Below are 72,089 nucleotides of genomic sequence, written 5' to 3' on the forward strand. Positions count from 1 at the left end.
AAGTTTGGAGTGCAAAACTGAAAATTCCGCAACATTCAACATTTTTGCCAATCTGCAGATCTTGCGTACGCGAGCAGGGTGCTTGCATACGTGAGCAGTGGTTTTTAAGGGGTTGCGTACGGGACCACCTGCACGCGACGCGACCAACCCTTCTAGGTTAGGCATCTCACATACGCGAGCAAGATGCTTGCGTATGCAAGCAAGGAAAAATGCACGCCCACGCATACGCGTGACCCCTGTTTTCAGCAAACATGAATTTTGTGTTTTAAAACCTTTATTTTTATTCTTTTAGCCCTAGATCTTAATAGTATACCCAATAATGAGATGAAGCTAAGAAAAGGTAGTAACTTGAGGGTGAAGTAAGGTTGAAAAATGATAAATTATATATGAAAAGTGCAAAGAAGTGAAGTATATCTGGTGCCATGGCTATAAAGAATGATTGTGCAATGATTATGAATATTTTTGTGGCTTATGCACTCAATTTATCTGAGATATGAGTTTTCCTGGGTAAAGTACCGCCACCACGTGTTCTAGGTCGAGACTCGATACTCTGTTGACCCTACGTCGTAATGGTGACCGGGCACGTATAAATTCCTGGGAAGGATACCTCCAATGAGCAGATTTTATATATGAGAAAAAAGCTATGCATAGACTCTTAGAGATGCGCGATGAGGGACAGTCCAGGGTTTAGCAGCTGGACGTGTCGAGTCGGCTTGATAACCGGCAGATGAGACTCATCAGCCATAAGACAGGCATGCATCATATGCATATTGTTTGAATTGCTTGTTTGTGCATTATTTGGGAATGCCTAAATGAACGTACTATGTTAATTGTTATATTGTTACCTGCAGTACTTGTATTCTACCTGTGTTTGTCATTGTCTGCTTGGTTGTTTGTGTGGTTTCTCTGGTGTTGGAGGATTGGAGGAAAGGAGGAGGATTGAGGGTTAGGCTTAAGTTTTGGTTGAGTTAGAAATCCTTAGAAAACCACCTTGATTTATGGTTTCTGTTTTAGTTCTTTAAGCTTTTTAATCTGAGTGTTGGAGTTCTAGGATTGCCTCTGGCTTTTCCAAGACCTTATATCTTATGTATGCGGCACTTTACCATGCTGAGAACTTCTGGTTCTCATTTCATATGGATGTTTGTGTTTTTCAGATGCAGGTCGAGAGGCACCTCGCTAGGCGTCTGGAGTTCTGCAGCGAAGTAGATCTTTGGGATATTATTTTGTGTACTGTTTGTATATGACTATATGTATAGAATTCTCCTAAAAACTTGTTTTACTTTTGTACCTCTTAGAAGTGTATGGAGAACTAGGGTTGTATATAGGTATTTTGGGTTGTAGGTTATGTGTGTGTGTGTGTATGTGTGTGTGTGTGTGTGTATGTGTGTGTTAGCTTCACAGGCTGAGTTAGGAGCTTGTTATTTCGTACTCTTGATCTTTTACTCTTGTTTTATATATATATATTGTTATGAACCTTAGCTTTCTTCGTACGCAAGTAATCCTTGTTCTCGAGCGTTGCGCTTTTAATTTTGCGATGTTTTACTTATCCTTCAAGACTCCTCGTATATTATATTTTTTCAAGTATTATACGTATATATATATTTTATTTTAGAGGTCCTAATACCTCACCACCTCTGTTTTACGACTTAAGCATAAAGCTCTGTGTGGTAGGGTGTTACATGCATATTAAGGCATCAAGCTCTGCGACGATTATCGAGTGTCGGGCTTGAGTTATGATTTTATCCATCCCGATATGTAAGTGATAAACCACTATTTTATGGTTTATCTTGTGCTCAATTGAGTGGATTTTATCAATCTTTCATACACTTATTCATATGATTTGCATGAGTTTATGTTTTCCTTCCTGATTTTGTGCTATGATTGAAAACATGCTTCTTTGGTCTTAATTTTGATATGTTTAATCCTCTCTTATTACCATTCGATACCTTGATATGTGTGTTAAGTGTTTTCAGAGATTACAGGGTAGGAATGGCTTGGAGGATGGAAAGGAAGCATGCAAAAGTGGAAGGAATACAAGAAACTGAAGGAACTGCTAAAGCTGTCCAGCCTGACCTCCTGGCACTCAAACGACCATAACTTGAGCTACAGAGGTCCAAATGATGCGGTTTCAGTTGCGTTGGAAAGCTAATGTCCGGGGCTTCGATTTGATATATAATTTTCCATAGCTTCCCTGAAACCAGGCGATGCGAACGCGTGGATCACGCGGACGCATGACCTGGCAGAAATGTAATCCACGCAAACGCGTGGACAACGCTTCCGCGTCACTTTCCCGCAACCTGTACGTACCAGAATACGCTGGGGGTGATTTCTGGGCTGTTTTTGACCCAGTTATCAGCCCAGAAAACACATATTAGAGGCTATAAAGTGGGAGAATGCATCCATTCATTAACATGTCTTCTATTATTCACTTTTCATAATTTAGATGTAGTTTTTAGAGAGAGAGGTTCTCTCCTCTCTCTTAAGATTTAGGATTAGGATTCCTCTTAAAGGATTTAGAACTATTTCTTCTCAATTTCCAGGTTCAATGTTCCTTTTATTTATTTTTCCAATTTGGTTCATGAATTCTCATGTTTAACTTGATTTCTTTTATTTAATGCAATTTGAGGTATTTCAGATTTATCACTTCTTCTATTGTTTGTTATTCATTGATGTTCTAAGTTAGATCCTAACTTGATTTTGGAGTTGATTAATATTTGGAGACCTTTGAGTTGAATTACTCAAGAGTTAAATTATAATTGAGTTCATTGTTGGCTCTCTAGTCACTAACGGTAATCCTTTCCAAGGGAGAGGATTAGAACTTGTGAATAGAAGTAGACTTCCAACTTACTTGACTTTCTTTTACTTTACTTAGTAAAGGATAACTAAGTAGAGGCAACCTTCAATTATCAATTGATCTTGAGAAAAATCCAACAAGGATAGAACTTCCGATTAATCTCTCCTAATCAAGGCTTTTTATTGTTATTATTTTATTTTCTTTGTCATTGCTATTCTCGCTTTTTATCTTAATCAAAAACCCCAAAACACACTTTTTCATAACCAATAATAAGAACACCTCCCTGCAATTCCTTGAGAAGACAACCCGAGGTTTGAATACTTTGGTTATAAATTTTAAAGGGGTTTGTTACTTGTGACAACCAAACATTTGTACGAAAGGATTTTTTGTTGGTTTAGAAGTTATACTTACAACGCGATAATATATTTGTGAATTTCTTTACCGATAGAAAATCCATTCGTCAAAATGGCACCGTTACTGGGGAATTGCAAACGTGTGCCTTATTATTGGTTATTGTAAATATTTGCTTTCTACTTGTTTATTTGTTTTTATTTTTGCTTTTTCGTAAATTAAGAGGTTATTGGTTTTTATTTAGTTATTAAAAATTTTTCAAAAATTTGTTCTTGGTGTTCATCTTGATCTTCAAGTTGTTCTTCGTGTTCATCTTGACCTTCAAGTTGTTTTTAGTTATTTTCTTTGTTTTGATCTAAAAATTTTAAGTTTGGTGTCATTTTATTGTTTTTCTCTTTCCTCATTTAATTCAAAAATATATTTTTTTTATTTTAATTAAATTTTTGAAATTTGCATAAAAAAAATTTCAGATTTTGATTTTAAAATTTTTATCTTATCTTATCTTAGTTTTAAATTTCAAAATTCAAATCTTTTTCAAAAAAATCATATCTTTCTCAAAATCTTATCTTATCTTATTTCAAAATCAAATTTCAATTTTCAATATTTAAATTCCAAAATTCAAAATCCAAATTTAAAATTTTAAAATTTAAAATTTTAAAAATCAAACCTTTTCAAAATTTAAATCTTTTTCAAATTTTTATCTTATATTGTTGACTTTTTCAAATTTCAAATTTCAAATTTCAAATTTCAAAATTTAAAATTCAAAATTTAATTTTCAAAATTTAAATTTCAATAACCTTTTAATTTAAATTTATTTTTATTTTTATTTTTTTTTTTTAATTGCTACTATGAACTCTCACCCCTTTCGTTATGAGTCTGGTTACAATTATATTGCAGGAAGAGAAAATTACAATGAGAACAAGTATCAAGGTTGGAACAATCAAAGATGGGAGGAGCCACAAGGATTTGATCAACCCTCATGGCGACAACCACCCCCTTGCAGTTACCAACAAGCCCCACCATATGCTTATGAACCGCCTCCTCGACATAGCTTTGAACCACCATACTCACAAGCCACCTACAACCATTCACCTCCATATGACCCTAACCCGTATCCACCATACCAACCACCTTATGAGCCATATGAACCATATATAGAACCACCCCAATTCCAACCTAATTACTCCCAAGAACCACCACCTCAATATTCGCCATCTCCATATCCATCAATCCAAGAGCACTATGATCCTACTTATGATAACCGAGCGCAACAAGAATCAAGGGATCGTCTCACGGAAACAGTGGAAAAACTTCATGCAACCCTTTGCCAACTGGATCAAGCGATAAAGCGATTACCCTCCCGACGTTTGGACATTCAAGGAACCCCATGGCTTCATGTGGAGAATCTACTGAAGAACGTAGCATGAAGGAGATATTAGAAACTCCGGTGGACAGTGAGTAGCACGATTTTGTATTGAAACAATTGGAAGAAGCTACGCCTGCCATTGAGGAGGAAGAAGTGATTGAAGACTTAGGAGATACGGAACCTCCAGGGGAAAGTCAAGTTATAGAGCCTCCTTCAAGGACGATTGAAATTGATGTTGAGGAGGGTGTACAACCTCCAAGGCATATCATGGTTGAAGACTTTGAAGAGGTTGATCAAGAGATGGATTCAATCATTGATGAATTCTTATCTGCAATTGAATCCTCTCCCATTGGACTTGACATGGAGATTAAAGAAGAAGAAGCACAATCTCCCATGCCCTTGGTGAACAATGAAGAAGAGATTGAATTGGAAGAAAGCTACCAAGAGGAAGAGGTTGAAATTGAAGAAGCTTACAAGGAGGTGGAAGTTGTTAGAGAAGAGCACATGGGAGTGGAGCTTGCAAGTTCATTAGAAACACCTCTCCCAAGGCCATTACCGTCCAATACAACGTTCAAGTGGGTAAAATTCTTATCCTTGACCTTTACCTTCCCGCTTGAATATGGGCTACTGGAGACGGATGGTCAACTTAGAGCTCTTTGTGGCATTAAGAGTAAGAAGAAGATGGTCAGTGGTAAGAATTGTCCTGCAAGGTTCATTATGGTTGGAAGCTCAAAGTTTAAATGCAAAGGTTGGTGTAAAGCTCAACTGAATGGGTCTAGGAAGTTGTTTGGCCACTTTAGTGAGAATTCAGATTGCTTGCTACCCGGATGGAATCATGATGATCAACAAGACGGGTGCAAAAACAAGATTTGGGACCCCAGAATTCAGTCTAGAAATCAACACTCTTGGGGCCTTGTCACTTGCTTTAACCTGCTTGAAGGCTTTCTGCGCCTAGTTTGGGATCCCGGAGGCCATTGGAATTACAAACATTGGTGGGGATTCAAGGATCAGTACAAGCACAAGCCACCATAAAAACGGACTCCCCAAATGTCCAACTTAAGGACTTTAACTAAAAGTGCTAGGTGGGAGACAACCCACCATGGTATGATCGTTCCTTTTTCAATTTTAATTTTATTTAGTATTGTTTGTTTTTTAGTTTTATTTTACTTCATTGAACCTGGAATAATTCATAACATCTGCATATTGCATTCTGCATTTTGCATAATAAAAAAAAAAAGAAAAGAAAAGCACGCACGCGACGCGGCAGCGTCGCTGACGTGTCCGCGTCACAAGTGCATTAGGAAGAAAAGACAAGTGAACAGAGAGTCACGCGAGAGCGTGGCTGGAGGCGTGCCCTTGGCACAAATTGACCCACACGACCGCGTGACCGACGCATCCGCGCCATGTGCGAAAAATGCCTCCCACGCGTTCGCGTCACCCACGCGAACGCGTGACCTGAAAATCGGCATAAAAAAGGGGTGTATGGCAGAATGTTACGCTGGACTAGGGCTGGAATGGCGCTAGCCGCACAAGCCCTATGACGCGAACGCGTCCCCCACGCGGCCGTGTCGTTTTCCAAAAATGGCCATCCATGTGATCGCGTCAACCACGCAACCGCGTCACCCAAAAATTTGGCAAAAAGAATTTCGAACAGAGAGTTGCGCGAACACGAGGCTGCACACGCGCCAATCGCACAAATTAGACCACACGATCGCGTGACCCACGCGTCCGCGTCACCTGACCTTATCGCTCACCACGCAACCGCGTCACTCACGCGTCCGCGTCGCCTACGCCGCACAACTTATCCAAATCAGCGCCAATCATCTTACCTTTTCTTTTTTTTTTTATCCTAATTTCTTCTATCTTTTCTTCTTTCTTCTTCCTTTTCTTACTTTCTTCTTCTTCATCTCTTTAACTTCTCATCCCTCTTCACTTCCATTCTATTTCATTTAATTTATTTGCATACATTCATTCATTGCATTATTTTCATTGGTGTTAGAAATTTATTTGGGTCATTATTTTCTATATTTTTGTGGATTATTAAAGGCATTGTTTGACAATTATATATTACCTTTTAAAGGGTTGCTTGCATGTTCAATTTAATACTTTCAATAGCTTATTTACCATGCTTGCTATGTGTTTGTGAAAAAGCCCGTATGGCATTGGGCACTATTTTTCGATTTCTTTCTATCTACTACTCTAAATGCTTGCTTTTCACAAAACCCTTTTTATATTTTATTACTTAAATATAATTGTTATTACAAACATGTTGTTAGTTTGAAAGGCTTGGTAATCTAACTTGGACATTGAATGCTTGATCTATGCTACTCATGCCTTTGCCTGCATGCCAATAAACACCTTGCATTTAATTGTCACCATATGCACCTGCTATATTTCCATTGATGATTTTTCACATGTAGTCATGACCATGTGTTAACATCATTCATCTTTTAAAGTGTATTGATTACCACCTTTTCCGTTCTCTTCCTTGCCCTAACCCTTGACATTTTAACATACTTTCTCTTTTCTTTCTTTCAGGATAGCCACCAAGAAGGATAAAGAGAAAGTTACTCCCAAACCACCGGCAAGGAAATGAACAAAAAGAGCCCCAGCTGAGAAATCACAACCCCCATCCACTTGCACATCTTAGCATGCACCGAGGACGGTGCAATCTTTAAATGTGAGGAGGTCGATACCGACTTTTAGGGGTTAGTTACCTTCTTTTCAACACCATTGTTTTATTTTCTTTGTTTGTTCATTGTTGCATTTGCATGTTTGATTGCATATTTGTTTGATTTTGTGCATATTTTACCACTTGGTTGAAGAAATATTTTCTTTTTCAAGAAACTTTTTTAAAGTATTTCACTAATTTGAATAAAATTTAATGTTAAACTTGTTTGAAGAAATACTATACTGGAACATGGTTTAGAGTTTGAACACACAAAACCAGTGAGATTTTGAGCTTATTTGAATTGGTTGCATTTTATCAACCAATATTCTGTTTTAGTGTGTATTTTTCTCTCTAAAATTGTGATCTTTGTCTTGCTTAATTCTATATTTCCATTATTTGATGTATACATACACTTACATGATTGAGGCCTTTGTTTCACTGAGCTTACATACCCATATGGCCTTACCTTTCATTATTCTTTGCAAACCAATGTTGAGCCTATTATACCCCTTTGTTCTTTACTTTAGCACATCATTAACTCTAAGCGAAAGACAATAATACCCTTAATTTGAATCCTTGGTTAGCTTAGACTAGTGTGAGTGCTCATGAATTAAGTGTGGGGAAAAGTGGGTTTGGAAACGTTTGGTTTGAGAATTGAGTATGTTAGAATTTTCTGAAAATGTGAAAGAAATGTTTAGGACATGATTCATGCATCCAATAATTTAATCATATGCATTGAGAAAAAAAAAAGAAATATATATATATAAAAGAGAAGTGAGAAAAAGAAAAGAAAAAAGAGCAATTAAACAAAAAGGGGACAAAATGCCCCAAAGTAAGTGGTGAAAGCAATGCATATGTACTGTACTTGAAATTAGAATGCATGAATATGTGGAAAACATGGTTAATGGATAGTTAGATGTGGTATTATGATTACATGGATTGTCTAAAGTTAGGTGGAAAGTTTAAGTTAATTAAGGATTCAGATTTTAGTCCACTTGGCCAAATACAATCCTACATTGACCCTAACCCCATTACAACCCTTAAAAGACATCTTGATATGTGTATCTATGCATTAAATTTTTGTTGATTGTTAGATGAAGAGCAAGCCTTAGAAAGCAAGGTTAGTAGAGAATTGAGATAATCGAACCTAAAACACTTAAGTGATTAGAGTGCAAACACTTCCAGCGAGGGTTCGATGCTCGATTCTTTGTTCCCGGCTTTCACAGCTATTTTCTTTTACAAGTCTATTTGTACGTCATTTTTATGAGTTGAATTAGTGAAATCCAGTTCATATTTGTTCTTAAAAGATTTATCTACTTTTAACCAAGTAGAAAAAAAATTATTTTACATGTAGTTGCATTCATAGGTTGCATTTCATACATTTTACCATTCCTCTTCACTTTTATAGCTTCTCTTGAGTTTAGCATGAGGACATGCTAATGTTTAAGTGTGGGAAGGTTGATAAACCACTATTTTATGGTTTATCTTGTGCTCAATTGAGTGGATTTTATCAATCTTTCATACACTTATTCATATGATTTGCATGAGTTTATGTTTTCCTTCCTGATTTTGTGCTATGATTGAAAACATGCTTCTTTGGTCTTAATTTTGATATGTTTAATCCTCTCTTATTACCATTCGATGCCTTGATATGTATGTTAAGTTTTTTCAGATATTACAGGGCAGGAATGGCTTGGAGGATGGAAAGGAAGCATGCAAAAGTGGAAGGAATACAAGAAACTGAAGGAACTGCTAAAGCTGTCCAGCCTGACCTCCTGGCACTCAAACGATCATAATTTGAGCTACAAAGGTCCAAATGACACGGTTCTAGTTGCGTTGGAAAGGTAACGTTCGAGGCTTCGATTTGATATATAATTTGCCATAGCTGCACCGAAGCCACGTGACACGAACGCGTGAATCACGCGGACACGTGACCTGGCAGAAACGCAATCCACGCAAATGCGTGGACGACGCTTCCGCGTCACTTTCCTGCAACCTGTACATACCAGAATACGCTGAGGGCAATTTCTGGGATGTTTTTGACCCAGTTTTCAGCCCAAAAAACACATATTAGAGGCTATAAAGTGGGGGAATACATCCATTCATTAACATGTCTTCCATTATTCACTTTTCATAATTTAGATGTAGTTTTTAGAGAGAGTGGTTCTCTCCTCTCTCTTAGGATTTAGGATTAGGATTCCTCTTAAAGGATTTAGAACTATTTCTTCTCAATTTCCAGGTTCAATGTTCCTTTTATTTATTTTTCCAATTTGGTTCATGAATTCTCATGTTTAACTTGATTTCTTTTATTTAATGCAATTTGAGGTATTTCAGATTTATCACTTCTTCTATTGTTTGTTATTAATTGATGTTCTAAGTTAGATCCTAACTTGATTTTGGAGTTGATTAATATTTGGAGACCTTTGAGTTGAATTACTCAAGAGTTAAATTATAATTGGGTTCATTGTTGGGCTGGCTCTCTAGTCACTAACGCTAATCTTTCCCAAGGGAGAGGATTAGAACTTGTGAATAGAAGTAGACTTCCAACTTACTTGACTTTCTTTTACTTTACTTGGTAAAGGATAACTAAGTAGAGGCAATCTTCAATTATCAATTGATCTTGAGAAAAATCCAACAAGGATAGAACTTCCGATTAATCTCTCCTAATCAAGGCTTTTTATTGTTATTATTTTATTTCCTCTGCCATTGCTATTCTCGCTTTTTATCTTAATCAAAAACCCCAAAACACACTTTTTCATAACCAATAATAAGAACACCTCCCTGCAATTCCTTGAGAAGACGACCCGAGATTTGAATACTTCGGTTATAAATTTTAAAGGGGTTTGTTACTTGTGACAACCAAACGTTTGTACGAAAGGATTTTCTGTTGGTTTAGAAGCTATACTTACAACGCGATAATATATTTGTGAATTTCTTTGCCGATAGAAATCCTTTCGTCAGTAAGCTTAACGGATACAAATGGGAAGCCATATTCGGGGCTTGTTCCCAGATAATATTAGGTTGCGGATAGTCAACCGACGTATGAGTTTATGGCCTGCGTAAGACAGACATGCATCATGATTGTTTGTCGCATATTCTTTGTGATTGTGCTCTATGACAATGCTCTATGTTTGTGATATGTGACTTGTCTCTAATTGTCTGTTATTGCTGATTGACTATTATGAGGTTAACCATGGTATTAAATATAAATAGTAATGAATGATGTAGAAGGGAGCTAAGACTGTACTAGATTGAAAAGGATTGAAACTGTCATGGAATGAAAGAGACTAAAAACTGTATACCTAAAGTAGAAATGATCATGAATACAACTATCCCAACGCTAGAGACTTGCCCTAGGACCGATATACGAAATGTTTTCCTTCATTAGTACCACGCTGGGAATCGTTGGTTCTCACCCCCCCTTTCCTTCATTGTTCCTACAGATGGAGCCGACAGTAACATTGGATGAGATTACGAAGCTTCCTTTCTGTTATGATCCAGACTATAAAGTACGTTTTGTGCTTTGAAGACACCCGATACTATGTGATGCTTTGGAGGCTAGAGTATTTTTCCTCTCCTTGTTAGCATTCTTCTCGAGAGGTAGGACTTCTCGAGAGGCCTCAGATATCCGTAAGAGTTTGTAGTATATATATAATGTAATATATCAAAGGTGTGTTAAGGTTCACATGACTGATGTTATTCCCTTGATGTATATATGAAGTCCTAGTGACACTATGTGATATATTTATTTATTTATTTTTTGCCCTACTTATGTTTGCTAGATGTATACCTATTCTTTATCTATTATATGAATGCCTGCAAAGCTTAACAAAAGCCGATATTTGATAACATTTACGTTTACGATTAGTACAACAAGCTAATAGTGGAATATATATTAAATAAAGAGTCTAGATTCCCATAAACTGATAGATAAGTAGCCTCCTGCTATTAGCATTGGTCTTGATGTGCTAAGAATTGGGTCATTACAATTAGAATAAATGTAGAATGGGTATTATTTTTAGGCGGATGCTACCATGCTGAAGTAAGATTCTTTCAACATGTACCTAAGTGACTTGGCATGAAGGGGAGTAGGACGCGTGTGTTGATTGTGTTGTACGCACAGACACAACCCGAGGTACTGTAGTGTTGGCAAGAAGGTATAGTTCTAGTAGGGCGTAATTACCTCCGCGTAATCGGTAGCTAATGTTGACTAAATATTTGGGTTTAGCCTTTTTTGTTGAACAGGAAATTTTTTTGTTGCTATCGTGGGTTGGGGTTTATTGTACCGGCCACATATCATTTTATTCAATAGAGTCAGTATCTTGTTTATATTAAAATGAAGTTGGAGACAGTTAAGGATTAAAATTGAGCTTATCAAGGGATGGGTATGCTGATGGTTTTTTCTTTTTTTTCTTTTTTTTGTTGTCATGCATCAGATAAAGTATGATATAGTCATACATTCTTATAGACAATGTATAAAAAAGAAAAAATGAGAAAGCAATAGTAATAAGAATGAAAAGGAAAGAAAAAAAATTACATGTGTTCTAGTAAAAGTTGTGGTAATTAAATAAGAATTTAATAGTATTAATGGGTGTATTAATTTCTTAATTTGGAAAACAAGTGTTTTTGTTAAAATTGTGTATGAAAATTTTTTTTTCTAATTCGCTAACGTTAAAATAGGATATTAAATTTTTGGTTAAAAATATTTTGTTAAAGTAAACAAAAAGCTTGTTTGAATGAGTTTTTATGATATATTTTATTTTCAAACGATATTTTTTTTAAAGAATTTTGTTAACTTGTGCTCTATTAAGCATACTATAAAAAAGTATTTTATAAAAATTATTATAAAAATTAATTTTTTTACGTTTTCAATACATTATATATATCAAAAATATTAAAAATTTTCTATTATTATATTTTTAAAATGTGTCTTTAGGACAAAAGTTAGTTAATTTTTTTTAAAAGATTTTATTAAAAAGTAAAAGTAATTTTATATTTGGTTATCTTATGAAAAAATATCTTTTTATCTAATAATTATATTTAGGTATAATAATATAAAAATATTTTTTATTTATTTATTATGTTAAAAATATTTTTTTAAGTAAAAAATAAAAAATATATATAAATTATAACTTCTAAAATCTTTTATTTTTTTAATACCTTTATTTTTATTATTAAAAAATTTTCTGACACACTAAAAAATAAACTCAATAGCTTTCACACACAAAAAATCGAAGGCACAATTGACCAGAAGAAATAAATAGCTTGTTCTCATATACTACCCTAACTATTTTATTTTGAATTTATTATTAATTTATTATTACAATTATTCTTCGATTTTTGTTTTTGTTTCTATTTTTATTCTTGTCATATTACGTGGCCCATAATTGTTTTCTGACCAAACTTCGTCTTCCCAATCCAATTCCATCAAAAACCAAACAGCCCATACCCAATAATAACAAAAACCAACAAAAATATGTGTCACATTAACAAGTAATAACTCCTTAATGCTTTCATATTATGGGATTCCATACCGTAATTAACCTATTTAAATTCCTGTTACCACTGCTATTTTTCAGTCTATGTCTGTTAGGCAGTATTTGGATAGTGTCTTTGAGACACAAATACACAGTAAGACATAGACACAAAATACACAATTTTTTTTGCTATATTTGGTAATAATGTACAAGACACATTGATCTTAACTAAATATCATATTTACCCTTATCACTGCAACACCACTACCAACATTGCTTTCCACCATCACTACCATTAATTTTTCAGCCTCAATCTAAATAACTATGAAATATCATCAAAATCTTTAATCCAATAATCAAATCAATAATTTTTTTATATATAAAAAATTAAAACAGAGATCCAATAAAAAAAGAAACTTGAATAAAATATATCCAATGAAAAAGAATAATGAAAAAAAATACAAAAAACAAGTACAATTTGAAAAACAGATATGGAGGCGGTGAAGATAGATCTATATACAGGAAGAGACAACAGAGGCGTCAGCACCGGCACGAACCAGCAAAGGCAACGGAAGTGGGTGAAGGTAGATCTAGAGGTAAGGCGATGCAATAGAGGCATCGACACAAGCGACGAAGAAGAGAGGCGAACAAGACAGATCTGGAGGCGGCACGACGATGGGGATGACGGAAGGCGACAGGGAGGTGGCACAACGATGGTGACGGCAACAACGCTGAGAGGGAGATGAGGACGGCGGCGGAAGAAGAGAGAGAATGCAGAAGAGAGGAAGAGAGGCGGACAAAGGAAGGATGCGGTGGCAATGCCAATAGTGGTGGCGGTGACAATGGTGGAAGGAGAAGGTAGGGGTAGAACAGAGGTTGGAAGGTGGAATGAATTGGAGAAGAAGAGGGAGAGCTATGAAGATAGGGTAAAGGATAAAATTGGAATTTTAAAAAATAACTAGGGATAAAATTGAAAAAATTTGTGTCTCATGTGTTATGTCTTAGTGTCACAGCTTGAAGGAGATACACAAAATACATGTATTTCATGTACATCTGTGTGTAACCGTGTCCATCAAAATTTTGTGTCTCAACAAACAAACAGTATACATGTTCCACCGTGTCCATGTCTCTAGTGAACATGGACATGAACTAAACGCTGCCTTACTACACCAACAACTATAACATGCGTCAAGATTTGCTTACTTCTACCTCGTTTCAGCAGGTGCTGAAAAAATTTTACTTCAGCACCATAGTCGAACCCTTATTTTTATTGAGCATTCTCGTACTGCAACTTTAACTAGATTGAACAAAAGTAAAATCTAAGATCTTTAAATATTATTTCTTCAAGCCTTCTTAAGTCTACGAAATGATTTAGATTAGATTTTTCACGAACATAAGAACCTTAAATATTCTACTTACCTTTTTTTTTAAACATTCAAATTGGATACCCACCAATCTAAAAACCTTAGATATTGTTGTCTCAAACTTTCTCAAACAAAAAAGTGACTCAAATAAAATACATCACCAACTAGAGAAATTTGGATATTTTACTAAATTTTTTAGGCACAACTTACACTAAATACTCTACTAATCTAATAACTTTAAATATTATTACCTCAATCTTTTTTAAACTAAGAAGTGATTCAAATTAGATATCCCGCTAATCTAAAATTTTTAAATATTTTATTAACTATTTTACGTAAGACTCAGACTAGATTATAGCATAATCTAAAGATTTTAAAGATTACTACTAAATCAAGTTATAATGAAAACTGTTCATTGAAATAAAAGATTTAACATACACATATAATAAAAGGTCAAAATATTTTAAGATTAGACATTTTTAATATTTTGATAACTTTATCTTAAAACTTTTACAAAGACACTCATGTTTTATGAATGTTATTTTATTGAATATACGAACAAATCCTTAAATAAAATGTGAAATAACAAAGTGAAATTTATCTAATTTATAATATTTTTATCTTTTAAAAATAATATAACTTAATAGTAGAAAAACAGCTAGACAAGTACGATAGGTTCTAGCTACTATATTCATAATAAAAATGAGTTTCACTAATAAATTTATCTAAAATAAATTTACTATTTATATATCCTGTTAACTTCTATATGAGTCTAAAAAAATTATGGTGTTTGCTATGGTGCCTATAAAATATTGCCTAATTACTAAAATAGGTAAAATAATTAATTTTAAATTTAAAAGTATAAAAATAAAAAAATTTTAAATATTTTAAAATTACTATAAAAAGTAATTTAAACAAAAAATTAGACACAAAATAAAAGGCACCATAGAATTGACAAAAAATTATATATTAAACTTTACACAGATCTTCCTTAGCTGACACCAAACAGCAACAAAACAATTGGAAAATGTCAGAGTAGTTTACTTTTCTCCAAACTAACAAAGAAAAATAAAATCAACATCGATTCGGTATAGGGCCATATATTATATTTTATATAACAGATCTCTACCTTGATGAATTTGAAATAAAAGGGACAAATTTCTTTCAGTATCAACCTCTTATTGACTGATTATACCTTCTCATATCAACTAATTCCTGGTTCTGATCTCCTTGACAATTTGTTGTATATAGTTTGATATTTCCGTTAATCCCTTGCAATATGTAGAGGTTTGCCGAAAAACAGAACTCGTCCTTTCTTTTTAAACAACTGTGAACTGTCTACAAGTAAATATATGAACTGGTAGCTCTTATCTTCCGCTGGCTATGCCTAATTTTGACTCTTTGAGGTTACATCTTAAAAAAGAAACAAAAAAAAAAAAAAGTGTAGTTAGTCACTTAGTTGTTAATTATACCATTTGTTTTATGGGAATATTTTATACTGTCGAACGCCATATTTTTCCCTCCAAAGAGATTATGACAACAGAAATGTCATCATGGTAAAGTCGTCTTTCTCCTTGTGGGATATCAAGCAACTCATGGAAATTCATACCTGCACCATTAAAAATAAAAAGTCAAACTATAACTTGCTTTCTTCAAGTGCATTTGAGAAGAGCATTCATTAGTAAAAGCTAAACAAATAAATAAACAATAAGAGTTGAACAATTATATATTTTTCTAAGTACTTTCTTAATTCTTAAATAAAGTAAAGAGTTAGTTACATGCATTTAATATTTTTATTTTTTTAAAAAATCCAAATTTTATTATTTAAAAATTAAGATGATTTTGTAGTCAAAGTGTAGACACTAACATTTTAATAACCATCAATTTTGTATGAAAAATTAGATAAGATTGATAATTTTTTTTCTTTTGAATAAATAAACAAAAATACACGCAAAAATATAAAAAGAACAAAAATATACACAAAAAAGTTTAAAATAGTCAAATATATCTCAAAAAATGTTTAGGCAAGTAAAATTTGATGTTTTTTTTTACTTATTTGACATAAAATTAAAATTATATATTTTGTAATCACCCAAATCTCGATATAACAGCTCAAAAAGTTATTTTTAGTTTGTTTAATTAAATCCTTCACAATTGACAGAAAGTTTTGACTTGGTTAAACCTTTTTTGGAGTGTATTAGTTATTTTGAAATCTTTTGAGTGTACTTTTGTTTTTCTTTATACTCTTTTATGTGTATTTTTGCCTTTTTATTTATTTGTTGATAATGAGAAGATTGATAATTGAGATATTCATGTTAAACATTGACACATGAAAATAAGTTTAAGTAATAGGTATTATTATTTTTATCGGTAATGTTAGGAAGACAAAAAAAAAGGTAAAAAATTACCGTATTTAATATTGAGTAATTGTTAAATAAAATAAATTTTAACTGTTTTTGACTAATTATTTTTTATTACCAAACATCTCCATATTTCTTATTAAAAGAACTCTTTATTCAAAAAAAGTATATCATTATTAATTTAAAAAGGTATGTTAAGTGAATTTATTTTGAGACAGTTTAATAACACATCTTTTTTCTAGCATTGATTTTAGCAGATATATTAAATGAATCGTTACGATGTCTTTTGTAAACAAGGTGCTTTTTACCAGCTTTTTTGGCTGCTCTGTGCAGTGTTTCTTCAATGAGAAGTTGTGCAGGATCTATGTCTGGGAACATAGTGATGAAGTAGTCCACTTTAAAAATTGCTTCTTCATTGGTGAAGTATTGGAAAATTCCATCAGAAGAGAGTAAGAGGAATTTGTCATTTGGACCGAGCCTATAGTGGTGGAGTGAAGGGCAGCATGTAATGTATGGGGAGTCTCCAATGTAGTTCACTTTGAATGTCTCCAACACTGCATTGTTTTGTTTAGGCTACAAAATTAAGAAGTTGGTGAAGTGGTTGGTTAGCAAATAATCAAGGAAATTAAAGATTAATTTAATTAGTTGAAAGCTGAAAACATTTTACGAGCAATCGTCTAATCACATCTCTTTTTTTGAATAATTATTCACGTAGTCAATATAAAAAACAGTTATTTTTGTTGACATAACACTCAATAATTAGATACTAGTGTAAAACTACTTTATACTAATAATGTATCAAAATTAAATTCTAATTTTGAATCTAAATTTTTGAAAGTTGATGATAAGTCTTGCAAATTATAATAGCTAAAACAAAATCAATTTAATAACATATATAATAGAAATGTGTTTGATAATATGTTTGTGTAGAAACTATAGAAATAAAAAATGAAGATGAAATATTAAAGAAAATGTTTTATTTAGTTTCTATTATCCTTAAATTTTTGTGAATAAAAATTTTTGAATAAATATTATTTTAAAATAGACATTTTGCTGTGCAATATCTTTGTATATCTCTCCCAAAATTTATTACCAAATGGAGTTTTAAAATTTAGAAGAACTAACGCTTCTTAATTTATGAATGAAATAATGTAAAAAATTAAATATGAGTATTAAATTATCGAATTTGAATCATCTAAAGTGAAGAAGTTGGTAAAGTGATAAAGTAAGGTTAATCACTATTGATTTTGCAATTTCTATGAAATGTGTGCTCTATTATCTTAATTTAAGAATGATTAACTTCTTATTTTATTACTCTATCCCAAATTACCTGCTTAAGGAAGCCGGCCCCAAAAGCCCTTGTGACATTCAAGTAACCTTTAACCCTTCCTTTAGTTACAGCAGAAGGGTCATCTGGATGCTCCCTCCATATTCTACGAACCTCCTGAGATACATAACAATTCTTAACTAGCTAGTCTCATGAACTTGTGATTCTTCCAACAAGCATAGCTTTTCAGATCATTTTTATTTTCAATGTTTCACGTGTTTAAAATTTTGCAGAAAAATAAAATAACTAGTGAAAAATACAAAATCTAGAGTAATGCTAGGTAACTAGCTTTTCCTGTTGGTTAATATCAGTTAATTTTTTTAAAATTATTTTGTTTATCTTAAATATATACTCTAAATCTATAAATCCTAAATAATAAATCTAAACCCTAAAGTTAGTTTCGTATAATTTTTGTATTAGAAAACTGACCTCTTTGACATGAGTGCTATGCTCCATAGTAAGCTGAAGAGAATTCCCATCGTGAGTTGCCAACACAGCGCGGCTATCTCCAACATTCATCAAGTACACATCTTCCCCCTTCATCAACATAACCAACACACAAGAACCCATCATAGCCAACACCGGATTTTGAGCTATCATCTCATCTGAACTCTTAAGAAACGCCGCCTCCGTTATCCTCAGCGCCTTCGAAAGACCTTGCAAAACATCCCACTCACTCAATTTCGCATTCAGTTTCACCTCTTTCTTGCAATTTCTGCTATTCCTTCTCTCTACTTTCAAGTTTCCATTTCCTGTTGGATTGTTTTCTTTATTGAAACTTGAGGAAAAATAAGAACCACCATCCACCAACGATTTGGAATCTTGACAACCCACTATCTTCTTGAGTTCTTCATAAACAGCATAAAACAAATTGTTCAGAAGATAGTCAGTGGCATCAGGACCATTGAATCCATCGTAAATCCCAACATAAATCCACCCATGATCCTCGCAAATCACGATATGTAAACGATCCTCGCCGGCTCTACCATGAGCCCAATGTAAGTTCTGACACCCCTTTGACAAATTACACTTATCATCGTCGTCATCATCATCAACAACAACAACGTTATGAAACTTTGGTTCGTCACTCAAATTAGTGCTACAACCCACTCTGGCGTTAGCATTCCCGTTGTTCTTGAAAATCGGTCTCTTCTCCTTGGGGAGAAACGATCCACTCAGCAACTTCTTCAAACTTGGCCCACATGTTTTGTTATTGGCATGTTCATAACCATAAGCTTTCTCATCACCTATTTGACCGTTCGAGACACCATTATTCAACGGGCTCTTTGGAAAGGTATGAATAAAGAATTCATCAGCAGGAGCGTGTGGTTGCGGTTGCAGAGGCACCATTATTGTGGAAGCGAAGGAACCTGAACTCTCAAATGAAGCAGAGGAATCCAAAGCTGTCTCTTGCTGAAGAGAATCATCAAGGGAGGTAGAAGGCGTTGACGACGTGTTTGCACTCACGGTGGCCCCGGACACAGACCGGAAAGTAACGAAGGTGGCGCTGCCGTCCGAAAACACATTGCCGCCGCCGCCACGGGAGAACTGAGAATTGTCTGGTCTCACATAGCAGATGGAGTCTCCAAGAGCTTTGTCATGTGAATCGGAGAGGAAGGTTATCCCGTTGTCGAATCTGCCGGAGATTTCTCCGGCAGTGTCGGAGGAGCAGACGCAGAGCTTACCCATTCGGTTACCCATTGGAAGATGGACAGTGCTACCAAACAATGGGTTTCAATTCAAGCTTTGAGTTTCTTCTGTGGATCTCAATGGTGCATTGGCGCTAATGAAAAAATAGAGAGCAGAGGGAAGAAGAACAGAACAGAACAGAGTTGAACTAATGAAGTTGGAAGCAAAAAACCGCATCGGGGAAATAAAGAGGTCTTGACTTTATTGCAGTTTTTAAGATTTTCCTTGGGGCCATCTTTTATCATTTTCAGCGAAAAAAATATAAATTGATTAGTGTTTACTTAAATATAGAACAAATATAAAAAAGTTATTGAGCAATTAATATTTTTATTTTTCTTATAGAAAAGTTGACTATCACTTTGAGTTAAATGCTTGAGAAGCAGTTTCGTTTTGTTTTTGACTTTTTGTTTTCTATTCTTGGGGGCGTTGAAATGTGAGAGGAGAAAAGTTTCAGGGGATGATGCATGGTGCACTTTTAAAGGAGTAGAAGTTAATTTTGTCATTTGACTTTTGCAAGAGTTCAGCATAGAAATTGATTTGGCATTGACAAGCATTTAATGAAGAATTTTAATGTTATGTTATGATTCATTCATTTTAGGATGCCCATTTGATAGATTTATTTGTTGATAAACAATTTTTTAAAAGATATTATTTAAAATAATGTTTAAATTCGACAAAAATAATTAATAATTATTATATTTTTTTTAAATGACGAAAATATGTTTGTATTTAGCAAATGACTTATTTATTTGATCTAAATATTTTTATTAATATTACAGAATGCACAAAAAATCGAAACAAAATTTAATCTCTAAATTTTTTTTTTTAGTTTTCAAAAGGATATAGTAATTTATAATAAAAAATTAAAAAATTCACTTGACATAAAATTACCAACTTTAAGAATGAAAAGATATTATTTTTCTAATAATAACTACAAAAATTTATATCAAAATTTAATCTCTAAAACATTTTTTATAACATATATTTAATGTTTAGTTTTTTTTTTGTCGCATTTTTAAATTTTTTGGGAACTTACTTGTCATTAATATCTTTTAGAATTTTTTGTCGACTGATATAAACTTTCAAATAACATTTTAGTAATTTACTCTTTTAGGATTTTAGAAATTTAGATGATTAATATTTTTTATTTATTTCTTTCCTATTTTTTTACTAATAACATAACTAATTTCTCCTTTTTTTTTATACTAAAAGTATTGGTATTCTTCTTTTACTATTGAGACATGGTTTAGTAATTTTTTTTTTATTTTTTAAAAGTAACTTATCAGAACTATTTTTTAAAAACTAACTTTTTAAAAACTACAACATTTATATTTGGTAAAATTAAACAAATTTTTTTTCAATAATCACAAGCAATAATAATTGTGTTTAGTAAAATAATTTTAAAATATTAAAAATATTATAATAGACATAAATATAAATATAAATTTAAATTTTTATAAATATATAAAATTATATTAAAATTTTTAATTTTGATTAGTACAAACTAATTTTAAAAAAACTTAAGTACTTTTAAAAGTGTCTCTAAATTTAAAAACTACAAATACAAACATATAATATTTTTTATTTACTACATATAAAATGAGATATTTATCCTCATAAAAAGAATGACTACATTTTTATAAAAAAAAATTATCAAACCAAGTCTAAGTATACTAAGAGTACTAAATAAAAAAAAATTTTATCTAACACTAACTCAAAAAGAAAAAAATTCTAAATATTAACACCCAGATTGAGATTATCAATAAAACAATTATTAAAAAAAAATAATTTATGTGTATAAATAGAGGAAGCATCAATTTGAAAAAAACACTCTTTTTATATAAAATTTTTTTCCTCTTTTTTTTATACGTTTCTAATATATATAATAGTAGTAAATATATAAGTTACTTTTTTCTATTATTATAGTGGGATAATTATATTAGTGAATATCAAAATTAGAGTCTTTTATTTATATTTTTATTTTATATTTGTTATATCTTCTTTTTTTATTCTACAACACGTTATCAGCACAAGACTCTGACCAAATTTTAGGAAGACTCCAGCTAACAAATTTTTATTATGTCGAAGCTCTCTCATCTTGAATTTAATGCTCTTGATATATCTGGAAACAACTAATATCATGGATACTAGATGCTAAAATCCATCTTGATTCAATGGATCTTAGAGATACCATTAATGCTGAAAATAATGTATCTCAGAAGGATAAAGCCAAGGCCATGATTTTTCTTCGTCGTCATCTTGACGTATGATTGAAAAATGAATATCTCACATTAAAAAATCTTGCAGATCTGTAAAAAGACCTTGAAAAAAAGTATAATCATCAAAAGACGGTGATACTTCCTCAAGTCCGATATATTAGAGAAAACTTTCTCGACCTTCCATGCCTCGAATGTGCTCCTGCAGCAGCAGTATCGAGAAAAATAATTTAAAAAATATTCTGAGTTAATTTCTTGCCTTCTTGTTGCTGAATGCAACAATGAATTACTTTTAAGAAATCATGAAGCGCGCCCAGCTGGTGCCACCCCATTTTCTGAAGTAAATGTGGCAAATCATAACCCCATAAGAGGTAAATGGCAAGTTTTTTATAACAAGAAAAATTATGGAAGGAAGAAGAATTATATTTACAAGAAATGATCTCACCAGAAGTGGGATAAAGAAAGAAACAATGGACAAAATAAATCAATTGAGGATAAATATTTCTGTTGTGGTGGAAAGGGCCATTGGTCACGTACCTGTCGTATCCCAAGGCACCTAGTCGATATTTATCAAGCATATTTGAAAAATGACGACAAAGGAAAAGAGTCGAATTTTGTTTCAAATGATGCTGAAAATTTCACCACTCATTATGATGTATCTGATTTCTTTGAGAATCCTGAAGAAAATATTGGCCATTTGATCAATGATGGAATAGTTTAATATATGTGTTTGTTAAGTGTTCACGTGAATAAATAATGTAAGAAACTTCTTGTTAAGTTTTATGCATTTGAATTTCAACATTACTGAATGTGCTAATAATAATAAAATTTTTAATATATACTATACTTCTTAGAAAAATATTTTCAATCAAAAAAATAATTTTACTGCGTAAATATTTCTACTAATTTTATTATTATTTTTTTGAAGAAAATGGCAAGGACGTATAGTGAAGATATTTGTCTTGCGGATAGTGCAAATTTGGACACTATTCTTAAAAGTAATATATATTTTACCCATTTTGTGCCAAAAGAAGAATATGTTAATACTATCATTGGCTCGGGCAATGTGATAGAAGACTCCAGAAGAGCTATAATTTTATTTCCTGGAGGAACAAAATTTATAATAAATAATGCACTATTATCTACCAAGTCTCTGAGAAACTTGTTGAGTTTCAAAGATATCCGCCGAAATGGATATCATATTGAAACAATGAATGAGGGAAATCATGAGTATTTGTATATCACAACCCATGACTCAAGTAAAAAGGTAATATTAGAAAACTTACCCTCACTTTTATATGGGTTGTATTATACTAAAATTAGTGCAATTGAATCACATACCATTGTAAACCAGAAGTTTACTAGTCCAAATGAATTTATAATTTGGCACGACCGATTATGTCATCCGGGAACAACCATGATGCAGAGAATTATTGAAAACTCACATGGACATTCCCTAAAGAACCAGAAGATTCTTAAATCTAGTGAATTTTGTTGTGCTGCATGTTCTCAGGGGAAGTTAATTTTAAGGCCATCACCAGTAAAGATTGGATTTGAGTCCCCTAAATTCCTAGAAAAGATTCAAGGCGATATATGTGGACCTATTCATCCACCATGTGGATCTTTTAGATATTTTATGGTCCTTATAGACGCATCTTCGAGATGGTCACATGTGTACTTATTGTCTTCTCACAACCTGGTATTTGCGAGATTACTGGCTCAAATTATTTGATTAAGAGCACAGTTTGCAGAAAATCTAATCAAAGCAATTCGTCTTGATAATGCTGGTGAATTTACTTCCCAAGCCTTTGATGCTTATTGTATGGCTAATGGAATAAATGTTGAACATCCAGTAGCTCATGTTCACACACAAAATAGGTTAGCAGAATCACTTATTAAACGCCTCCAATTGATTGCTAGACCCTTACTTATGAGAACAAATCTCCCAACCTCGGCTTGGGGCATGCTATTTTACATGGCACAGCACTTATTTGTTTGAGGCCAACGAGTTACCATCAGTTCTCTCCTATGCAATTAGCTTTTGGCCAGCAGCCAAATGTTTCCCATTTAAGGATATTTGGGTGTGCAATATATGTTCCCATTGCACCACCTTCTTGCACCAAAATGGGATCTCAAAGAAAATTGGGGATATATGTTGGATATGATTCTCCCTCTATAGTAAGGTATCTTGATATACAAACTGGGGATGTATTTAAAGCTCGATTTGCAGATTGTCATTTTGATTAATCAAAATTTCCAATATTAGGGAGAAGAGAATAAGCTTCCTGAAAAGGAACTTAATTGGAATGCATCATCCTTGATGCATTTGGATCCTCGATCAGCGCAATGTGAACTATAAGTTCAAAAGATTATACATTTGCAAAGAATAGCAAATGAATTGCCTGATACATTTTTTGATACAAAAAGGATAACGAAATCTTATATACAAGCGGAAACCCAATTCGAATTGATGTCCCAGTCGGACAAATTTCCACTGAAGTAAATTCATGCCAGAAGCGTGGTAGGCCTATCGGTTCCAAAGACAAAAATCCTCGAAAAAGAAAAGAGATAAATACTATTCTTGTTGAAAAAGACATAGTAAAGACACCTACAGTTGTCCAAAATTTTGATATGATTTTAACGCCAGAAGACGTTCAGGTACCTGAAAATTGTGAAAATAACGAGATCTCAATAAATTATGTCTTTACAAGAAAAATGAAGTTGTGCGCTACAAAGCCCGACTTGTGGCACAAGGTTTTTCACAAAGGTCCGGTATAGATTATGAAGAAACGTATTCCCCTGTAGTGGATGCGATAACATTGCGTTATTTGGTCGGTTTATCCGCATCTCATAAACTACATATGCATTTAATCAATGTGGTAACAACCTACTTATACGGTTCATTAGATCGTGATATCTATATGAAAGTCCTGAAGGACTGAAGATATCTAAACCATCCAATGAATATTCACAGGGGTTATACTCAGTTAAATTGCAAAGATCTTTATATGGTCTAAAGCAATCTGGAAAAATGTGGTATAATCGTCTTACTGAGTATCTAACCAAAAACGGATTTAAGAATGATGATATCTACCCATGTGTTTTCATAAATAAATCTGCATCTGGATTCATCATAATTGCTGTGTACGTTGATGATTTAAATATCATTGAAATTCCTAAAGAGATTCCAACAATTATAAAAATTCTAAAAGAAGAGTTTGAGATGAAAGATCTTGAAAAGACTAACTTTTATCTCGGCCTGCAGATCGAGCATACAAAAAATGAGATCTTTATTCATCAAACAACATATACAAAAAAGATCTTGAAGAGATTTTATATGGATAAGTCACATCTATTAAGTACCCCAATGATCGTATGATCTCTGGATGTGGAAAATGATCAATTCCGTCCTAAGGAAGAAAATAAAGATATCCTTGGTCATGAAGTTCCATATCTTAGTGCTATTAGAGCGCTAATGTATCTTGCTAATAATACACGACCTGATATATCATTTGTTGTGAATTTACTATCAAGATATAGTTCCTCTCCAACCAGAAGACATTGGAATGGAATCAAATAAATCTTTCGATATCTTCATGGAACGGTTGATATGGGATTGTTTATTTGTTTTATCCATATGGATCTAAGCCACAACTAGTTGGCTATACAGATGTAGGATACTTGTCTGATTCACACAAAGGGAGATCTCAAACAGGATATCTGTTCACATATAGTGGTACAACTATATCATGGAGGTCCACGAAACAGACAATTGCAGCAACATCCTCTAATCATGCTGAAATACTAGCAATTCATGAAGCAAGTCGCGAGTGTTCTTGGCTCAGGAGTTTGATCCAATATATTCTGTCATCATGTGGACTTATTGATCAGAAAATAGCCCCAACTGTCATGTTTGAAGATAATACAGCATGCATTGCTCAACTTAAAGGTGTATATATAAAATATCCGCTCAAGTGATAATCTGGCAGAATTATTTACAAAGTCACTAACAAAATCCTCCTTTGAAAGATTGGTACATCAAATTGGGATGCACCAATTTCGAGATATTAAATGATGTCGACAAGAGGGGGAGACTATACTCGTTTTTTCTTGGTCAGGTTTTTTTTATTGGGTTTTTCTTGACAAGATTTTTAATAAGGCAGTCCCCATCACAAAGGATATTGTACTCTTTTCCCTTCACTAAATTTTTTTCCCATTGGGCTTTCTTTAGTAAGGTTTTAACGAGGCATAATCCTAAATGGACATCCAAAGGGAAGTGTTGTGATAAGGATCACTTCATACGTGGATGTCCATTCTTAAGAGAGAATGAATTTAATGAAGGTTGAAAAGTGATGACAATTTGTGTGTATAAATAGAGGAAGTATCAATCTGAAAAAAAAAAACATACATGAATAATAAACATCTCTCTCTTTATACAAAACTTTTCTCCTCTCTCTTTTATACGTTTCTAATATACATAATAATAGTAAATATATATGTTACTTCTATTATTATAGTGGGATAATTATATTGGTGAATATCAAAACTAAAATCTTCTATTTATATTTTTATTTTGTATTTATTATATCTTCTTTATTTATTCTACAACAAAAATCAAACTTCTCAATCAATATAATCAGAGTCGATTAACATTTATACTCAAATTTTAATAGAATCAAATTACTGATAAAAATACAAAAATACAATAGTGTTGATTTTTTATGTTTGCTAAAAGTTTGATCATTTGATTATATTGTTGATTACTTTACACAGGTGATGTGAAAAAAAAATGTATAGATATATCTAAATGTATATCACTAATTTGGTAGTAATTTTTAATATTTATATAGTATTTTTAAAATAATTATCAATAAATATAAATATACTCAAGAAGAATAAATTGAGTATAAAGAATAAATATAAATTTTTATGCAAATACAATGTACTTCTAATTTTGGTGAATTTATAGAGAAACTTCAACCGTTTAAACCATATACTTAATATTTTGCGTATTACTTGAATTAGATAACTTAAACTAAATAGAGAATGATAACATACTAATACTTTTTTAAGGGTTTACAAGTGAAACCTAATAAACACTACTACGGAGTTGTATTTTTTATACCACTTTAAAATATTAAAAAGAAAAAACAATCATTTGTACCCATGAACTTTATGAACGCTGACAAAAGTACCCATTAAAGAAGGAAACAGTCATTTCTCATAAGAATAAAGAGAAGATTGAAATTTGCTGAAAGAGGTATTGAGATTAGGGTTAAGAAAATGGTAATTTGGGATTTTTAGGTATTGAGATTAGGGTTTTTAGGCAATGGAGGTGTTTGAGATTTGGGAAAGAAGAGAGGAGGGGTTGAAGATAATGGTGGGGGTAATTCTGAAATTTTATTAAAAAGTCAACATAAATTTAGGATTTGGGTACTTTTGTCGTACGGAATCCATCTTTGATAGATACAACATTAGTTTCCTTCTTTAATGGGTACTTTTGTCAGCGTTTATAAAGTTCATGGGTACAAATGGTTGTTTTTCCTATTAAAAATAAGGGTAAAATATTATTTTGGTTCTTAATATTTGAGTCGAATCCTAATTTGATCCTTAACGTTTTAAACGTCCTATTTTAATCTTAAAAATTTTCAAACATCCTATTTAAATCCCAAAAAAATTTTAAACGAGTTCAACATTGTCTCACCATTAAAGTTGATGCAAACAATTCGCATATTGAAGAGCCAATAGCATTCGATTTCAGTATGTAAGTAAAATCAATCTATCAACGATTACTAATACAAAAGTTTTTCCTTTGATTTTGAAACGTTGATGATTGATTGTTAAGATTTGGAGTTTTGTACTAAAAGAAAATTAAGGAGAAGAAGTGTTACAAGAATATTTTGATTATATTTTTCTAACATATGAAAGAAGATATGACTTAACTAGACGTCTACATCACTCATTTTATTAATTATTAGTGTCAAATTTAACAGTAGGACAACATTAAATCTGATTAAAACTTTTTGAGACAGAAATAGAATGTTTAAAACATTAAAGACCAAATTAGAATTTGACTCAAACGTTGAGGACCAACGTAGAGTTCTTTATCCTAAAAATAAAGAAATGTAAAGAATTTAGAAAAAAAGAGATTGCAAACTTGGATTTTATTCTAGTTTAGTATAGTGTCTTTATATACATTTAGTCCTCTCCACTAAGGTGTTGGAGGTCTTATGTTATTAGCACTACTGTATCTTAGAATGTGTTTCGATCATTAACAAACCCAACTATCGATTAATAATTTCATTAATGTTCTATCTAATGTTTGTTCAAGTGTGGAACGAACTAAAATTTTTTTCCTTAAACAATATAAGAAAACTAGATGTCGTTTAAGTGAGAAAGTAGTTTAAATATTAAAGAATATAACCTCGAACACCAGGCTGAGTAATCACAACCATCTCAGATGTAGAGAAGGAACAATATAGTAGACCTTATAAACACTATTGTCTCATTTCTAGTTGCGAAAATCCTAAAGGCATTAACAAAATGTCTATTTTGGCCAAAAATCAAGCTTTCGTTCAAAATCATAAATCTCCACTTCTGCAACTTCCTTACTTATTTTCTAAAATTTCAAGCTTCACAACATTACCAAACAAATCAATTTATGTCTCAAAATATACTTAATCAATTCTCATTTACTTCATAACCCATCATTACCCAAACTCATCAAATTCAATCCCAACGATTCATACTCATAATAAGATCATATTCAATAGTCATGGTATATTTTTTATTTATTTAAAATATTGTTTCACACAATAATCTATGTTCAAACAACATAATATATAATCATCAACTTCTATACATGTATATAAATATCATCAAACCTCACAAACTTGCATTATTCCACCACCATCATTTTTTTCATACCTTAAATCATCAAACCAATTATTCCACAATACTTTGACACAATATACGCACTAATACATGATTCAACATATCCTAAGCCATCTAGTCTAAGTTTTCACAACACATTATATTTTAGCTACGAGAAATCGAAATCATACCTTGGTTGATTCCTCATTAAACCCGAAACACCTCTCTTATATATATCACACCTCAAGTTTTGAAATTCCAGCACCTCATCAAGCAAAACCCAGTCTCTAATGTTAGTCCTTTAGCTTCCAATTTCTCAAACTAGCTCCATCCAACAATCAATTTCAATCTATTACCGTAATTACCACCAAAATCAACATGAAGCTCACTAATTCAACATATATACCAAGAGTTTGAGGGTGCTTACCTAACCCACAACTCAAATGAGCTAAACCTGATAATACCCGCAAGTTAATTCAAATTTAAACACCGAAATCAAGCAAAATTCAACATAATTACACATTAAATTTCGAAATTTGGGGAGGAGAGAACTAAAACTGAAATATGAATTCCATAGCTAATCAAGGATTGGGCTTTATAGAGCTTGTCATGCTGGTCGCGTGGCCACAAACGGTGTGACGATCGGAACTCCGGATCAAAAGTTATCTCGTTTTGAAATCAAACCAATGGTTTTGGAATTTCATCACTCTCTTCCCCCTTCTTATGAGTTCAGCATGTGGGGAAGGAAGGGTTGTTGCCCTTCGTTAAAGAGTCATTTGGGTTGGACCTTAGGCCCAATACAGGTCTGATTTGTCTGATTCGGTCAATTCGGTCTAATTTTGGGTCAAATCTTTTAAAATTAGTGTTAAAATTCATATTTTAATTAGCTCTCTCTTATTAAACTATAAAATTCTATTTTCTAATTTTCTTAATTAATAATTAATTTATTAGCTAATTATTTACTAATTTTGCGGGTTTTATATCCTACCCACCTAATTTGTAATTTTGTCCCCAAAATTCAACTACTTACGAATGAGCACAGTTAGTCCTTCCTCATCCCAATTCAAATCCTCCGGTATGCTCCTCCATACCGACTTGACTTCGATGTCACCTTTACTAATGGGACCTCTTACCTTTGGGGTTTTCTTAATGTTGACACCGTTAATCCTAATTAGAGTCATTCGAAACTTTAAATCTTTTTGAATTGAACTGGTTCAAGTTTTAGGACATGAGTTGCATGGGAAAAAATACACTTCCGAAGCCGTGAGGCAAGGAATGCGTTGCGCAAGCTCGAAAGATATGGTAGTAAAATCACTTGATATACCACCAGTTGAATTGTTTCAACACATACCCCGGGTTAAGCTTTCTTTAGGTTGATTGCTCATATGTTATCAGTTGTCGAAGTAGTTTTCAAGAATACATAGTTTCCCTCCTTAAAACTCTTTAGGTTCTCTCTTTGGGTGGCAAAATTATTCTACCGGCTTTACACAAGTAGAACCCTTAACTCGAATTTCATTTAGTCCTTCTTTGTTATCTTGGCTATCAGTCCAAAATCTAAAACACTTAATTTTTTCGGGTCCACATCAATACAGAAATGACTAGCATCCTATGCCCCCACTTACTCTCTCTCCTTAATGCACAATCTCTAATGTTCTATCTTCACCTTCTAACATGTTAGGCATCAGATTGCAAGTGATGCTATGTCATCACTCACTCCAAGCCACCCACAACATATACTTTAGTTCATATTACTCCTTAATGATTGCAAGATGAGCTCGAAAGTCCGCTTTTGTGGGCTTCAGACAGTAGTTCACGTCTCAAACTTCTTATATTCGATATACAAGTCCTATTGTTAAACCTCCACACTCATTATCTATCTTTCTTGTTCTTTTCTTGACTCCTTTAGTCAATTGACTTCAACATTCTCGGTAGTTCCTTATCCTCCTACTGTGCTTCCCAAACGCTCTCGGCCTTACAATTTCTTGAAACTCGCAATTGATTCAATCTGATACCACCAGTTATTACCTCAACGCCCAACTTCAGACAACAACTTACTTAACATTTACCTCTCCTTAATAGTCCTCCATACAATACTTGGAGATTTTTTGCTAAGAGCGTCCATCACCACACAAGGACGTTTCCTCCACGCACCTCCTGAGTCCATCGATAATACTTCGCAGTGTTTTCAAATGGTTCACTAGGTTCAAGTATTCATGAATACTAGCATTAATGTTGATCTCCTCCTTGAGGTTCGAAAGCTTTCTTTCGCATTCAGATGTCTATGTACACGATGCATCTGAGCGTGTCAACTTAATCCCGGGTAATACGGTCGGCAATAATTAAGGCTCCAAAACTCCTCTTGATGTCACATACTTACACCCCACATTTCCTGCGTCCCGAATTCTTACTTTAAGGAACTAGCGTCATGATGATTATATGAAGAAATTGTACGAGGTGTTAACTAAGTTTGAGTTGATTTCGAAAAGGATTTTATGCTTAAAAGTGATCAAACAACGCAACGGTGTTTACTAGAAGGCAGAAAGATGTATTACAGGGTGATCAAACCTAGTAAGGTTACGAAGAAGAGTACTCCACCCTCAACAAGTTTTCAAAATTTATGGATCATTCGTTCATATTGCAACAAGTTCAAACTCACTTCAAAATGGACATTTTCATGTGTGTTAGGAATGGAATTCAGAGAATGATCAAACTGTCGTTCAAAAATAAATCCGAGATAGAACCTAGACACAACTCCCAAAAGAAAGGATGGATTGGGTCACGAAGATTTATTGAAACAAAATCCTGTGATAAAAATTGATTTAAACATTTGAAACAATCCCGCGGCAAGGAAAAGGAATTTCAAGTTTAATTGCTACAAGTTAAGAAATTAGTATTTGCGCATTCAAGTCATCAGTAAAGCCTGGCACCTTCAGCTCAAAGTCTTTATCTCCGTCATTAGCTAAAACTAATTGCGGCATCCCAATATCATAATGAGAAATTAAATTTAGATTAGCAATTTCATGATTATCTCCACCTGGTGATTACGCCTGATCAACGTCCAGAGTTCTTCTGTACGAACAGTCCTTGGAGATATGACCTGGCATCCCGTATTAATGACACAGTCCTAAACCCTTTCAGCACGGCCAATTCGGGTGGAAACTTCTGCACTTTTGGCACCGCACATCCTCTGAGAGTAATTAGTTACTTGTTTTTCTCTATCATTCCCCCGATGGCTACTACTCTTCTTAACCTCTTGGCCCCTCGGTGCAAAGTTTTTGTCCTGATCCTCCTAACAAAGGCTTGATGGTCATCCTTATCTAAAGTCACCTTTCTCACACAACCCTCAGTAACTCAGCTCTTGTTTACCAATTCAGAGAAAGTTCAAATCTCCATAGGCCCAACTGAGCTTAAAATGTCACTCCGAAGTCCTCCTTTATATTTGATATATTTTCACTCCTCAAAGTCTCCAGGAGCACCCTGACAGATTCAGAAAAACCGGCATAGTTTTTCAAATTTATTTGTGTACTCCGTAACAAACATTTGACCCTATTTTAACTGCACCAGCTCAAGCTCCTTAGCATTTCTAATTGAATTAGGAAAGTATTTTCTGAGAAATCAGTGCGAAACACACCCCAAGATATCCCAACGCCGTCTGGTTGTAGATATGTCATGTCCCCTGCCACCAGTATTGGGCTTTACCCTGTAATTGGTAGGTCGCGAACTCCACCCATTGTTCCTCGGGAACCTGCTGAGCTTGCAAAGCCTGCTCTATTACTTAGAGCCAGTTATCAGCCTTAGTAGGGTTTGTGGTCCCCCTAAAGGTTGGAGGGTACACCTTCAGAAAAGTAGCAAGCGTCATCGGCCCCTCTTCACCGTTGTTCCTACTCCCATTATTCATTTGATTTCCCAACGCTTCAACTATTGCCTGCATAGCCACAGCCATGTTTCCCAAGGCAGCCATAAAGTCCACAGGGTCATTTCCCGCCATTTTAGGGTTTGCATTTCCTATTCTACCTCTTTCTTACCCATGACCGCATCCACGAGTCACCATTTGGTTCTGTTCACACTAAACAAGTGATATCAAGGTGATCAATCTCAATATCACAAGTCTAGCGCTTCAAAGTTTCAAATGAAAACTCATGAACCTTATGCTATGTTTATTAGTCAGATATCCTAAATAGCATGTAAACACAACTCAGAGTATGCTCAGAAGCATAGTCAGTCTGTCCCTGAGGCTCTACAGGAACAAACTGCTCTGATACCATAATGTAACACCCTACCACACCGAGCTTCACACCTAGGATGTAAAACAGAGGTGGAGAGGCACTACGACCACTAAAAATAAAATCTTATATATAATATAGTTGAAAAGAAGATTTATCTAGGAGTTTTTGAAGGAAAGTTAAAACAAAACGTTAAATGGAAAAGCACGGCACTCCCAAAAGCGTTAACGTAAACGAAATGGGATGAGAGTAAACTAAGCATGAATATATACAAAAAGAGTTCCAAGATACAGATAACGAAGCTTCTGACTCGGCCCGCGAAGTTGTAACCGGTCAGAGCATGTAAACATATATAAATATATGCATGAGAGTTCCCAAAAGAGCCCAAAATACAATTTACAAAACTTATTTCTCCAAATCAACCTCTAAGAGGGATACAACATAATATACATGTATAATGGAGATATAAGAGTATCTATATACACATCAGAACCAAAAATAAAATCCCAAAACACAAAGATTTTCACTTTCAGAAGCTCCCAGTATGCCTCAGCGAGGTGTCTCACGTCCTGTATTTAAAAACCACAAAATATAGATGAGATGAGAATCGGAGGTTCTCAGCATGGTAATGGTACCCACATAACTATCATATAAGGTCTCGGAAAGCCAAAGGTGATCCTAGAACTTCCGACAATAGATCCAAACTTAAAACTAACATTGAAAACCATAAACAGGGTGAGGTATCCAAGGATTCTAGATTCTATCTCAATTTCTAACTTAACCCCTAAGTTTATCGCCTTTCCTCCAATCCTCCAAAACACCGATGCACAGACAAACAATGCATACAAAGAAAACACAAGTAGTTTACAGTTACAGCAAACAGAACATATAGCAGTTAAGCATGAATATCAATTATGCAAACCCAAGATTGCAAAATCAAACAAGTCACTCATATGCATATGATGCACGCCTTTCCTACTGGCCGTGAGCTCACATGTCGGTTACTTTTCCAGAACCCGACATATATGGTAGCTAACCCAGATATCGTCTTCCTGAAAACCGGTATGCGGTACACCACCACGAACCCCACCATTGCGAGCGGTACACCACCACGAACCTCGCAAGATCTTCAATTGGAAAACAACACACACACGTGGGTGGTAAACCACCACGAACCCCACATAATATTCTCATTTAAAAATATGTGGGCTGTACACCACCACGAACCCCGCATACGTCTCGACACTGCACAAGCGGTAAACCACCACGAACCTTGCCAGGTCAAAACTAAAAACAATTTCATTTTCAAATTCATTATAAATCATTCATTCATATCCATTCATAATCATTCAAAATCATTCATTAAGGCCAAACTCATCATATACATATCACCTTTCAGCACTTCTCATTTCCTAACTCATTATGTCTCAAGCCTTCTTCACTTTCAAGTTACCTCACCCTCCTAGTTCAACTTCTTCACTATCATTACACTCAAATCTAGGGTCTTAGAGAGTAGAAATAGAGGTTTAGAAGTTCAAAATCATGTTTAAAATCACAAAATACAACTTGCTGAAAAACAAGGCCCTGCGTACGCGACCTTTTCTCGCGTACGCGAGTCTCCTTGGCCCGAATGGTTTGCTCGCATCGTGTGTGATAAACCCCAATTTTGTGGTTTATCTTGTACTTATTTTAGGGGATTTTATCACCTTTTCCCACATTTATTCAATGAAATATCATGGTTTTGTAATTCTCCCTTAATTTGTGCTTAAGTGTAAAAACATGCTTTTTAGGCCCTTAAATTGGTGATTTTAATTCACTTTAATTCCATTCGATGCCTTGATGTGTTTGTTGAGTGATTTCAGGTTCATAAGGCAAGTATTGGATGGAAGAAATGGAGAGAAAAGCATGCAAGTGAAGAATTCATGAAGAAATGAGCAAAATAGAGAATTAAGGGCCACGCGCACGCGTCAAGCACGCATATGCGTGAGTAGAGGTTTTGCCAGCGATGCGCACGCATCAAGCACGCGCACGCGTGATGTTTGGCACGTGACCCACTTAAAGTGAAATCGCTGGGGGCGATTTCTGAGCTGCCCAGGCCCAAATCCAACTCGTTTATGAGGGTATTTGATACAGAATTGAAGATTGAGCAACGGATGGAGAACTTAGTTGTAGCTTAGCATCATGTAGTTTAGTTTCTAGAGAGAGAAGCTCCCTCTTCTCTCTAGAATTAGGGTTCCTAGGGTATTTCCATCTTAGATCTAGGCATGATTTCTTGATTTCATCTTGTTTCCTTTATAATTTCTTGCTTCTACACTTTCATTCTCTTAGTTTATGATGTTAATTTTACTCTTATGCCTCTTTTATGTTTATGAATGCTCATGTTGGATTTGAATCCCTTTTTAATGAAATTTAATGTTTGATGTTCTTTTATTGTTGCTTTGAGTTGTGAATTTACTTTCCTTGCAATTGGTGTTGGTAGATTTATATTTCTTGCTCATGATGGTTATGGATCTTGTTAATTCTTGTATTTGGTGATGTTTACTTTTATTGCACTCTAGATGTTTGATGAAATGCTTTCTCTAGTTTTTGAGTAGTTTTCTTGACTCTTGGCCTAGGCTAAGGGAATTGAGTGACCTTGAGTCATTAGGTCTCATTGAATTGGTGATTTGAGAACTCTTAGTGGTCAATTTGATAACCACTGACTCTAGCCTACTACTAAGTTAATTAGTAGCTAGGTTAGGACTTATGGATTGATGTTGATCAAGCCATTTGACGTACCTCAAGCTTAGGAGTAGATATTACGTACTTAAAGCTTCCTCATAATTGTCAATATATGGTTTATTGACAAGGATGGTGATCTCAATTTCCCATGTCTTAGCCAAGAGTTCTTTTCCCTTATTTTATTAGTTCTTACTTGATTTACTCTTCTTGTCATTTAAATTCGTGCCCATTTAATTTTTTGCCCTTTTATCAATCAAACCCCTTGCTCTTCATAGCCAATAATTGACCACTTCATTGCAATTCCTTGTGAGACGACCCGAGGTTTAAATACTTCGGTTAATTCTTATTGGGGTTTGTACTTGTGACAAAACCAAATTAAATTTGATGTGAGAGTTGTTTATTGGTTTGGAGCTATGCTTACAATGAAGTATTTCTTTCCTATAAGAGAAAATCTAAACCGACGACAATTCTCACTATCAGCGTGCAAGTGCCCGCGTATAGGAGCATATAAGTCTTTACCATCTCGCGTATGCGACATACTCCTGCGTATGCGAGCACATCTAGTCAAACCAAATGGGCATGTACCCATGCGTACGCAAGCCTCCCCAAAATGCCAAAAAAACTGTTAAGTGTTGTAGAATTTTATTTTACACACCATACTTCCGATGCGCATAACTTTATCGTTAGAAATCATTTTTGATCCGTTCTTCGAATGACATAAACCTCACGGACCCAATTTTTATATAAAATAAGTTTGAAAAGAATTAGGAATTCAGAAGCTGAGTTATGCCTCGCAGAAATTTGGCCAAAAATTAAGCTTTCGTTCAAAATCATAAACCTCCATTTCTACAACTTCCAAACTTATTTTTCAACATTCCAAGCTTCACAACATTACCAAACAAACCAATTCATTACCCAAAACATACCCTAATCAATTCTCAAAACAAGATCATATTCAATAGTCATTGTATCATTTTTATTTATTCAAAATATCATTTTACACAATAATCTATGTCCAAATAACATCACACATAATCATCAACTTATATATATATATATATATCGTCAAACATCACAAACTTGCATTATTCCACCACCATCAATCTTTTCATGCCATAAATCATCAAACCAATTATTCCACAATACTTTGACACAATATACGCACCAATACATGATTCAAACTATCCTAAGCCTTCTAGCCTAAGTTTTCACGACACATTATATTTTAGCTACGAAAAACCGAAACCATACCTTGGCCAATTTTTCGTTAAACCTGGAACACCTCTCTTATATATATCACACCTTAAACTTTGAAATCCCAGCTCCTCACCAAGCAAAACCTAGTGATGACAAGTCATCTTAGCCTATTTTAACTAGTCTTTTTCTTTTGTTTTCATTAGAATTATGCACTTTCTTGAGCCATAAGCAAGCTAATTAGGTAGATTTTCATGTTTCTTTTGATTTAATCAACCATGTATGAATTCATACTATTTCATGAGGTTTTATACTATAATTGTCACATATTATGAAAGAATGAATATCTCATGATTTTAAGCATAGCTTTGATGTGTTTGGTTGATTAATGATAGGTGAAGAAAGCTTGGAGAAAGGTTGAAACAAGAAGGAATAGCTAGGAGTAAAGAGAGGACAATGGAATAAGTGAAATTGAACCAGGAAGCAAAAAGCTGGACCTAAAGTTAGCCTCAAACTTTTGCACAAACTTTTGGGTGAAAAGTTAGCCCCAACGTTAGCCCCTAACTTTTGGGCTAACGTTGGCACATGAAAATCACCCCTGGGCACCAAAAGTTTGCGCCAACGTTAGCCCCTAACTTGGTGGCTAACGTTGGCATAAGAAAAACCTCCCTGGCCACCAAAAGTTTGCGCCAACGTTAGCCCCTAACTTTTGGGCTAACGTTGGCACATGAAAAATACAAGGGGAGGAGCAAAAGTTTGCGCCAACGTTAGCCTCTAACTTTTGGGCTAACGTTGGCGCCATAAGTACACATTAGGAGGCCAACGTTGGAGCAAAAGTTAGACCCCTAACTTTTGTCCCAACGTGGATAGCAGCAAGTTATGGTGGCTGATATGAAAAGTTGGAGCAAAAGTTAGCCCCTAACTTTTGCTCAAACTTTTACTCCAACTTTTGCAAAACTCCAACCCGGTTCATTTGGTTCACTTTGGTTCTTCTCCAAACTCCAAGAGCAATCAACCAAGGCCTCTTTCAACCCAATTCCACCAAGAGCAAAGACCCAAATCAAGGCTTGAAGATCATTTGAAGAAAGTGTATAAATAGGATAGAATTCAAGTTCTTCGGGGAGCTTTCCCTTTTGAATTTTCATAATAGTTTTTGGAGAGCTTTGGATATTGAGTGATCTTTAATTTCTTAGTCTTGGGGAAGGAGAATTCACTTCTCTTCCTCTTAGTTTTATTGCTTTCAATTTCATTTACAATTGTCTTGGATCTTGGGTTGGAGAATTGAAGAAATTCTGTTTCAATCTCATCCTTGATTCTCTTTGCTTTATTCACTGCTTAATTGAATTTAATTTCTGTTAATTGTTCTTCATCTATTTTCCTTGCAATTTATAATTCCCTTGCAATTGTTCTTGTTGGATCTAGGAAGGCATTGAGATCTAGACTTGGTTTTCTAGTCTCTCTGGGTCCTGAGATCTAATTTCCCAATTTTACATTCTCTGTTACTGTTTTCCATGTTCATTTACTTTTCTGCTCTGAGATCCAATTTGATCCCACTCCTCTTCTACTTCTCTGCTTGATGCAATTTACTTTTCCTTGTTTAAATTCTGCAAATCCAATCCCCAATCCCCTTTACATTTCAAGCCATTTATATTTCTTGCACTTTAAGATTCTGCAATTTACATTTCTTGCAATCTAAGTTTTTGCAATTTATGTTTCTTGTACTTTAAGATTCAGCAATTTAATTCTTGTTCTCTTTAATTTCATGCCAACCACCCGTTCCCTTTACTTTCCTTGCAATTTAAATTCTGCAAATCACCAATCAATCAACCAAATCTTGATTCGCTTGACTAAATCAACCACTAAACTAAAATTGCTCAATCCTTCAATCCCTGTGGGATCGACCTCACTCCCGTGAGTTTTTATTACTTGATGCGACCCGGTGCACTTGCCGGTTAGATTTGTGTGTTTTGGGAAAAATTTATTTTTCCACCAAAATACTCATCAAGTTTTTGGCGCCGTTGCCGGGGATTGATTAGAATGACAATGATTAAGTGAGGTGGTAATCTAGATCAAGCACTTTTTCTTTAATTTTTGACTGACACACTAACTGTTTGAATTTTTGCCTGAGCTAATTGAAACCTCACTTTAGCAATAGAGTGAAGTTTTCTTGGTTTATCTTGCTGAATATGATTCTCATAGCTTGATAAATAAACGAGAGAAGTGATTTTCGTTCATTAATCTCTCAAGTTTACCAACTGTTTGACACATGGTGTCAACTAATCCTCTGACTACATTCTGGCATGAGAATATCTAATTTTCATTTGGATTGTTTGTGATTGTGCAGGTCATGGAGGAAAGGAATCCTACAGCAAGAGGAGAAAAACTGAGGCATTATGATTTCCAGCCTCCATAATCAAAGAGCAAGATGTCAAGCTAGTGACAATAAAAGAGCGCTTGTTGGGAGGCAACCCAACCTGAGGTAACTTTCTTTTCATAGCTATTTTAATAAAAAGGTTAATTAGTTTTATCTATAATGCAAGAAGCTAAGTTTGGTGTTGCACACCAAAACAATCTAAAGGAGAATGAAGGATTCTAAGTTTGGTGTTCCACCAAAATCCCATCATAAAACACATTCTCTTTTTCTGCATAATGTCGGCTTCAAGCATATTGGATGAACTAGTTAACTATTTTGCTGTTTCCTAGTTTTCAGTTTTATTGCTTTTGAAAAAGAAGAAAAAAAAAAGAAAAAAATTATCACACATGGTTAATTTGATGCATGAAAACCATTGGCAAGGTACTAAGTTTGGTGTTCCCACACCAAAGTAAGTTCAAAAAGCCCGCAAATAAATCATGAAAATTAACCATTGTTTCCAAGTGCTTGGGGAACAAGCAACTTTCAATATCACTGCAGAGTATCATACAAGCTTTTGGAGATGTTTAGCATCATCAATCAAAGAGGTGAAAGATGAACATGAAGGCCAGCAATGATGATGATGAGAAGAAGGAAAGCAAGTAAACTTCAACAGGTTGTATTGTTAAGTGATTGTTTTACATCAAATATTGCTGTAATTGAAGGTTGGATTGTATCCTTATCTGCCCTGCTTGTCTGCATAGTATAGTTTTTTTACCCCTGCCTGCCTGCATAGCATAGTCTTTCTGTGATTCAAGAAGCAAGATGCTTGATCATTCACAACATTCTTATCTTCAAAACTTGTTTGCACTCAATTTTCAAGAAATGCATCACATGAAAGTTCTTTGAAAAGAAGGATTGAGGAATCAATCAGTTTTGAGGCAAGCAAAAGATTGGGAGAAGTGGTGGTTCTAGTTGTATGATTATGTATTGAGGTTGCATGCTTGTGAAAACTTGCATGGGAGCTCATAGGCAGAACATGAAGTTCAAAGAAGTATTGTGGAGATTCTCAAAAATCAATTGATCCGAGAAGCAGCAAGCAAAACAAAAAGAAAGTAAAGAAAATACAAAAAAAAGAACATGGCCCAAGGCTCTGAGCATCAAGTACTAGGCAGAAAAAGAAAAAAAGAAACAAAAAAAAAAAAACTCAAAGAGTTGTTATCCTAGTAAATGCTTGTGGTTGAAGTGTGTCAAAGAAAGAGGCTTGAGCAAGTAAATCCTTAGGGGTGCTTTAACACCCAATACCTTAAAACCAACTGGTTTAGGAGTATTAATTGAAAGCTTAATTAAAGAGCCGCTTTGAGACATGATACTTAGAGTCGAGGCCAAAGCACAGAAACTATAAGCTGCTTCAAGGTGATTACATATAAAGAGATCTCCATGATACCATTTGGATGAAAATCCTAAGACCTAAGACTCCCAATATGTGAGGACTAGTAAGCACTGAAGCCCTTGCAAGAACACATGATTTAGAGTTCACCCCACTGTACCTGATCACTTCACTCACTGGACTTTACAAGTTATTCTTCAATCCATCTTAATTGAAAGAACCTTGGAGCATAAATTTATTTCTTGCTTGAGGACAAGCAAGCTTTAAGTTTGGTGTTGTGATGACAAGTCATCTTAGCCTATTTTAACTAGTCTTTTTCTTTTGTTTTCATTAGAATTATGCACTTTCTTGAGCCATAAGCAAGCTAATTGGGTAGATTTTCATGTTTCCTTTGATTTAATCAACCATGTATGAATTCATGCTATTTCATGAGGTTTTATACTATAATTGTCACATATTATGAAAGAATGAATATCTCATGATTTTAAGCATAGCTTTGATGTGTTTGGTTGATTAATGATAGGTGAAGAAAGCTTGGAGAAAGGTTGAAGCAAGAAGGAATAGCTAGGAGTAAAGAGAGGACAATGGAATAAGTGAAATTGAACCAGGAAGCAAAAAGCTGGACCTAAAGTTAGCCTCAAACTTTTGCACAAACTTTTGGGTGAAAAGTTAGCCCCAACGTTAGCCCCTAACTTTTGGGCTAACGTTGGCACATGAAAATCACCCCTGGGCACCAAAAGTTTGCGCCAACGTTAGCCCCTAACTTGGTGGCTAACGTTGGCATAAGAAAAACCTCCCTGGCCACCAAAAGTTTGCGCCAACGTTAGCCCCTAACTTTTGGGCTAACGTTGGCACATGAAAAATACAAGGGGAGGAGCAAAAGTTTGCGCCAACGTTAGCCTCTAACTTTTGGGCTAACGTTGGCGCCATAAGTACACATTAGGAGGCCAATGTTGGAGCAAAAGTTAGACCCCTAACTTTTGTCCCAACGTGGATAGCAGCAAGTTATGGTGGCTGATATGAAAAGCCCCTAACTTTTGCTCAAACTTTTACTCCAACTTTTGCAAAACTCCAACCCGGTTCATTTGGTTCACTTTGGTTCTTCTCCAAACTCCAAGAGCAATCAACCAAGGCCTCTTTCAACCCAATTCCACCAAGAGCAAAGGCCCAACTCAAGGCTTGAAGATCATTTGAAGAAAGTGTATAAATAGGATAGAATTCAAGTTCTTCGGGGAGCTTTCCCTTTTGAATTTTCATAATAGTTTTCGGAGAGCTTTGGATATTGAGTGATCTTTAATTTCTTAGTCTTGGGGAAGGAGAATTCACTTCTCTTCCTCTTAGTTTTATTGCTTTCAATTTCATTTACAATTGTCTTGGATCTTGGGTTGGAGAATTGAAGAAATTCTGTTTCAATCTCATCCTTGATTCTCTTTGCTTTATTCACTGCTTAATTGAATTTAATTTCTGTTAATTGTTCTTCATCTATTTTCCTTGCAATTTACAATTCCCTTGCAATTGTTCTTGTTGGATCTAGGAAGGCATTGAGATCTAGACTTGGTTTTCTAGTCTCTGGGTCCTGAGATCTAATTTCCCAATTTTACATTCTCTATTACTGTTTTCCATGTTCATTTACTTTTCTGCTCTGAGATCCAATTTGATCCCACTCCTCTTCTACTTCTCTGCTTGATGCAATTTACTTTTCCTTGTTTAAATTCTGCAAATCCAATCCCCAATCCCCTTTACATTTCAAGCCATTTACATTTCTTGCACTTTAAGATTCTGCAATTTACATTTCTTGCAATCTAAGTTTCTGCAATTTATGTTTCTTGTACTTTAAGATTCAGCAATTTAATTCTTGTTCTCTTTAATTTCATGCCAATCACCTGTTCCCTTTACTTTCCTTGCAATTTAAATTCTGCAAATCACCAATCAATCAACCAAATCTTGATTCGCTTGACTAAATCAACCACTAAACTAAAATTGCTCAATCCTTCAATCCCTGTGGGATCGACCTCACTCCCGTGAGTTTTTATTACTTGATGCGACCCGGTGCACTTGCCGGTTAGATTTGTGTGTTTTGGGAGAAATTTATTTTTCCACCAAAATACTCATCACCTAGCCTCCAAGGTTAGCCCTCTAGCTTCCAATTTCTCAAACTAGCTCCATCCAACAATCAATTTTAATCTATTATCATAATTACCACCAAAATCAATATGAATCTCACTAATTCAACACATATACCAAGGGTTTGAGGGTGCTTACCTGATCCACAGCTGAAGCGAGCTAAACCCGACAATACCAGCAAGTTAATTCGAATTTAAACACCGAAATCAAGCAAAATTCAACATAATTACATATTGAATTTTTTAAATTTGGGGAGAAAAGAACTGAAACTAAAATGTAGATTCCATACCTAATTAAGAACTGGGATTTGTAGAGCTTGTCGCGCTGGTTGTGTGGCTGCAAACAGTGCAGCGATCGGAGCTCCAGATTAAAAGTTATCTCGTTTTGAAATCAAACCAAGGGTTTTGGAATTTCCTCACTCTCTTCCCCCTTCTTATGAGTTCAGCGTGTTTTTGTGTCTAATTGGGGAAGGAAGGGCTGTTGCTCTTCATTAAGGAGTCATTTGAGTTGGGCTTTAGGCTCAATACGGGCTCGGTTTGCTCGGTTCGATCCAATTTTGGGCCAAATTTTTTAAAATTAGTGTTAAAATTCATATTTTAATTATCTCTATCTAATTAAACTATAAAATTCTATTTTTAAATTTTTATTAATAATTAATTTATTAAAAAATTATTTACTAATTTTGCAGGTTTTACAAGTAACCCTTACTTTCACCTTCATCCTCTGACAGTTGTTCAAGTCCACTACTCTTCTAATTATTAATACTAGCTTCTTTATTTGAATTATATCTCAAAATTCAAAACTACTAATACGGTCAAAGTTACTCATTAAGTCCTTAACTTATACACTATTAAAGACATTACAATTAAAAATAAAACAAATAAGAACAAAAACTAATAAAGAAAATTAAAGCATATAAAACACTTCCCATAAAAAACTATATACTAGTACTACTCTTTGAAAAATGATTCTACGCTAACTACACTATACATAATTAGGTGCGTAAAATATTCCTTTACTGTAGATTATCATAGAAGTTTAATAGACAATTAAGGTAATTTTTCCCTAATTACCTTGCTCGAAAGATATCGGATTTGGAATCATACATAAACAAGACATGCAAATTGTAAAGCCCTACAAAAAAATAATGCATAGCATTAGATCAGACCCATTATCATTGGTCCAAAAATTATATACATAACCTGATTATTGGGATGAACAACTATTCTCTAATTCATGAACAACATAACTATGTTCTAGTTCAATATCCCAAATCTCAATATTTTATTAGTCGAATGGTAAAAATATCCCACAAAATATGGTTAAAAAACTAGAATAATCTAATTAAGATAGCATATACCAAAGAAACCATCGATTATTTATCTTGATTGATAAAGAGAAAGTCGTGAACAATGAAGAATCATAGTGAATAGGGAACAATGAATAGCGAAGCAGCAAACACTAACGAGCAACGAACAACGAAGCAATGAACATCAACTGGAAGTGAACAATAGTAGTGAAACAAATGGAGAAAAAACTTAGCGACACGAACATGAAGAAAAAGTTAATAGCAACAACAATTGAAGGAAGAGATGACCAAACCCACTAACCTAAAAAGCAGTTGGAAAAAGGGCCACTATGAACAGCGATGAGCCTCGGGGGAGTATAATTCATGGCCAATTTGTGGGAAAAGTTGAAGAGAGGGTCACAAATTTGGGTAGGTGCTTTTGGTTTCGTGGGTTTGGGGCTTTTGGGGTTTTGGTTTCGCAAGTTTGAGCATGAGAGAATAGTTTTAATCTCATAGGTAGCATTTGTTTTTGGAGACAGGACACAAAGACATGGACAACGAATGTTTAAAACGTGTTTGGAGGCAGAGACATAGACACGGAACACATTGTCTCCAAGACACTATTTTATATTTTTGTGTCCACTCTTTTACGAAAGACAATGATGGACACGGGATTTGAAAAGGTGGACACGGGAAAATTTTTTCCCTTTCTATCCATAGATATTTTTTATTATTCTACTATTATCTTTTCTTATTTTTCTTAATTTTAGCTTCTTCTCTACATCGTAATTCTTCTTTCTCTGCGTTCTTTTTTTTCAGATACTCTCTTTTTTTGGTAGAATTTCTTACTTGACTGGATAATTAATTTATTCCTTTTTATCGTTCATTCTCTTTTCTATGGCATGTTGTATTAACGGAGACTTAATTTACTTTTCTACTTTATGTTACTTTATTTATTTTTAATTTTGTTACTTTAATACTATTTTTGTCTTATTGGTTCATAGACCACTTCTTCTTGTAATTTTCTATACTCCTACGTACTCTTATTTTTTATTAAATTAATTTGTACTTGATGTAAAAAATTTAGAATCACATGACTATTTTATTCATTTCGTATAATATCTTAGTTTTGTCCATGTCTATCCAAACAAAATACAGGACATTACATTAGTGTCTTGTCTATCGTATCTAAACACAATACACAAAATATAATTTTTAATGTCTCCATTCTATTGTCTTTGTCTTAATGTCATGTCCTGTCCTGTCTCCAAAAACAAACGTAGCCTATAGGTATTATTTTTGGGGGTTCATAGAACCCCTACTATTTAGGATAAGAACCGTTATTAATTAAATTACAAGGAGCTAAAGGAGTTTTTGGGTCAATGTGCAGGAGTTTTTTAAAACCTTTGCTATGTAACTTCTGCAAAATTATAATTCTTTTGTAGTAATTTTTTTTTAAAAGTCTAAGTTGATAAAAAGAAAAAACATAAATAGTTATATTTTTAGGAAAAAAGAAAAAATAATTCAGTATTGAGAGTGATAAAACAAGAGAGTAATCTGAAGAGTGTATTATTCAGGTTGTTGTCAAAGATACAATGTACAAGGATATATATAGGTGCTAGAAGAATCAAAACAATAAAAACACAAAATTCTACAATAAATACACAGATATGCTATATAAATATAGATGATACTAACTTATCCTAATTGCTCCTAATTAACATTTCCCGGTAGATTCAAGTGGGAGCTAAAGATACTATCTTGAGTTTGGATACTAGAGTTTGAAAATGAGTAGGATGATGAGCCTTCGTGAAGATATCTATAGTCTGATCCAGAGTTCCAACAGCTATGAGGCAAAAAACATCAATAAGGAGATGTTGACGAACAAAGTGACAATCAACCACAATGTGTTTGGTGCGTTCATGAAAAACATTATTGTGGGTAATATGAATAGCACTGCAGTTGTCACAAAAACATCAGTAGGGGACGATTGAGGAGCACCCAGGTCTTCGAGAAGCCAACGAATCAAGACAACCTCAGCAGTGGTGTCTGATGTATGGAAAATGATCCAACACAAAACTCACCGGCAAGTGTACCGGGTCGCATTAAGTAGTAATTACTCACATGAGTGAGGTCGATCCCAAAGAGATTGATGGATTGAGAAGTTTTAGTTAGGTGATGAATTTAGTTAAGCAAACAGTTGATGATTTGAGTGAAACTTGAATAGTAGGAGCTGAATTGCATGAAAATGAAAGGGAAAGGGGAAATTGACAGAAAAGTAAAGTGCAGAAGAGTAAATTGCATGAAACTTAAAGTGCAAGAAAGTAAAAGAGCTGAATCTTAAAGTGCAAGTAATGTAAATGACTGAAGCTTAGATTGCAAGAAATATAAATAGCTGAAGCTTAGAGTGCAAGAAATATAAATTGCTTGAATAGTAAAGGGATGTGGGAGCTGGGATTCAGAATTCAACAAGAGAATGTAAAGAGAAATTAATCAGAGAAGTAGAAGATGAAATAAGTTGCAGAAAATCTAAACAGAAAGGTAAAATTGCTTGAAGAACAAAACAGAAATTAAACTTAGCTCAATTGGGAAATCTAAAAGAGAAATTGAAGATCGAACAAGAGAAATGAGATTAGAAAGCAAATCTAGATCTCAATTGCTCTCTTGATCAAACAAAAAAGTAATTGCAAAGGAAAATAAAATTTAAAAATAGCAGAGAAGATTAAAACCCAATCCTTAGATCAATTGAGAGGAAGAGTGGAAGATGATTCTCAGAATTTAAATCAATGAAGCTCTTCAATCTCAATTCAAGATCCAAAACAAAAAAAGCAAATGTTGTAGAAGAAGAGAAATGAAAACAGCAAATGAAATTAGAATTATGCAGAAGAAGAACAAAGATGAATTTTAAATCAAGAATTGAAACAGAACTTCTTTAATCTCAATCCAAAATTTAAAACAGAAAGTAGAAATTGCCAAAGCAAGAACAATCAGTAAGAAAACTCATATCTCAATCCCAATTCCCCAAAATCAAAATGAAGGCTAAATTCAGAACTAAAATTGAACTCAAAAAGTAAAATGTAAAAGTGAGCAAAAGGTAAAACTAAAAAAATGAAAAGAAGGTCCTCTACAAATCAAACTAACTCCTATTTATACACTTTCAAATTTTCTGGTTTTTAGAATTTGGAGTGGGCTCTTTAAGTTGGTGAAGAAATGGATCCAAAATTGGCTCTTGATTGAAAATTGGAACCAAGGCCAGCTCCAGTGGAGCGTTGAGTGAGTAAAGAAAACATAGTGCTCCATTGCCTTGGGCCTGGGCTCGTGCCAAGCTTCATACATAGCGCTCAGTTAAGAGTTTTAACGTAGCGCTTTCCTTGATGTATGGTGTACCCCTCTTCGAATCTTGGCTCTACCATTTTGGCCAATTTCCTTGTTCATACTAATGCTCAGTGAAGCAACCAAACGGAGTGCCCTTTCTTTGCTTCCTCTTGCTCCCCATTTCGAACCTTGGTGAAGCCATTTTGGCCAATGTCCTTGCCAAGCCTTGTAGCGCTTCTCTTGGTCCCCATTTCGAACCTTGGTGCTCCCCCTTGGTTTCAATGCACTTTGCTTTTCTTTTGTTGAGGCCTACGAAAACGTTAAAACATTTAACGTAGCGCTCTTGGTTTCTTTGGTTCCTTTGAGCGCTCAGTTGGGTAAATGAGCGCTGGCCCTTCTTGCTTTGGATGAGCGCCACACTTTTATGGCCATGGGTCACGCTTTTCAAAGCGTGGCCTATGGTCCAAAGCGTGTTCTAATATTTTTTTTCCTTTTTTTATCATTTCTTCACCTACAAGTAATCAAAATAACCAAACAAAGCATCACCAAATTCACAAGATTCATAAATCATTCAAAAACCAATTAATTCTAGCTTAGACCTTATGATTTTGTGTCAAATAAATGATGGTTGATTGAATTGATATAACCATGCATATTCACTCCAAATCACTTACTTATAATGCAAGAAAGTACATAAAACCTAATGAAATAAGTGAAAAATGCTTGAAAAGCTAGCATAAGATGACTTGTCATCACAACACCAAACTTAAATCTTGCTTCTCCCCAAGCAAGCACTAAACATAAGAAGAAATAAAATGAAACAGAGAAATATACATGTCCTTATTTAGCAGATAATTGAACTTGGTTCATGGGGTTTTATGCAGACAAATGTAGCTCAATTATTCTTAGCTATCTGATATGAAATGTTTCCTTAAAAGTTCACTAGAATTGTTGCTATGCTGCCTTGCTTTTTTATTGATCCCTTGCTTGCTTTTTCTTTCTTTCTTTTGCTTTGGAAAACTTATTTATTAATGAAAGCTTGGTGGCAAGTGCTACAGCAGCCTTTTGGCTTAATTTTGCTCAACACTTCTTCACCACAGACACATGGCTCACAATTTCTTCCTAGGAACATTGATGCACAGCATCTCTTTGGATCACTAAATGCTTTGTAGCTAGGTTGCTCTTGGTAGTGGATTTTCGGTTGGCAATCTTAGATCAGTTGATCCAAGTGACCAAGTTTCAAAATACTCCTCAGAACCTACTTGTCCAAGCATATCCAAGTACAAAAATACCACAGGCATATGTCCTAGGGTCCAAGCTATTGGTGTCTAGCCTTATTGTTTGTTTCTTTGCCCATTCTTAGCTTTTCTTTTTCTTTTTATTTCTTATTTGGCTTCATTCTCAAAGGATATTCATTGATAACAGACTTTATAGCAGCAAACTAATTCACACTTCAAAGAACATGTTATTATGCAGCTTTTTATTATTGAGCTAATCATTAAATCAAACAAGTAACACCACTGAATTTCATTCTAATTTCCACAACATTGGACAATCACTTTCTTGTTTCAAACATTTTTCTTTTATTCATGCAGAAGGGAAACAAAACAAAATTTAAGCAAGTGTGTAGTAACAAGCACCATGCAGGCTAGCATTTTTGGCAAACATTTCCACTTACACCTAATTGAACACTTCAGCAAGACATATAGGAATCCCCAAGTTAAAATACTTTAAAGCAACAAGGATTAAGTGTCAATACAACCTATTGGGAATGTCTCTCAGCTTTTCCTTCTGTCATCATTATTTCTCTCTGTTGTACCTCTTTTGGATGATGATGTAGATCCTTCCAAAGGTTGAATGCTTTCCTACATAATCCTTAGAAGTTGCTTATTTCCCAAGCCCTTAGGTAAATGGTTAATATGTAGAATCTATTTGTAGGCTTTTGAATTTACTTTAGTGTGTGAACACCAAACTTAGTTCCTTGCCAATGTCTCTTATGCAACAAGTCAACCATTTATATGAAACCTTGTGCCTTTGATGAAGGTCACAAAACTAAAAACTAGAAAATAGACAATGGCTAAGTAGTTTCTCTGATTGCTTAGAGCTAGCAACTATTTGTGCAGAAGGTGAAAATGTGTTTTTAAATGAGATTTTTGGTGGAACACTAAACTTAGCATCCTTCATTCACCCTTAAATTGTTTTGGTGTGCAACACCAAACTTAGCTCCTTGTAATACAGATAAAGCCACTTGACCTTTTTATTGAAATAGTTAGGAACAGAAAACTACCTCTGCTTGGGTTGCCTCCCAACAAGCGCTCTTTTACTGTCACTTGCTTGACATCCTTCATTCTTTGTTCATGGGGGCTGAAAATCATAATGCCTCCACTTTTCTCCTCTTACTGTGAACTTCCTTCCGGTCTCCTCTTTGATGATCTCTAGGTGTTCAGGTGAAAGGATCCGGTTCACAGTATAATACTCAGATAATTGTGGAGACACCTTCATTGGTTGGGTGTTTAACATCACTTTATCCCTTGGTGAGAAGCCTTCAGTGGGGATTTTCTTGTTTCTCCATCCTTTTGGCCTCTTCTTCTTTTCTTTCTCAGAAGATAATTTATGCCTTGGTGGTTCTTTATTTGGAGTGTTGAGGTTCTCATCTGGGGGTTTTGGATCTAGTTCCTCCTTGATTTCTTTGGTTTGTTGCACCATCTCTACTTCTTTCAAGCATGGATTTAGAAGTCTTGGAGTTAACTCATTGAATTCCTCTTTCAAGCTTTGATCTCTGGCCTTGTCCTTCATACAATCTTCTTCTTGAGTGGGCTCATACAGCGTTTTAAAAACATGGAATGCTAGGTGCTCATCATGCACTCTCAGCAACAATTTCCCTTTTTCAACATCTATCAATGCTCTTCCCGTAGCCAGGAAAGGCATCCCCAGGATGATGGGAGTGTTGGGGTCTTCCTCCATATCCAGGATGACAAAATCAGCTGGGAAAAGAAATTTCTCCACTTTTACCAGCACATTCTTTACAACTCCAAGTGCTTGCTGAATGGACTTGTCAGCTATTTGAAGAAGTATTCGTGTGGATTTCAGCTCGAAAATTTGGAGTTTCCTCATTAGAGACAAAGGCATCAACTTTATGCTTGCACCAAGATCACACAATGACTTCTCAATTATTATGTTTCCTATGGTGCAAGGTATATAAAAACTCCCAAGATCATCTTTCTTCTCTGGCAACTCTCTTTAGAGAATAGCACTACATTCCATTGTCATATCAACAATTTGTCCTTCTTTTAGGGACTTTTTCTTTGTCAGCACTTCCTTCATAAATTTGGCATACAATGGCATCTGTTCAAGTGCTTCTAAGAAAGGAATATTGATGCTGAGTGTCTTGAATATGTCTAAGAACTTTGAGTATTGCTTCTCCTCGTTTTTTTTTGAACCTCTGAGGGTATGGAAGTTTGGGGACATATGGCTTCACCCCTTCCTTCTTCTCTTGTAGATGTGGCTCAAGGATGTTCTTGTCTCCCTTTGAGATTTATGCCTTCTTGGTTTTCTTATCCTCTTCACTTCTCCCCTCTATCTCTCCTTGTGGAACTTCTCTGTTGTGTTTTTCCTGATTGATGGCTTCCTTCTTCATAGTCTTCTCACTTCCCACTGTGATTGCCTTGCACTCCTCCCACTTTGTAGCCTTTCCTTTGTTCCTTGGGTGTTTTTCAGTGGCATTGGGGAAGGTATTTGCTCTCTTCTCACCTATTTCTAAAATTTGCTTAGCCATTTGCTCCATATGCCTCTTAAGATTTCTAATTGAAGCTTCTTGGTTTTTGCTTGTTATGGCTTGATCTTTTCTTGCTGCTTCTTGATCTTGTCTGGCCACCTCTTGAGTTTTGATGAGTTTCTCCATTAATATCTCTAGACTAGAGATTCTTTGAGAGTCTGAATTTGGTTGTGGTTGTGTGAGATGAGATGGTTGTTGCTGAAGGTTGTTTGAATTATCTACAGGGATATTTTATGGATAAAATGTGGATGTGAAAAAGTTATTCTGGTGGTTTTGTGAGTTATTATGGGGTTGGTGGTATGTGTTTTGTGGGTTTTTGAATTGGTTAGTATTATTGGATGAATGGCTTTGGTTGTTTGTGCTGCTGAGGCTGCTATAGTTGAGGTCCCTTTGTCCTTGATTCTGGTGCTCACCCCACCTCAAGTTAGAATGATTCTTCCAGGATGGATTGTGTGTGTCAACATGGAAGTTGGGTTGAAACAAACTTAAGGTGTTATTCATATGTTGCACCTGCTCAGGGCTTTGTTGCTCATAATTGAATGTCCCGAAACCTTCTTCAGATTGCTTCCACCCATGTGAGGTTTGAGATTGGCCTTGTGTATTTACTGCAGAAATTTGTAGTCCATCAATTTTCTTGGCCATCATTTCTATTTGTTGCTGAAGTTGTTGATGCATCTGTTTGTTTTGTGCCAAGAGAGTGTCAACACCTTCAAGCTCCAAGATACCTTTCTTGGGAGTTGGTTAGCATTGCCTTTGATGAGCAAAGAAGTATTGATTGTTTGCCACCATGTCTATAAGGTTCTGAGCTTCTTCAGTTGTCTTCATGAGTTGCATTGAGCCTCCTACTGAATAGTCAAGGGCCTCTTGAGCTCTCAGTGTCAATCCTTCATAGAAGTTTTGGAGTCTATCTCATTCACTAAACATTTCTGGTGGGCACTTCCTGATTAAAGCTTTGTATCTCTCCCATGTATCATACAGTGACTCTCCATCCAATTGAATGAATGTTTGCACTTCTGTTTTCAGTTTGATGATCCTTTGGGGAGGATAAAACTTGGCTAGGAACTTGTTCACTAGATCCTCCCAATTGTTGATGCTTTCTCTTGGAAATGCCTCCAACTATTGGGTAGCTTTGTCTCTCAGGGAAAATGGAAATAGCAGCAGCTTGTAAATGTCGGGATGCACACCATTAGTCTTCACTATGTCATATATCCTTAGAAAGGTGGATAGGTGCTGGTTTGGATCTTCCAACGGGCTTCCTCCATAAGAACAGTTATTCTGCACCAAGGTGATGAGTTGAGGCTTCAATTCAAAGTTGTTTGCATTGACATTTGGAGTAAGTATGCTACTCCCGCAGTGCCTTGGATTAGGAATGGTATAAGAGGCCAACACCCTCCTTGCAGGTTAAGCATTGTTGGTTACTTCTTTCTCATCCTCCATGACCTGCACAATCACAAACAATCCAAATGGATATTGGATATTCTCATGCCAGAATGTAGTTAGAGGGTTTGTTGACACAATGTGTCAAACAGTTAATGTGCCTAGTAAAAATAAAAAGAAAATCAAAGAAAAAGTGCTTAATCTAGACCACCACCTTACTTAATCATTGTCAATCTAAATCAGTCCCCAACAACGGCGCCAAAAACTTGATGTATGGAAAATGATCCAACACAAAACTCACCGGCAAGTGTACCGGGTCGCATCAAGTAGTAATTACTCACATGAGTGAGGTCGATCCCACAGGGATTGATGGATTGAGTAATTTTAGTTAGGTGATGAATTTAGTTAAGCAAACAGTTGATGATTTGAGTGAAACTTGAATAGTCGGAGCTGAATTGCATGAAAATAAAAAGGAGAGGGGAAATTGACAGAAAAGTAAAGTGCAGAAGAGTAAATTGCATGAAACTTAAAGTGCAAGAAAGTAAAAGAGCTGAATCTTAAAGTGCAAGTAATGTAAATGACTGAAGCTTAGATTGCAAGAAATGTAAATAGCTGAAGCTTAGAGTGCAAGAAATATAAATTGCTTGAATAGTAAAGGGATGTGGGAGCTGGGATTCAGAATTCAACAAGAGAATGTAAAGAGAAATTTATCAGAGAAGTAGAAGATGAAATAAGTTGCAGAAAATCTAAACAGAAAGGTAAAATTGCTTGAAGAAAAAAACAGAAAGTAAACTTAGCTCAATTGTGAAATCTAAAAGAGAAATTGAAGATCGAAGAAGAAAAATGAGATTAGAAAGCAGATCTAGATCTCAATTGCTCTCTTGATCAAACAGAAAAGTAATTGCAAAGGAAAATGAAATTTAAAAACAGCCGAGAAGATTAAAACCCAATCCTTAGATCAATTGAGAGGAAGAGTGGAAAATGATTCTCAGAATTTGAATCAATGAAGCTCTTTAATCTCAATTCAAGATCCAAAACAGAAAAGCAAAAGTTGCAGAAGAAGAGAAATGAAAACAGCAAATGAAATTAGAATTATGCAGAAGAAGAACAAAGATGAATTTCAGATCAAGAATTGAAACAGAACTTCTTCAATCTCAATCCAAAATTTAAAACAGAAAGTAGAAATTGCCAAATCAAGAACAATCAGTAAGAAAACTCAGATCTCAATCCCAATTCCCAAAAATCAAAATGAAAGCTAAATTCAGAACTAAAATTGAACTCAAAAAGTAAAATGTAAAAGTGAGCAAAAGATAAAACTAAAAAAATGAAAAGAAGGTCCTCTACAAATCAAACTAACTCCTATTTATACACTTTCAATTTTTCTGGTTTTTAGAATTTGGAGTGGGCTCTTTAAGTTAGTGAAGAAATGGATCCAAAATTGGCTCTTGATTGAAAATTGGAACCAAGGCCAGCTCTAGTGGAGCGTTGAGTGAGTAAAGAAAACGTAGGGCTCCATTGCCTTGGGCCTGGGCTCGTGCCAAGCTTCATACATAGCGCACAGTTAAGAGTTTTAACGTAGCGCTTCCCTTGATGTATGGTGTACCCCTCTTCGAATCTTGGCTCTACCATTTTGGCCAATTTCCTTGTTCATACTAGCACTCAGTGAAGCAACCAAACGGAGCGCCCTTTCTTTGCTTCCTCTTGCTCCCCATTTCGAACCTTGGTGAATCTATTTTGGCCAATTTCCTTGCCAAGCCTTGTAGTGCTTCTCTTGGTCCTCATTTCGAACCTTGGTGCTCCCCCTGAGTTTCAATGCGCTTTGCTTTTCTTTTGTTGAGACCCACGAAAACGTTAAAACATTTAACGTAGCGCTCTTGGTTTCTTTGGTTCCTTTGAGCGCTGATGAGCGGATAATTTATACGCTTTTTGACATTGTTTTTAGTATGTTTTTAGTAGGATCTAGCTACTTTTAGGGATGTTTTCATTAGTTTTTATGTTAAATTCACATTTCTGGACTTTACTATGAGATTGTGTGTTTTTTCTATGATTTCAGGTATTTTCTGGCTGAAATTGAGGGACTTGAGCAGAAATCAGATTCAGAGGTTGAAGAAGAACTACTGATGCTGTTGGATTCTGACCTCCCTGCACTCAAAGTGGATTTTCTGGAGCTACAGAACTCGAAATGGCGCGCTTCTAATTGCGTTGGAAAGTAGACATCTAGGGCTTTCCAGCAATATATAATAGTCCATACTTTGGCCAAGAATAGACGACGTAAACTGGCGTTCAACGCCAGCTTTCTACCCAAATCTGGCGTCCAGCGCCAGAAAAGGAGCCAAAACCAGAGTTGAACGCCCAAACTGGCACAAAAGCTGGCGTTCAACTCCACAAATGGCCTCTGCACGTGGAACACTCAAGCTCAGCCCAAACACACACCAAGTGGAACCAGGAAGTGGATTTATGCATCAATTACTTACTCATGTAAACCCTAGTAGCTAGTTTATTATAAATAGGACCTTTTACTATTGTATTAGGCATCTTTGGTCTCAGTTTTAATCCATTGTTCATCTTAGGAGACTATTGATCACGTTTTAGGGGGCTGGCCATCTCGGCCATGCCTGGACCTTCTCTTATGTATTTTTAACGGTAGAGTTTCTACACTCCATAGATTAAGGTGTGGAGCTCTGCTGTTCCTCAAAGATTAATGCAAAGTACTACTGTTTTCTATTCAATTCATCTTATTTCGCTTCTAAGATATCCATTCGCACCCAAGAACATGATGAAGGTGATGATTATGTGTGACGCTCATCATCCTTCTCCCTTATGAACGCGTGCCTGACAAACACTTCTGTTCTACATGAAATAAGCTAGAATGAATATCTCTTAGATCTCCTAACCGGAATCTTCGTGGCGTAAGCTAGAATGATGGCGGCATTCAAGAGAATCCGGAAGGTCTAAACCTTGTCTGTGGTATTCCAAGTAGGATTCAATAATTGAATGACTGTGATGAGGTCCTAACTCGCGATTGCAGGGCGTTAGTGACAGACGCAAAAGGATAGTAAATCCTATTCCAGCATGATTGAGAACCGACAGATGAATAGCCGTGCCGTGACAGGGTGCGTGAGCATATTATTCACTGAGAGGATAAGATGAAGCCATTGACAAGGGTGATGCCTCCAGACGATTAGCCGTGCCGTGACAGGGCATTGGATCATTTTCCCGAGAGATGACCGAAAGTAGCCATTGACAGTGGTGATGTATCACATAAAGCCAGCCATGGAAAGGAGTAAGATTGATTGGATGAAGATAGCAGGAAAGCAGAGGTTCAGAGGAACGAAAAGCATCTCCATTCGCTTATCTGAAATTCCTACCACTGATTTACATAAGTACCTCTATCCCTATTCTATTAATTAGTATTCGAAAACACCATTATCACTTTATATCTGCCTAACTGAGATTTGCAAGGTGACCATAGCTTGCTTCATACCAACAATCTCCGTGGGATTCGACCCTTACTCACGTAAGGTATTACTTGGACGACCCAGTGCACTTGCTGGTTAGTTGTATCGAAGTTGTGAACCATGGTATTGGCACCATGTTCTTGGTGCCATTGCCAAGGAAAGAAAGAGCCATGAATTTTACATAATTAAAGTGTAATCACGATTACGCGTACCAAGTTGCTCACGTTGCCAGAGATTGTTTGAGCCTGGACATCACAATTTCGTGCACCAAGTTTTTGGCACCGTTGCCGGGGATTGTTTGAGTTTGGACAACTGACGGTTCATCTTGTTGCTCAGATTAGGTAATTTTCTTTTTGTTTTCTTTTCAAAAATTTTTCAAAAATATTTCTAAAATTTTCTCATCTGTTTTCGAAAAAAAAATAAAAATGTTTTCAAAAATTCTATTCAAGATTTTTAAGAATGAATTCTAGTGTTTCATGAAGCATGTGAAGCCTGGCTGGCTGTAAAGCCATGTCTAAATTCTTTTGGACTGAGGCTTCCAAACCATTAGAGGCAAGTTACATATTTGATAAGTAATGAGCAGCAATTTGTTATCAAGAGCAATATACTCTGGTGTTACATGCTGAAGCTTGGCTGGCCATTGGCCATGTCTAGTGTTTTGGACTGGAGCTTTCATTGAAAGCTTGGCTGGCTAGTGAGCCATGTCTAATTCCTGGACTGAAGCTTTAGACTAAGAATGCAAGATTCCTGGAATTCATATTAAAAATTTTGGAATCCTTATTTTTTTCTTTTTCATATAATTTTTGAAAAATCCAAAAAAATTTAGAAAATCATAAAAATAAAAAATATTGTTTGTGTGTTCTTGTTTGAGTCTTGCGTCATATCATAAGTTTGGTGTCAATTGCATATGCATCTTGCATTTTTCGAAAATATCATGCATTCATAGTGTTCTTCATGATCTTCAAGTTGTTCTTGGTAAGTCTTCTTGTTTGATCTTGATGATTTTTTGTTTTGTGTCTTTTCATGTTTTTCATATGCATTCTTGAATTCTTAATGTCTAAGCATTAAAGAATTCTAAGTTTGGTGTCTTGCATATTTTCTTTGCATTAAAAATTTTTCAAAAATGTGTTCTTGATGTTCATCATAATCTTCATAGTGTTCTTGGTGTTCATCTTGACATTCATAGCATTCTTGCATGCATCACATGTTTTGATCTAAAAATTTCATGCATTGCATCTTTTTAGTGTTTTCCTCTTGCATCATAAAAATTCAAAAATAAAAAAAATATCTTTCCCTTTTTCTCTCATCAAATTCGAAAATTTGAGTTGACTTTTTCAAAAATTTTTAAAATCAAGTTGTTTCTTATGAGTCAAATCAAATTTTCAATTTGAAAATCTTATCTTTTTCAAAATCTTTTTCAAAAATCAAATCTTTTTCAAAATTATTAGTTATTTTCGAAAATTCCAAAAATATTTTTCAAAAATCTTTTTCTTATTTTTATACCAAATTTTCGAAAATAACATAATCAATTAATGTTTTGATTCAAAAATTTGAAGTTTCTTACTTGCTTGTTAAGAAAGATTCAAACTTTGAGTTCTAGAATCATATCTTGTGATTTCTTGTGAATCAAGTCATTAATTGTGATTTTAAAAATCAAATCTTTTTTAAAAACTAATTTCTATAATATCTTTTCAAAAATATCTTCTCATCTTATCTTTTTCAAAAATATCTTTTCAAAATATCTTTCCTAACCTCCTAACTTCCTATCTTTTCAAAATTTGTTTCAACTAACTAACTAACTTTTTGTTTGTTTCTTAACTTTTTCAAAACTACCTAACTAACTCTCTCTCTCTAATTTTCAAAAATATCTTCCCTCTTTTTCAAAAATTTCTTTTTAATTAACTAATTATTCTTATTTTTATTTTTGATTTTAAAAAAAAAATTTTCGAGAAAAATACTAACAATTTTCAAAAACCATTTTTTGAAAATCACTAACTCTTTTTCAAAATAATTTTCGAAAATTATCCCTCCCCATCTTATTCTATTTATTTATTCATCTACTAACATCTCATCTCACATCTCTGCCATCCTCACAGTTGTGTTTCTTTCTTTACATCACATTCTTTGTCTCCCCCTCTTCTTCTACTTACACAGGGATCCCTATACTGTGGTATAAAGGATCTCTATTATTATTATTATTTTTCTGTGCCTTCTCCTTTGTCATATGAGCAGGAGCAAGGATAAGAACATTCTTGTGGAAGCAGATCCAGAACCTGAAAGGACTCTGAAGAGAAAATTAAGAGAAGCTAAATTACAACAATCCAGAGAAAACCTCTCAGAAATTTTCGAACAGGAAGAGGAGATGGCAGCCAAAAATAATAATAATGTAAGGAAGATGATTGGTGACTTTACTGCACCTAATTCCAATTTACATGAAAGAAGCATCTCCATTCCTGTCATTGGAGCAAACAACTTTGAGCTGAAACCTCAATTAGTTTCTCTGATGCAGCAGAACTGCAAGTTTCATGGACTTCCATCTGAAGATCCTTTTCAGTCCTTAACTGAATTCTTGCAGATATGTGATACTGTTAAGACTAATGGAGTAGATCCTGAAGTCTACAGGCTCATGCTTTTCCCTTTTGCTGTAAGAGACAGAGCTAGATTATGGTTGGATTCTCAACCCAAAGACAGCCTGAACTCTTGGGATAAGCTGGTCACGACTTTCTTAGCCAAGTACTTTCCTCCTCAAAAGCTGAGCAAGCTTAGAGCTGATGTTCAAACCTTCAGACAGAAAGAAGGTGAATCCCTCTATGAAGCTTGGGAAAGATACAAACAGTTGACCAAAAAGTGTCCTTCTGACATGTTTTCAGAATAGACCATCCTGGATATATTCTATGATGGTTTATCTGAGCTATCAAAGATGTCACTGGACACTTCTGCAGGTGGATCCATTCACCTAGAGAAAACGCCTGCAGAAGCTCAAGAACTCATTGACATGGTTGCTAATAACCAGTTCATGTACACTTCTGAAAGGAATCCTGTGAGTAATGGGACGCCTATGAAGAAGGGAGTTCTTGAAGTTGATACTCTGAATGCCATATTGGCTCAGAATAAAATATTGACTCAGCAAGTCAATATGATCTCTCAGAGTCTGCATGGAATGCAAGCTGCATCCAACAGTACTCAAGAGGCATCTTCTGAAGAAGAAGCTTATGATCCTGAGAACCCTGTAATAGCAGAGGTAAATTACTTAGGTGAACCTTATGGAAACACCTATAACTCAACATGGAGAAATCATCCAAATTTCTCATGGAAGGATCAAAAGCCCTAACAAGGCTTTAATAATGGTGGAAGAAACAGGTTTAGCAATAGCAAGCCTTTTCCATCATCAACTCAGCAACAGACAGAGAACTCTGAACAAAATGCTTCTAATTTAGCAAATCTAGTCTTTGATCTATCTAAGGCCACTGTAAGTTTCATGAATGAAACAAGGTCTTCCATTAGAAATCTGGAAGCACAAGTGGGCCAGCTGAGTAAAAGGATCACTGAGATCCCTCCTAGTACTCTCCCAAGCAATACAGAAGAGAACCCAAAAGGAGAGTGCAAGGCCATTGACATAAGCACCATGGCCGAACCTGTAAGGGAAGGAGAGGACGTGAATCCCAAGGAGGAAGACCTCCTGGGACGTCCAGTGATCAATAAGGAGCTTCCCTCTGAGGAATCAAAGGACTCTGAGGCTCATCTAGAGACCATAGAGATTCCATTGAACCTCCTTATGCCCTTCATGAGCTCTGATGAGTATTCATCTTCTGAAGAGAATGAGGATGTTACTGAAGAGCAAACTGCCAAGTTTCTTGGTGCAATCATGAAGCTGAATGCCAAATTATTTGGCATTGATACTTAGGAAGTTGAACCTCCCTTGTTCATCAATGAACTAAGTGATCTGGATCAACTGACATTGCCTCAGAAGAGACAGGATCCTGGAAAGTTCATAATACCCTGCACCATAGGCACCATAATCTTTAAGGCTCTGTGTGACCTTGGTTCCGGAATAAACCTCATGCCCCTCTCTGTAATAGAGAAACTGGGAATCTATGGGGTGCAAGCTGCTAAAATCTCATTAGAGATGGCAGACAGTTCAAGAAAACAGGCTTATGGACAAGTAGAGGACGTATTAGTAAAGGTTGAAGGCCTTTACATCCCTACTGATTTCATAGTCCTGGATACTGGAAAGGAAGAGGATGAATCCATCATCCTAGGAAGACCTTTCCTGACCACAGCAAGAGTTGTGATTGATGTTGACAGAGGTGAAATAGTCCTTCAATGGAATGAGGACTCCCTTGTGTTTAAAACTCAAGAATCTCCCTCTGCAACCATGGAGAGGAAGCAGAAAAAGCTTCTCTCAAAGCAGAGTCAACCAGAGCCCCCACAGTCAAACTCTAAGTTTGGTGTTGGGAGGCCACAACCAAACTCTAAGTTTGGTGTTGAACTCCCATATCCAAACTCTAAGTTTGGTGTTGGAGAGTCTCAACAAAGCTCTGCACATCTGTGAGGCTCTATGAGAGCCCACTGTCAAGCTATTGACATTAAAGAAGCGCTTGTTGGGAGGCAACCTAATTTTTATTTATCTAACTATATTTTTCTTAGTTATGTAGGTTCATGATCATGTGGAGTCATAAAATAAATATAAAAATTAAAAACGGAATCAAAAACAGCAGTAGAAAAATCACACCCTGGAAGAGCATCTGTCTGGCGTTCAGCGCCAGAACAGAGCATGGTTCTGGCGCTGAACGCCCAAAATGGGCAGCTTTTGGGCGCTGAACGCCAGAACAGGCATGGTTCTGGCGTTCAACGCCAGAAATGGCACACAAATGGGCGTTGAACGCCCAAAATGGCCACCAACCTGGCGCTGAACGCCCAGAGTTGCGTGCTAAGGCATTTTTACATGCCTAATGGGTGCATGGATGTAAATCCTTGAACACCTCAGGATCTGTGGACCCCACAGGATCCACTCAGGATCTGTGGACCCCACAGGATCCCCACCTACCTCCACTCACTTCTTCTCACCACTTTTTTTCACACAACCCCATAAACACTCTTCCCCAAAAACCCTTCACCAATAACCTCAAACTCTCTTCCCCATCACCTCTTCACCACTCACATCCATCCACTCTTCCCCATAAACCTACCTCATAAACTCCACCTACCTTCAAAATTCAAAACCAATTTCCCACCCAAACCCACCCATATGGCCGAACTTTAACCCCCCTCCCCTCCCTATATAAAGCCCTCTATTCTTCATCAACTTCACACAACACACCCCTCTCCACTCCTCTTGGCCGAAACCACATCTCCCTCTCCCTCTCCATATTTCTTCTTCTTCTACTTCTATTCTTTTGTTTATAGCTCGAGGGCGAGCAATATTCTAAGTTTGGTGTGGTAAAAGCATAAGCTTTTTGTTTTTCCATTACCATTGATGGCACCTAAGACCGGAGAATCCTCTAGAAAGGGGAAAGGGAAGACAAAAGCTTCCACATCCGAGTCATGAGAGATGGAAAGGTTCATCTCCAAAGCCCATCAAGACCACTTCTATGATGTTGTGGCCAAGAAGAAGGTGATCTCTGAGGTCCCTTTCAAACTCAAAAGAAATGAGTATCCGGAGATCCGACATGAAATTCAAAGAAGAGGATGGGAAGTTCTAACAAATCCCATCCAACAAGTCGGCATCCTAATGGTTCAAGAGTTCTATGCCAATGCATGGATCACCAAGAACCATGATCAAAGTAAGAACCCGAATCCAAAGAACTATGTTACAATGGTTCGGGGGAAATACTTAGATTTTAGTCCGGAAAATGTGAGGTTGGCGTTCAACTTGCCAAACATGGAAGAGAACGCATGCCCCTACACAAGGAGAGTCAACTTTGATCAAAGGCTGGACCAAGTCCTTATGGACATATGTGTAGAAGGAGCTCAATGGAAGATTGACTCCAAAGGCAAGCCGGTTCAACTAAGAAGATTGGACCTCAAGCCTGTAGCTAGAGGATGGTTGGAGCTCATTCAATGCTCAATCATTCCCACTAGCAACCGGTCTGAAGTTACTATAGACCGGGCCATCATGATCCATAGCATCATGATTGGAGAAGAGGTGGAAGTTCATGAGATTATACCTCAAGAACTCTACAAGGTGGCTGACAAGTCCTCCACTATGGCAAGGTTAGCCTTTCCTCACCTCATCTGCCACCTATGCAATTCGGTTGGGATTGACATAGAGGGAGATATCCTCATTAAAGAGGACAAGCCCATCACTAAGAAAAAGATGGAGCAAGCAAGAGAGCCCATTCATGGAGCTCAAGAGGCGTATGAAGCTCATCACCATGAGATCCCGGAAATGCCTCAAATGCACTTTCCTCCACAAAACTATTGGGAGCAAATCAACACCTCCCTAGGAGAATTGAGTTCCAATATGGGACAACTAAGGGTGGAACATCAAGAGCACTCCATCATGCTTCATGAAATTAGAGAAGATCAAAAAGCAATGAGGGAGGAGCAACAAAGACAAGGAAGAAGCATAGAAGAGCTCAAGGACATCATTGGTTCCTCAAGAAGGAAATGCCACCATCACTAAGGTGGATTCATTCCTTGTTCTTCTTTCTTCTGTTTTTCGTTTTCTATGTTATGTGCCTATCTATGTTTGTGTCTTCATTACATGATCATTAGTAGTAGTAATTATGTCTTAAAGTTATGAATGTCCTATGAATCCATCACCTCTCTTAAATGAAAAAAATGTTTTAATTCAAAAGAACAAGAAGTACATGAGTTTCGAATTTATCCTTGAACTTAGTTTAATTATATTGATGTGGTGACAATGCTTCTTGTTTTCTGAATGTATGCTTGAACAGTGCATATGTCTTTTAAAGTTGTTGTTTAAGAATGTTAAATATGTTGGCTCTTGAAAGAATGATGACTAGGAGACATGTTATTTGATAATCTGAAAAATCATAAAAATGATTCTTGAAGCAAGAAAAAGCAGCAAAGAACATAGCTTGCAGAAAAAAAAAATAGGCGAAAAAAAAATAGAAAGAAAAAGCAAGCAGAAAAAGCCAAAAGCTCTTAAAACCAAGAGGCAAGAGCAAAAAGCCAATAACCCTTAAAACCAAAAGGCAAGGGCAATAAAAAGGATCCCAAGGCTTTGAGCATCAGTGGATAGGAGGGCCTAAAAGGAATAAAATCCTGGTCTAAGCGGCTGAACCAAGCTGTCCCTAACCATGTGCTTGTGGCGTGTAGGTGTCAAGTGAAAACTTGAGACTGAGCGGTTAAAGTCAAGGTCCAAAGCAAAAAAAAAAAGAGTGTGCTTAAGAACCCTGGACACCTCTAATTGGGGACTTTAGCAAAGCTAAGTCACAATCTGAAAAGGTTCACCCAATTATGTGTCTGTGGCATTTATGTATCCGGTGGTAATACTGGAAAACAAAGTGCTTAGGGCCACGGCCAAGACTCATAAAGAAGCTGTGTTCAAGAATCATCATACTGAACTAGGAGAGTCAATAACACTATTCGAAATCTGAAGTTCCTATAGATGCCAATCATTCTGAACCTCAATGGATAAAGTGAGATGCCAAAACTATTCAAGAGGCAAAAAGCTATAAGTCCCGCTCATATGATTGAAGCTCTGTTTCATTGATAGCTTGGAATTTATAGTATATTCTCTTCTTTTTATCCTATTTGATTTTCAGTTGCTTGGGGACAAGCAACAATTTAAGTTTGGTGTTGTGATGAGCGGATAATTTATACGCTTTTTGACATTGTTTTTAGTATGTTTTTAGTAGGATCTAGCTACTTTTAGGGATGTTTTCATTAGTTTTTATGTTAAATTCACATTTCTGGACTTTACTATGAGATTGTGTGTTTTTTCTGTGATTTCAGGTATTTTATGGCTGAAATTGAGGGACTTGAGCAGAAATCAGATTCAGAGGTTGAAGAAGGACTGCTGATGCTGTTGGATTCTGACCTCCCTGCACTCAAAGTGGATTTTCTGGAGCTACAGAACTCGAAATGCCGCGCTTCCAATTGCGTTGGAACGTAGACATCCAGGGCTTTCCAGCAATATATAATAGTTCATACTTTGGCCAAGAATAGACGACGTAAACTGGCGTTCAACGCCAGATTTCTACCCAAATCTGGCGTCCAGCGCCAGAAAAGGAGCCAAAACCAGAGTTGAACGCCCAAACTGGCACAAAAGCTGGCGTTCAACTCCACAAATGGCCTCTGCACGTGGAACACTCAAGCTCAGCCCAAACACACACCAAGTGGGCCCAGAAAGTGGATTTATGCATCAATTACTTACTCATGTAAACCCTAGTAGCTAGTTTATTATAAATAGGACCTTTTACTATTGTATTAGGCATCTTTGGTCTCAGTTTTAATCCATTGTTCATCTTAGGAGACTATTGATCACGTTTTAGGGGGCTGGCCATCTCGGCCATGCCTGGACCTTCTCTTATGTATTTTTAACGGTAGAGTTTCTACACTCCATAGATTAAGGTGTGGAGCTCTGCTGTTCCTCAAAGATTAATGCAAAGTACTACTATTTTCTATTCAATTCATCTTATTTCGCTTCTAAGATATCCATTTGCACCCAAGAACGTGATGAAGGTGATGATTATGTGTGACGCTCATCATCCTTCTCCCTTATGAATGCGTGCCTGACAAACACTTCTGTTCTACATGAAATAAGCTAGAATGAATATCTCTTAGATCTCCTAACCGGAATCTTCGTGGCGTAAGCTAGAATGATGGCGGCATTCAAGAGAATCCGGAAGGTCTAAACCTTGTCTGTGGTATTCCGAGTAGGATTCAATGATTGAATGACTGTGACGAGCTCCTAACTCGCGATTGCAGGGCGTTAGTGACAGACGCAAAAGGATAGTAAATCCTATTCCAGCATGATCGAGAACCGACAGATGAATAGCCGTGCCGTGACAGGGTGCGTGAGCATATTATTCACTGAGAGGATAAGATGAAGTCATTGACAAGGGTGATGCCTCCAGACGATTAGCCGTGGCGTGACAGGGCATTGGATCATTTTCCCGAGAGATGACCGAAAGTAGCCATTGACAGTGGTGATGTATTACATAAAGCCAGCCATGGAAAGGAGTAAGATTGATTGGATGAAGATAGCAGGAAAGCAGAGGTTCAGAGGAACGAAAAGCATCTCCATTCGCTTATCTGAAATTCCTACCACTGATTTACATAAGTACCTCTATCCCTATTCTATTAATTAGTATTCGAAAACACCATTATCACTTTATATCTGCCTAACTGAGATTTGCAAGGTGACCATAGCTTGCTTCATACCAACAATCTCCGTGGGATTCGACCCTTACTCACGTAAGGTATTACTTGGACGACCCAGTGCACTTGCTGGTTAGTTGTATCGAAGTTGTGAACCATGGTATTGGCACCATGTTCTTGGCGCCATTGCCAGGGAAAGAAAGAGCCATGAATTTTACATAATTAAAGTGTAATCACGATTACGCGTACCAAGTTGCTCACGTTGCCAAGGATTATTTGAGCCTGGACATCACAATTTCGTGCATCAAGCGCTCAGTTGGGTAAATGAGCACTGGCCCTTCTTGCTTTGGATGAGCGCCACACTTTTATGGCCATGGGCCACGCTTTTCAAAGCGTGACCTATTGTCCAAAGCATGTTCTAAGATTTCTTTTTCCTTTTTTTTCATCATTTCTTCACCTACAAGTAATCAAAACAACCAAATAAAGTATCACCAAATTCACAAGATTGATAAATCATTCAAAAACCAATTAATTCTAGCTTAGACCTTATGATTTTGTGTCAAATAAATGATGGTTGATTGAATTGACATAACCATGAAAATTCACTCCAAATCACTTACTTATAATGCAAGAAAGTGCATAAAACCTAATGAAACAAGTGAAAAATGCTTGAAAAGCTAGCATAAGATGACTTGTCATCAGTGTCAGCGAAAGTACGATATTCAGCTTCTGTGCTTGAGCGAGCAGTGAACGTTTGCTTCTTGGCTCACCAGGAAATGAGAAAGTCACCAAGAAACAAATAATAACTAGTAGTAGAACGACGATCAGTGACATCACCAGCCCAATCAGCATCTGAGTACGCCTGAAGGGATAAAAATGAGTGGGCAGAAATATGAAGTCCATAAAATAGAGTGCCTTTGATATAGCGAAGAATGCAAAGAATGGCCGCATAGTGAGTAGTACGAGGAGCTGACAAGAATTGACTAAGAACATGAACTGGATAGGCGATGTCTGGGTATGTGACAGTTAAGTAGACGAGACCTCCAACTAACTGTTGATAAAAAATAGGATTATCCAAAACAGTGCCATCAATAGGGGTAAATCGAACATTAGGCTCAAGGGGAGTAGACTCAGTGCAACTATCTGTAATCCCAGCGCGAGCAAGAAGATCTGAAGCATACTTAGTTTGAGAGAGATAGATACCGTCATCTGTGGATATGACATCGAGACCAAGAAAATAACTGAGAGAACCAAGATCTTTCATCTCAAAAGTATGGTGAAGGGAGGCTTCGAAATCAAAGATACCATCAACATCATCTCTGATAATGATCATGTCATCAACATACAAAAGCAGAAGAATAACTCCGCGTTCACTTTTACGAATAAAGAGAGCATTCTCATAAGAGCTACAAGTGAAACCGAGATTACATATAGTGGTGCTAAACTTATCAAACTATTCACGAGGAGCTTGCATAATACCATAAAGTGCCTTGCGAAGGAGACAGACTTTGCTAGAAGGGTGATAAACCCATATTTCATGAGTTATTTTGTGCTTAGTTTGAGTGATTTATTCAATCCTTCACCCACTTATTCATATTAATTGCATGGTTTTGCTTTCCCTTCCTTATTATGTGATGTACGTGAAAAATATGTTTCCTAAGCTTTAAAATTAATTATTTTAATTACCTTTATTTCCATTCGATGCCGTGATTAGTGTGTTGAGTAGTTTCAGATTTTCTAAAACAGAATGACTTAAAGGATGGAAAAGGAAACGTACAAAAATGGAAGGAAAGTGCCAAATGGAGTTTTGAAGAAACTGGCATCCACGCGATCGCATGGACGACGCGATCGCGTGCCAGGAGTGAAGAAGCAGCGACGCGGCCGCATGACTGAGGCGGCCGCGCGACTTGAGCATAGCGCATTCGATGCGGACGCGTGACCGACGCGACCGCGCCACAAGAAAAACTCCAGATGACGTGACCGCGTGACCCACGCGGACGCGTGACAGAGGTCACGTATCAGAATTTATAGAATACGCCCCCAGCGATTTTTGAAGCCCTTTTGGCCCAGATCCAGGTACAGAACACACAGATTAGAGGCTATAAAGTGGGGGAATGCATCCATTCAAAAGGGGGCTCGCCAATTTTTACTTCCCATGATTTAGATTTAGTCTTGAGAGAGGTTCTCTCCTCTCTCTCTTAGGATTTAGGACTTCTCTTAGTTTGTAAGAGTGACTCTCGATCCAGGTTTAATGTTTCTTTGTTTTAGCTTCCCTTTCACTTTTATTTATTTCAGCACTTGAGTTGATTATTTACTTTTATAATTGAATTTATGAATTATTCCATGTTACAGATTATTATTTGAATTAATGATAATTGAGGTATTTTCAGTTTATGATTGCTCTTTTTAATTTATGTTATCATTGTTTCCGATCTGAATATATTTTATTCCAGCAATTTACTTTCTCCCCTTTTGGTCCTGGTTAAGAAATCAGTAACTCAACAGTTATCAACCCCAGCATAATTGATAATCGTTATCTTGCTAATTAAACTGAACTTCAATAATCCCAACTTTTTCTTAGGAAATAAATAGGATTCGAAGGTCAAACTAATTAGTCCCTTGACTTTCCTTTGCTTTAGTAAGGGTTAACTAAGTGGAATTTAGATTCAACTTTCATTATTGTTGAGAGAGATAACTAAGTTGGACTTCCAATTTCTCTTACCTTGCCAAAAGTTTTCTTTACAGTATTTATTTATTTTAATTGCCATTTACTTTACTTGTCATTCAAATCACTTGATTCTCACCTTCTAAACCCCGATTACAACCTTTATAGCCAATAATAAGAACATACTTCCTTGCAGTTCCTTGAGAAGAGGACCCGAGGTTTGAATACTCGGTTAACAATTTTTAAGGGGTTTGTTACTTGTGACAACCAAACGTTTGTACGAAGGGATTTTTGTTGATTTAGAGACTATATCTACAACGCAACTGTTTTTATGAAATTCTTTACTGGCAAAAATCTCAACGTCAAAATGGCGCCGTTGCCGGGGAAATGCTAACGTGTGCCTTATTATTGGTTATTGTAAATATTTTTCTTTTACTTGTTTATTTATTTCTGTTTTTCCTTTTTATTTTTTATTTGCTACCATGAATTCTCACCCCTCTCGCTTTGAGTTTGGTTCTAACTTTGTTGAAGGAAATAGAAGTTACAGTAGGAATATGCATCAAGGTCAGACCAATCAAGGATGGATGGAGCCAAGAGGATCTAATCAACCCTTTAGGCAACAACACCCTCCGGGATATCATGGACAAGGACCATTCTACAATGCATACCCAGCTGAAAGACTTGGTGGACAACCTTGTAACTACCAACAAGCCCCACCCCGTGTATATAAACCATCCTTTCAACATAACCTCAAACCACCACACTCACAAGCTTCTCTTCACCGTTCACCACCATATGATCCTTCCTTACCCCAGTACCAATCCAATCACTCCCAATCACCGCCACTTTCCTATGTATCATGTCCAAATCCGGCAACCCGAGAAGCAGAGGTTCGCCTAAAGGAAACAGTAAATAAACTTCAAACAACCATTCGACAACTGGAGCAAGCAGTAGTTCAATGGGTTTCTAGGTGCTCAAATACACAAGGATCAGCCACAGCCCCATGTGAATAATCTAACGAAGAGCGTAGCTTGAAGGAGATACCAGAAACTCCAGTGGACAAGACAGAGAATGAATTCGTACTAGAACAAGTAGAAGAAGCTGTCATTGTTCAAGAAGAAGAGTTGGTTGAAGATCTAGGAGATGCTGAACCTCCATGAGAATCCAGAACTGAGGAGAACTCCGTCAAAGACGCTACAGTTGATGCTAAGGAGGATATTGTACAATCTCCAAGGCAAGTTTTTTATGAAGAATCAGACGGAATAACCCAGGACACAAATTCCCTTGATGATGATAGTCACAAGTCAAATTCTCTTAGTAATGAATTTGCATCTGCAAGTGAATTCTCTGAGATCGAAGAATCTTCCCCAAGTGAATACAAAGACGATGCGAAGGTAGATTTCTCTCAACCTCCAATCTATGACTCAAGTGATGAGGAAGACATAGAAGACTTTGACCAGGACACAGATACAATTGTAGAACCTTGCAAGGAAGTGGAGGAATTCACAGAAGAGCACAAGGGAGTAGAACTTACAAAACCACCGGAAACACCTATCCCAAGGCCATTACCACCTAATACAAGCTTCAAGTTGGTACAATCCTTAACCTATAACTTTACTTATTCACTTGAATATGGTTTGCTTGAAATAGATGGCCAGCTTAGAGCTCTTTGCGGCTTTAAGAGTAAGAGGGAAATGGCTCGTACTCAGAGTTGGTGCACCAGGTTCAATAAGGTTCTACGCTTCACCTCGAAGTACACGGATTGGTGTCATGCTCAATTGCATGGATCACAGAGAACGTTTGGTCACCATGGTGAGATTCTACTCTTTAAACCGCCCGGATGGAGACATGTAGATCAAAATGGAGGCGGATTTAAAAGCAAGGCTTGGGATCCTGGAGTTTATTCTGACGTTTGTCACCCCGGGAGCCTAACAATCTGTTTGAAGCTATTCAGAAGCTTTGCATGCCTAGTTTGGGATCCCGGAGGCTATTGGCATTCCAAGCATTGGTGGAGAGTTTTGGACGAATTTAAACATAAGCCGCCATAGCAGGAAGCTCCTCCAATGTCCAACTTATGGACTTTAACTAAAAGTGCTAGGTGGGAGACAACCCACCATGGTATGGTCGCTTCTTTTTCAATTTAATTCTTGTTAATTGCTTTCATTTTTATTTTCTTTTCATTTTACTTTATTGAACCTGGAATCATGCATAGCATTCATATTAATCATTGCATTCTGCATTTATCTTACATATAAAAAAAGGGATGCACGACGCGACCGCATGCCCCATGCGATTGCGTCATATTGCGAAAACACTATCCACGCGACCGCGTCATCCACGCGGCCGCGTGCCCTGGAGATCGGCGTCAAAATATCACGTCCAAAAAGTTAGGCTGGAATCGTGCGGCCCTTGTGCGTTTTGCACAAATTGGCCCACGCGATCGCATGCCCCATGCGATCGCGTCACTTGCACAAAACCAATCCCATGCGACCGCGTGAGCGACGCGATCGCGTCGCATGGATTGCACACCACCCTCGAAGGAGACAGAGAGTTACGCTAAAACGACGATGGAAGCGTGCGTCTAGCACAAATTCCAGCGACGCGATCGCGCGACCCACGCGATCGCGTCATCCCCTCTCCTACCCCTCTCACGCGATCGCGTCACCCCCATTTTCACCCCCACCACGCGACCGCGTGCCCCACGCGGCCGCATGGATTTCAAAATATAACCCCAGGTCACGCGAAACCCTATCCTCGCGCCCATTTTCAACCCCCTCTCTCTCTCTCTCCAACCCTCAACCACCACCACCCAGCCACCATTACCGCTGCACCAACCACCGCCGGGAACCGCCGACCACCCACCGCCGCCGTCCGCCCCCAGCCGCAACCAACCCCCTCTTCTTTCTTCCCATCTCTTCCTCCTCCCCCTCCCCCGCCACTGCCCCCTCCGCGCCACCATCACCACCACCCAACCACCTTCCTGCCTACTCTCCTTATTTCGCCTTCCAGGTTCCGAAACACGCAATCCCTTTTATCCGTTCGTAGTTCTTCTTATTTTTTTTCCGTTTCTGTTCATAATTAGGATAGATAGTCTTACATGTTGTAGTGGATTTTAGGTTGTTAGGTAGCCTAGGCTGTGGTTAGTGGCTCTAGGTCTGTTTATTCGCACTGTTCTTGCTTCTGTTTTATCATATTTGCAAATCTGTTGTTGCTGTAATCTTGTTCATGTGCTGTATTTCTTGTATATTGCTGCTCTTTACATTGAATTTTCATGTTTATATTATATATATGTACCTGCAGCTTGACTTTTTAATTCATATGAACTGCTTTGATTGCTGTTTATTTTCCGGGATAATCCAATTTTAGCCGGAATGCTGCCCAAATTTCTATAAAAATGTTTTCATTCATATTTCAGTTTGGTAATTTGAACTCTGTTTTCTACTGCTTTAACCAAACCATTTCATAATTGCCAGGGCATGCTTTCTTATCCTTTTTGATTTCCTAGTTTATAAACTGCATTTGTGATGTTTTTATTCCAATTTTTGCTTTCTTTATATCTATTTGAATCAGCATCTACTTGTTTTTCTTGTTTGGTTATGAGTCACTATAGTTCCTACCTGTGAATCCTTGTTACATGGAATATTTTCTTTATGCCACTTACCTTAACCCACTTTTTACTGACTCACTAATTTTAATTTACTGACTTCTTTTTCAAATTCTCACCATACTAACCTTTTAAAATATCTTTTCTGATTTTTTCACTTTCCTCTAACTTTCTAACCATGGCATAATGACAATTTTTCCATTTAACTTGAATTCTGATACATTTTAGATTGTAACTTCTTCCTTTCAAACTTTTAAACTACGATACAATCCTTAATGCACCTTTACTTAACTCATTTACCTCATTCAAATTCTCCCATGCCACTTTGTGTTTTCTTTGCCTATATGCCTACTTGCTTTCCTATTTTTATATATCCTGGTTTTCCATTTTTCAGGATGTCTGCCTCACAGAGGAAAGGAAAGGGCAAAGCTACTAGCAAGCGCAAAAGAGGAGATTCATCCCAGTCCATCATTGACCTAATGCATGATTCCTCATGGCGGGAGAAGAACTTTACACAGCAGGAAAAAGCTGACCAGCTGCTCCCTGCACATGATTCAATAAAATTTGCAAACCGATACTATGAGCTGAAGTATCCGGCATTTGCAAACTCCAGGAATCTATATCTGGAGAGAACTCTGAGGATTCCAAAAGCACTCCAGTAGTACACCACTGAGCAAATCAAGCAAAGAGGCTGGTTCTTTCTGGAGAGAGCACTGACAGAGGTCAATGCATCTTGGGTCAGGGAATTCTACTGCAACTACTACATCACCACCCTCGATGCAGTGAACCTGAGAGGAAAGCAGATTCTGGTCACTGAGGAGGCCAT

The 72,089-nt window shown here is 36.0% G+C and overlaps 1 protein-coding gene and 1 non-coding gene across 2 annotated transcripts; both read right to left on the reverse strand.

Moving 5' to 3' along the window:
- Window positions 1–15,017: 15,017 nt before the first annotated feature.
- LOC112742674 (probable protein phosphatase 2C 4) lies at window positions 15,018–19,500 on the reverse strand. The gene is made up of 4 exons (XM_025791911.3): window positions 18,140–19,500; window positions 17,714–17,827; window positions 16,692–16,956; window positions 15,018–15,632 (listed from the first exon to the last, which is right to left on the reverse strand). Exons 1-4 carry the CDS (start codon window positions 19,409–19,411, stop codon window positions 15,517–15,519), a joined length of 1,767 nt encoding a protein of 588 aa, XP_025647696.1. The 5' UTR covers window positions 19,412–19,500; the 3' UTR covers window positions 15,018–15,516.
- Window positions 19,501–58,461: 38,961 nt separating this feature from the next.
- LOC112745770 (small nucleolar RNA R71) lies at window positions 58,462–58,565 on the reverse strand. The gene has a single exon (XR_003173681.1). It is a non-coding gene; the product is annotated as a small nucleolar RNA R71 (small nucleolar RNA).
- Between the last annotated feature and the right edge of the window lie 13,524 nt (window positions 58,566–72,089).

The sequence above is a fragment of the Arachis hypogaea genome, chromosome 14, assembly GCF_003086295.3.
Source record: "Arachis hypogaea cultivar Tifrunner chromosome 14, arahy.Tifrunner.gnm2.J5K5, whole genome shotgun sequence".
In the NCBI taxonomy this organism is placed as follows: Eukaryota; Viridiplantae; Streptophyta; class Magnoliopsida; order Fabales; family Fabaceae; genus Arachis; species Arachis hypogaea.

Coding starts and splice junctions, on each gene's coding strand:
- LOC112742674 (XM_025791911.3), bottom strand. CDS start 19,411: ATGGGTAACCGAATGGGTAAGCTCTGCGTCTGCTCCTCCGACACTGCC. Junction 16,957..17,713: donor GGGCCGGCTTCCTTAAGCAG/GTAATTTGGGAT, acceptor TTAATTTTGTAG/CCTAAACAAAACAATGCAGT. Junction 15,633..16,691: donor CAGAGCAGCCAAAAAAGCTG/GTAAAAAGCACC, acceptor TTAATGGTGCAG/GTATGAATTTCCATGAGTTG.